The sequence below is a fragment of the Lacerta agilis genome, chromosome 12 (genome assembly GCF_009819535.1).
Source record: "Lacerta agilis isolate rLacAgi1 chromosome 12, rLacAgi1.pri, whole genome shotgun sequence".
Classification (NCBI taxonomy): Eukaryota; Metazoa; Chordata; class Lepidosauria; order Squamata; family Lacertidae; genus Lacerta; species Lacerta agilis.
In genome coordinates this window covers 25467421-25539509 of record NC_046323.1, presented here as the reverse complement: position 1 = coordinate 25539509, position 72089 = coordinate 25467421, and the positions used below count along the sequence as shown (strand labels likewise).

General features: G+C 43.8%; 2 protein-coding genes across 2 annotated transcripts in view; both read right to left on the bottom strand.

Annotated features, from left to right (window-relative positions):
• AGR2 (anterior gradient 2, protein disulphide isomerase family member) overlaps positions 1 to 3573 on the bottom strand; it is an 11525-nt gene extending 7952 nt beyond the window's left edge. Inside the window, exon 1 of the mRNA XM_033165347.1 lies at positions 3501 to 3573. The gene's annotated coding sequence lies outside the window, so the exon portion shown is untranslated. The remainder of the gene's footprint in view (positions 1 to 3500) is intronic.
• Positions 3574 to 21824: 18251 nt separating this feature from the next.
• On the bottom strand, positions 21825 to 31867 carry AGR3 (anterior gradient 3, protein disulphide isomerase family member). The gene is made up of 8 exons (XM_033165348.1): positions 31762 to 31867; positions 29116 to 29251; positions 27910 to 27973; positions 26989 to 27041; positions 26072 to 26148; positions 25902 to 25965; positions 24215 to 24298; positions 21825 to 22017 (listed from the first exon to the last, which is right to left on the bottom strand). The coding sequence occupies exons 2-8, from the start codon at positions 29216 to 29218 to the stop codon at positions 21968 to 21970; spliced, it is 495 nt and encodes a 164-aa protein (XP_033021239.1). The 5' UTR covers positions 29219 to 29251; positions 31762 to 31867; the 3' UTR covers positions 21825 to 21967.
• Between the last annotated feature and the right edge of the window lie 40222 nt (positions 31868 to 72089).

Below are 72089 nucleotides of genomic sequence, written 5' to 3'. Positions count from 1 at the left end.
TATAGTATGCATAGAAGTAAATCCTTCTGTGCTCAAGCAGGGATGGGAAACTATATGCAGTTTTATGCACCATTTACCTTGGTATATGCATATTTGTGCACATTACTTGGCTGGTGAATTGCATTCCAACATTCAGAGAAGTGTGAATTTTGAAGGGTGGCTGTGTTTCATTTTGCTTACTGTTTTAGAAAGTGTGAATTAGGTAGATTTGCTTAAAAAGCAAACTGAATCCAATTTCTTCCCCATCCTTATAACGAAACTTTCCATTGATGGCTACATCATGAAGACAAACAGAGCTGAATGTAACTCTACTGTGATATTCAAAGTTGTTACTTTGAATTAAAACTAACCTTTATTCCCCAGTCACTCATTTGGTGGTTACCGTGGACTTGAAGGAATTGGAGCCGTGTAAAGCAAATCAAAGTATTTACAAGGCACTTGCCTTGGGTTGTGAGGAATGAAACACTTCTCTCGGTGCGGCGACAACAGGGAAATATTTAGGAGACAATGAAATCAAAGTAGCTTCAAATACCTAGGCTTGCCAAGCTGGCTATGCTCTGACAGCCAGAGTCCACTTAAGGCACCCTAAAGCTGCAGTCTTATGCACAGTAAGACCTTCTGAGCACAGGGGTACTTAATTCAGAGTAAGCATTGGAGGGGGTTGGACTAAATGACTCTCAGAATCCCTCCCATCTCTACAATTCTATGAGTCTATTTGTTAAGATTGTGCTGTGTGCCTTCACATATGATGCATTCTCTCCCCCCCCCCAATGTACAGCCTGATCTTATCCATGTTTACTCAGAAGTAAGCCCCACTGTGTTCAGTTGGACTTGCTCTCTTGTAAGTGTATATATCGAGCACTGCAGCCTTGAAGTTTTCTAAGCCAATTAAAAGTCATGCTGTAAGTTTTAGAATGAATTCATCTCAAGATGCTAATTCTGCTAGCATCCCCAATGCTCCCTTATCTTGACGGTGAACATAATTCTGAATGAATCTGATTAACCTCATTTTAGTCCAATTATAGATCTGTTGGTTTCTAAATCCTGACTTTTAAAAATAGCACCCATCGCTACGGGTGACGGACGCTTGATGCTAAGACCTGACAATTCTCACTTGATGTGGCAGACTGCAAATTTGAGAGAAGCAAAGGGTTTTCTGCAGGTCTCGGGACCAATTCAACAGTGGTGGCGTATTGAAGCATGGGCTGTTACTGTTTATATAGCCTGATGACTGAATTGGTGTGAAGTGGCTGCATGCTTGCATCCCCATAGTGACTAAGGCAGGGGTCAGCAAACTTTTTCAGTCGTGGGCTGGTCCACTGTCCCTCAGACCTTGTGGGGGGCCAGACTATATTTTTTTTGGGGGGGTGAACAAATTCCTATGCCCCACAAATAACCCAGAAATGCATTTTAAATAGGACACATTCTACTCATGTAAAAACACACTGATTCCCAGACCGTCTGCGGGCCGGATTTAGAAGGCGATTGGGCTGGATCCAGCCCCTGGGCCTTAGTTTGCCTACCCATGGACTAAGGCGATTGCAACTTATATAACAAGCCTGAATTAGCTTGTGGGTGGGGGAGAGGGTAAAATCAGTGGCAGAACACAGGTCAAGTTTAGCAGGGGTGGCCCAAGTTTTTTTGCTGTCTAAGCAAAAGGACAATATGCTCCTCCCTGCAATTCCATGTACAGAAGTGGATCGTACTGGCAGATTAATTTTACACAAAGACTGGTTAGTTTAGCTGCATGATGCACAGAGCTGGGTCCTCCATTCCAACTGAGGATTCCACCTCACTCTGCCCAATGGCAGGACCGGCCCTGGAGTTTTGATCAGTACCCCAGTTTAGACCCCAACAGAAGCTCTATTTAAATACATTACTCTCTAATCACACACACACACACACACACACACACACACACCGTGTCCAACTTAAGAAGAGGTAATGATGGTGCTGATGGCCCTCTCCATCATTAATCTGTGCAGCATGTCCCTCCACATGCTCTCCTTCCAGGTGATGGGCTGAGGGGCTGTGGGTAAGTAGCAGAGAGGGGTATCAGCTGCACACCCCATTTGGCTCTCTAGATTGGCCCCAAGTCACTGGGGCAGCCTTGCAGAGAGTAGGTCTGCCTCCATCAAATTTAGCCAAGGATGGAAGCTTCAAAATAACGGTACCATTTGAGATAATCAAGTCCCTGCTTTGAAGATCAAGCGGGGCTGATATAGTCAGGATTAAGTCTACTATGCTCAAAATCAGCAAATACAATTTTCAAGCATGTTACTCATCTTCCATATTTTCTTCTCAGACTTTCTACAACAACCAGGAAACAATGGTGTCCAAAATGTGCATTCTGAAGCTTCAATCCTAAGCATATTAACTTGGAAGGACGTTTGAATGATATTGAATGGGGCTGATTCTCAGGTTTGGATCTGTGTTGTTTTTTTTTAGGGGACTGCAATCCTGTACACACTTAAAGGGTAAAGGTAAAGGGACCCCTGACCATTAGGTCCAGTTGCAGGCGACTCTGGGGTTGGGGCGCTCATCTCGCTTTATTGGCCGACGGAGCCGGCATACAGCTTTCAGGTCATGTGGCCAGCATGACCAAGCCGCTTCTGGCGAACCAGAGCAATGCACGGAAACCCCGTTTACCTTCCCGCCAGAGCTGTACCTATTTATCTACTTGCACTTTGATGTGCTTTCGAACTGCTAGGTTGGCAGGAGCTGGGACCGAGCAACGAGAGGTCGAACTGCCGACCTTGTGATCGGCAAGCCCTAGGCTCTGTGGTTTAGACCACAGCGCCACCCACGTCCACACTTACATGACAGTAAATGCCATGCAGCATGTTAGGACTTACTTTGCAAATAAACATGCACATGTTTTATTAATGTGACAGACATCCTCATGCCTTCATGGGGGAAATCAAAATAGACAAGTTTTTGGAGGAGTATTTGGCTTTTTAAGAAAACAGGCTGCAAGGACATCTTGTCATCCTTTGAAACCACAAAAAAACACAACTAGCCAGAAAATGGAAGAAGTGGGTGGGTGTGGGGCACGAACCTTCCGAGCAGCAGAAGATAGACAGCTGAGAAGATTCAAGACTGGTAATAGACCATAGAAGAAAACAGAGCTTTGACAAAGGCGTTGGAAAGTGCCAAGCAGGAAATCAGACCAGGGTGTGGGGATCAGAGCTGTTAGCAGATTCAATGGGAAAGCAATGACTGACAAAAGTTGCTTCTTTAAAAAACAAAATAAAATCACAAAGGTTTGTAAAGCTACACACACACACACACACACACACACACACACACACACACTTGTAGTCGTCAGCATAGTTAATGGAAGAAACAGTAAAACACTCTAGCAGCCTTTTCACTGCCCTTTCACTGCTCCAGTCTTCCCAGCCTGTTCTTTGTTACCTGCCCATCAATAAGTAACCTGACTCATAAGCTCAGAGGACTCTGAACAGGTGCTTTGCTAAGCCCAGAGCGGATCATCTTACCTGCTCTGCCCTCTTCCTCCTTTGAGAAACTGCTAAAGTGTTCCAAGTTTCAGTGTGAACAAGGAAGGTATGGTATGCCTATTTATGCACCTGGGCACACCTCATCCCCACCCACAAGTTGTGGCATTTGAATACTTCTGATGCAGGGGGAAACCTCTATATTTTTTTTTAAAAAAGAAAATAAATAAAAGACAAGGTGTTTGCAAGTAATTTCTGAAAGAAATAAATGCCATCAGCGTACAGTTTATCAGTAGTTTTAGAAAAGTAAAATTTATAGGTGTATATGAGAGTTTTGGAAAAATATATTTTCTGATGTGGGCAACGAGCCAAATCCAGGTAAGCATAAATCAAGGCTTCTGATTTGCCTGAAGGCTGATCTGGCTTTCTGTGATTGGACAGAAGCTTCATCCTAAAGCACAGGTCTGCAATTCCTCTGAGAAGATGAAATTAGTTATGAATTTAAGGGCGAATTAGGTGGTCATTTTACTGAGTACAGGGCACTGATCCAGATCAAAGATCCCAAGGGAAATGCCAAATGAAAATGGAACCTGACAGTTCATCTTCCAAAGCAGGGTGCGGTGTTGGCTCACAATTCCCATTGCCCATAGGACTTGAAGCCTAACAGCAAGGCCACTGGTTCCCCACCATTGCTTTAAAGTGCCTTTTACATCACTCCAGTGTTGGAAACCATGCTGAAAATATGAATATCGTAATTTAAGGAGGGAACTGCCCAGACCCTCTTGCCTTCTGTGTGAAATGATTTTATTGGGCTGGATTCACCTAAGCCACTACACTAGTGGAAGCCGGTGCTGAGACTCCTGCTAGCTCAATGGGCTTGCCTCACTCTCCTCTTACCTGGGTGCCCCATCTCCCCCAAATCTACTCTGGGAAGTCAGGAGAACCCCCAGGACAGCAGGCAGAGGAAGGAGAGGGGAGGTCATTCCATCTGCCACTGCTTGCATTGATCAGTGCTGTCAAGTATCCCGTTTTCCCCGGGAATTTCCCTTATTTCAAGCAGTTTCCCGCTGCTATCCCTTATTTTTTATATCCCTTTAATTTCCCGTTTTTTCAAAGGAAGCAGCTCCTCTCCCTCCCCCTGCTGGCCAGGAACTGGGAAGACCTCGCCTCCTTGCAGCCTCAAAGCAAGCGGGAGCCATTTCCTGCGTTTACAGGCGTCGTAGCCCACGGGCAGCGTTTCCAAAATACAGTAAGCCTACTGCGCGCGTTCACACCAGTGCCGCCCACTTTTGCTTCTGGCTCCGCCCACCACTGCCATGTGACTGTCCCCGGGATAGGTGAGGCTGTTGTTGTTGTTCAGTCGTTCAGTCGTGTCCGACTCTTCGTGACCCCATGGACCAGAGCACGTCAGGCACGCCTATCCTTCACTGCCTCTCACAGTTTGGCCAAACTCATGTTAGTAGCTTCGAGAACACTGTCCAACCATCTCATCCTCTGTTGTCCCCTTCTCCTTGTGCCTAGATGAGGCTGCTGATCCCTTATTTTCAAATCTGAAACTTGACAGCTATGGCATTGATGGAGCACTCAAATTACTGCGCTGTTGAATCCCACCCAGTGTTCTTCTTGGAATAGTAGCTGTTTCCTAGCAACGAAAGGAATAGATGCTGAACCAAACAGATTGCTAAGTGAATTTCTATATCAGGGAGGCTTATCAATACCACCATGCATGCAATTTGATGTGGTGAACATTGTATTTCACAAGTGCATACCCTTAATTTTGCAGGCGTTCTAGAAGTCTGTGTGTAAGTACTGAGGAACACACATGCCAGTGACTGCATGGAGTAGGAAGGTCTGAAGGGAGATTATTCCCCCCCCCCCTTTTAAAAAGTTTTATTGAATTTAGTAGATAACAAAACATTCTTATGAATGGTATAACAAAAAAATACAAATAAAAACCACTTCATTCCTAAACAATTCATTTCACCAAACATTCTTACTCAGTTACATAAGACTTCCCATCACCCCCCCAACGTGTTTGCTGATTCTATTTTCCAGTTGTACTAAAAATTATTACATTATACTGTTAGTATGATGTATGGGGTGAGCTCCCGTTGTTCGGTCCCAGCTCCTGCCAACCTAGCAGTTCGAAAGCATGTCAAAGTGCAGGTAGATAAATAGGTACCGCTCCAGCGGGAAGGTAAACGGTGTTTCCGTGCACTGCTTTGGTTTCGCCAGAAGCGGCTTGGTCATGCTGGCCACAAGACCCAGAAAAACTGTCTGTGGAAGCGGACAAACGCTGGCTCCCTCAGCCTTTAAAGCGAGATGCGCACCGCAACCCCAGAGTCGTTCGCGACTGAACTTAATTGCCAGGGGTCCCTTTACCCTTTACCTTTACTGTTAGTATTGTCTTATAATTTATTTCCAACATCTTTTGGTATCCTTCTTATGATATTTTTGGCTACTAATTTATACAGGAATCATTCGAATTCTGCCATAGGAGGGAGATTCTCAGCTAGGTGGGCTCAAATAAACTAGTTGACCCTCCTGTGGATCAGGGCCCCTACGTTACTAGGTTTTCTGATTGTGGGGAAGCTTCTAAGAGCAGGAAGACTGGGGACAGAACAGAGGACTGCAGGTTTCTGAGTTGCCATCTCTCAAGGCTGTAATTGAACACAGAGCGTAATGCACTCTCAAAAAAAGTATTGCCCAAGCCATTTTAAGGTTCTCTTGATCAATACCCAGCACCTTGAATTGTGCTAGAAAGGGAAGAGGAAACCAGCAGAGGTGTTACAGCATCATCTGACAACACCAAATTTGGCACAGTCTGTCCCAGTTATTTACTGCTCCCATTAAGCCTTAACAGCTACCAGTGTTCTCCTGATGTAAAAAATGACAAAGAGCTTTATGGCACTTTAAAGATATAATGGCATAAGATTTTGTGGATTAGAGGCCACTTCACTAGATGCAAGGTGTTATTGTCAGCAGATGCAGCTGTAGGGGGGGGATTGTAAACTGTGGGGTAAAATGCCCGTGAAATGCAAAAAGCATAGTCTGTGGAAAATCCAGTCAAAGCTTAATTGTTGCAGAACTGTACTCTATACATTTCACAGGCATTTGACTCCGTAGTTTACAGTCGTCGTCCCCGATCCACATATAACTACCATGTTTAATTGATGTTTGAAATAATCTTTGTGAAATACTTAAAAAATGGAACAAAAACCAAAATCTGTACAGGTTCTGATATCGCAGTAATAAAAGCCTGATAGTGCAGGTAAACCTTCTGTAACACACACACAATTTGTGGCCCCTTCAAGATCAACATGATAATTGTAGCATACCTGTATGTTTCCATGTACTCAAGTGAGCCATACTGCCTGCTACAAGCATGCAGTCATTGGTAGTTTTGCTAACTATGGAGAAGGAGCATTTGCACAGCAGTTGAGCACCTGTTTCAAATGCAAATGCTTCCTGATTGAATTTTTGGCATTGCCAAACAGGACTGGGAATATCCCTTCTGTGAAGCCCTGGAGAGGCACTGCCAGCCAGTGTAGACATTACTGAGCCAGATGGACCAATGGTCTGACTCAGTGGGAAGCAGCGCCCAGTGTTCCCACTTTGTGAGATGAATGAAGCATTTATCCTTGGTGGATGTATACAGAAGGCTACAGAAGTGTATGGGTGGGGAAGGAAATTTTGTAAACAGTGGGGTCCAGAGGTTGCAAAATGGAAAAGGGCAGTCACAGTAGGCCTGTGACGACCACCACCACCATTTCTTGGCTGTTTCATGCTGTCTCTGCTATAATTGACATGATTTTTTTCTGCCTTTTATTGTTTTCGAAACAAAATAAAAAAATTCCTTCCAGTAGCACCTTAGAGACCAACTAAGTTTGTTCTTGGTATGAGCTTTCATGTGCATGCACACTTCTTCAGATACACTGAAACAGAAGTCACCAGGCCCTTTTATATATAGTGAGAGGGGGGATGGGAATGGGTGATTGGCTCATAGGTGTGGTAAACCTGTTGATGACTGTTAACGACTGCAATTGGTCTTACAGGAAAAAACAAGGGGTGAGATGGCTATTGATGATTTTATTCCTCCTATACAGTCGTACCTTGGTTTCCGAACAGAATGCATTCTAGAAGTCTGTTCAAGTTCCGAAACGTTCAGAAGCCACGGAAGCCACGGCAGACATTTGGCTTCCAGGCAGAGTTTGCAAATTGGAACAGCTACTTCTGGGTTTGCAATGTTTGAGTTCCAAGTTGTTGGTGAACTAAGCTGTTCGAAAACCAAGGTATGACTGTATTGTATTTTACCCTTTGTTTGTAAGCCTTGCAGGTAATATTGATTAATACTAAAAATGCACATACGCAGGGCAGTATGTCCGCTCTTGTTCACAAAACCTTATGCCACAACCGGTCTTGAATGCGCCGCATAAGACTCTTTGTAGTTATCAATTGCCTTACAGGCATTGATTGATTAGAATCAGTAAAGTCCACCTATCCTTTACCTGGTTGGTGTGCCGTACCAAAAAGTTGCAAAGACACGTGGACTTAAGGCCCAGCTGCAGATCTCACCGTCTCTCGTGCCATAGCAAATATGTTTCCTAAGGTGGAGACTGTAACAGGCTACAAAGTCCAGTCATCATTATCCAGGTAAAAAGGGGTGTTCACCTTGCTTCGCTGGATGCATTCTTCTTTCCTTGCTTCTTCCTTGGCTCATAAATGCAACAGCTGCTCATTCTTTAAGAACTGGCACCCGCTAGCTTAAGAAAGGGTGGGGGGATGGGAAAAAATAAGTAGGATGGCACTACATGCAAAAAAAGACGGATCCTCCAAGTTGCACAGATACATGTTTAGCGGAACGAACATATCCTCCTTTAGGGGCACTATGTACTTAAACTCCCCCCCCCCCACCCCCCAATTCTGAAGCACAATCAACTTGAGTCTTTGGTTGAGTTGAGCAGTGCCAATGACTGTGATCCTGACCTCTCCCTTCCATGCATTCAGTGAACGTGAAAATGGCTTCTGTGCTGTAGTGGGAGGAAACTGAGGTATTCCTTGGGTCCGTGCAACATTTTTGTGTTGTTGTTTACTCCTCACGTTCGGAATCAGAGGTCATCTAAGGACTGCGCCGACTTCTTCCTTCCTTTCAATGCAACATTCGCCATTGCAAATGCAAATACTGGCTTGTGCCACAACAGCAAAGCCCCTAGGGAGCGCTTGGACTTCGCTGCAGGTTTCTAGAAACATGCAAGAATGTGTCAAGTCTGCTTCACCCAGACCGGAAATGTCATTGGATGATGTGTACCTAACTTCTAGGGCAAATCCTGCTGGGCTGAGCTATGACGCTGCACTAGCCTTGCTGAGTGTCCCATCCCTGAAAACAAACAACCTTTGTTAAATATTAAGGCCTAGTCATCACTCCAAGGCTTGACAGAACGTTATTTCTACCTGAGGATTTTTGAGGGTTAGGCCTCATCTGCACCATACACTTAAAGCACCGTTCTACCTTGGTGCCCCCTCCCCAAATAATAGGAACTGTAGTTTAAGGGTGCTGAGAGTTGTTAGAAGACCCCTATTCCCTTCACAGGGGACTGTGAAGAGTGATTGCTGACTCTTAGAGAGGCATAAGTGTGTTTTTAATGCACGGTCTATGTTAGCCTGTACTTCTTTTCAGGATTAGTGATCTTTGAAAGTGGCCCTGAGTCCCAGGTCTGTTGTGTCAGGCCACTGACCCCAGTACCTAGATCTCTAGGCCAGTTGGCACTGCCTGTTGGCTACCCTTACCCATTCTTGTCAGCCTGGGAATCTGCTGATTCTGCTGGCACTGATTAGGATGGAGAATGGGCCTGGCAGGGAGAACAGCACATACCCTCCAACATTTCTCTGATGAAAATAGGGACGTCCCATTCCATATTGATAATTTTACTATTTATACCCCACACATCTTACTGGGTTGCCCCAGCCACTCTGGGCAGCTTCCAACATACATAAAAACATAACAAAACATTAAACATTAAAAAAAAACCTTCCCTATACAGGATTGCCTTCAGATGGCTCGGGGGTCGCATAACGCCATACCCTCCAACATTTCTCCAATGTAAATAGGGACATCCTATGGAAAAGTGGGGCATTCTGGGAGCAGATCAGAAACCAGGACAGCTTCTCTAAAACACGGACGTCCATGGAAAATAGGGACACTTGGAGGGTCTGACAGCGCAGGAAGAAGGAAGGCAGCTTAAAGTGGTGTCTATTCAGCCTGGTTATCCACTGCCGCCACCAACACCTCTCGTTATAGTCAGTCTGGATAAGATGGCAGCAGACCCAAGGTCTTCTCTGGCCTTCTTCCTGTGGAACTCCTTCTGCCAGGTTGACTCTTCATCTTGCTTGGCTGCAGTGGTGGCATGGGGTAGAAAGGGAAGGTCTAAGGGGTTTGTGGAGTATAGTTTTGTGTGTGTGTGTGTGTGTGTGTGTGTGTGTTACAAGATCTGGGTTGGGTTTTTTGCAAGCTGTGAGGCGGTTGGTGAAGTCTGAGGGTGGATGGGGGGGCTAACCAAGGTGTAGTTGGGATTTTGGTGAGGGTTTTTTGGTGAGTGGGTAGGCAGAGTTGGTGAGCAAAGGGATTGGGATGGGGGTGACCATGTTGGCTAGGTTTAGCACTCCCAGAGTTCCCTGTAAAGAGGGATGGACTGTGAAACCACCCTGGGAATTGTAGTTCTGTGAGGGGAATAAGGGTCTCCTAACAACTCTCAGCACTCTTAACAGACTACATTTCCCAGGATTCCCTGTTGAAAGACATGATTGTTTAAAGTGGTATCATTGTGCTTTAAATGTATGGTGTGCTTATAAAGATGGACAACATCATTTCATCAGGCAGCACTGAGAACAACTTTGACTTCCTTTTCCACACCCACAAGGCAGAAAAACTTATTAAATTAGTGGAAAAAATATATAACCCTGAAATATGTCTGTACAATGGTACGGGCGTATGAACAAGATCCTGGTGCAAGTTTCCAGGAACTTTGTTGCACTCAGTTCCTGCTTATTGCTTGGTTACAAAACTGATTGGCAGCATTGTATTTATTTCTGTAGCCCGTCTGATGTTTCAACTATGGTGAAATCAGTGTTGTATCTTTGCCATCTTTAGCGTGTAGTATTGGAAGCTGGACAAGGGGAGTGAGATAACAAGTGCTAAGCATGCTTAGTTCAGCTTGCAAATATTTCATTAAGCGATAGCAAACCAGTTCGTTACTGTTTCAAAGTCTTCTCAGAGCAGGCTGGTTACTGATTAGTCTGCATGTAAGAACTTGGAATAGAAATACTTCACTGCTCAATTTACCCAGAAACCGCTTTTTTAAATATGAAGACAGCAAGGACCAGGGATGTGAAAATAACAGAATGCTTCCCCCATGTTGCAGATCACATGAGATTACTCCTCAAGAGCTGCTCTGTGTCCTGCTGCTCTAGGGCTTGTAAGTTATGGCTGTTTATTGTTGGCTTCACAGTTTTATGCATTTTATTTTATTATTGTAAACCATCCTGGGATCAAGTGATGAAGAGAACTCCATAAATCTCTTACATGGATGCATACACGTACAGTAAATCTGCGTAGGTAAAGCTAAAGGACCTCTGGATGGTTAAGTCCAGTCAATGGTGACTATGGGGTTGTGGCACTCATCTTGCTTTCAGGCCGCGGGAGCCGGCGTTTGCCCACAGACAGCTTTCCGGGTCACGTGACCAGCATGAATAAACCACTTCTGATGCAACAGGACACCATGATGGAAACCAGAGCGCATGGAAACACCATTTACCTTCCCGCTGCAGCGGTACCTATTTATCTATTTGCACTGGCGTTCTTTCTGACTGCTACGTTGGCAGAAGCTGGGACAGAGCAACAGGAGCTCACACCGTCATGGGGTTTCAAACCGCCAATCTTCCGACTGGGAAGCCCAAGTGGCTCAGTGGTTTAGAGCACAGCACCACCTGCATCCTTTAAAACCTGCATAGGATGCACATTTAATATACGTTATTTCAAATATATGCAGCTGAAGACTAGCAAAGGGAAGGACTGAAGGCGGAAGAAAGCTGGAAGCCCCAAGCAAACCTAGTGCAAAAATAGCTTTTAAGCTGTGATCCTTTCCTTCTGGGCAAGTCGTGCTTGGTGCACCCTGAAGCTGTCTTTGGTCAGTGGAGTGGTTGCTCTGGGAGTGGTTTCTAAAAGCACCTGTTCTGACTCCATGGATAGGCTGCTACGCAAGAAAGCAACGTTGTGTGCTGCAGCCTGCTGTAATTCCCTCCTGCAAAAATGCTGAGTTTCTGGATGCGACCTGGACTGACAGCTGACTTTTAAACACAGTAGATGAGACAGTGTCCCCAGCTGATCTGCAGGTGGACACCTGTCTGCCCTTTGAGGTACAGAGCAGAAGGGAATGACTGTGGGGCTCAGCTAGAAGGCTGCTGCTGCTCCTGACCTGAGTTGCTAGGAGGCGATGTGGAGGCATTGTCAGAGGAGGAATGGGAGGAGCTTAGAGGATAGGTGTTGGAAAACCCCAGGAAGGGTCCCACCGGGTTGCAGGTCATTGATTCTGGGACACGAGAGGTGTCTGACCCTGGGAAAGGACCCTATCACTTTCTTTTTTTATGTGGTCATAGACGTGAACAGAAGGGCCCAGTGGCTTGAGCGATAGAGATCTGGACCCGGGTGATGATCCAAATGGGTTAACAGAGGATTCATTCTTCTATCCTTCTACCTACCCATCACCACCAGGAGGTGGCTAGCAGAAAGTGTGATGCTGATCCAGCTATTATCTCTCACCATGGAGATGCCAGCACCAGCACAAGTCCAGTCCACCTGAAGGTTTGCTCAATGGCTCACCCAATCTCAGGACTCCAGCCGCTTGTCATGCTAAAGGTGTGCCTGCCCCACTCTTTGAAAGGAAGGTGCAGCGAGTGTGTGTTGCTTGCTGGATCAACATCTTAGCTTATGCTTACCCATGCATTTAACCTCTCACGTAGTTGTGCATTCTTGTAACCTGGGATATGCTTTATGTGCTGATCTAATCTGAAAATTAAAGAGTTGGGCAGAAGTGGTGCTGTAAGCTCAAGTTCTTCTTCCATCAAAGAGAGCCAGGACTATCACCCCCTCCCCCGCCACACACACCCAGCATCCACCACCTATGACAACTGTCCAATGGTAGGGCCAGCCCTATGCATTACTGGGTTAAATTGTGGATCTGCAAGTGGAACAACTGACCATATTTCTCCTCAGAGTCTCCATATGCTTCATCTGTTGCCCACAGAGATTTAGAAAGCATTGTGCACCCTGATGGTGCCTCGCTCTTTTCCAAGCAGTACCAGAAGAAAGAGATAAAATTATTATTTTTTTAAAGGCATCACAAGAATGGTCTGGCAATGTAGGTTAAAACTAGTTTGACAAATGAGCTCAAGATCTCAGAGGGCGCGGTGTTGTACATTCTTAAGCACAATCAATTTGTAATTTAATTCTAAAAATGAAAGTTGACAGGACTAAGCTAATTGAATCTAACCATTTTTACAGGTCATTCCCCCCGCAGGGCATGACAGGCCACTGACTTTAATTCAGCTTGAAATTCAACAGTTTGAAATCACAACAATTAGATAAACAGATTTTTGGAAAGGACTGTAGCTCTGTGTGGAGCATCTGCTGTGCTTGCAGAAGGTTCTGGGTTTAATCCCCGGCATCTCCAGGTATTCCTGGGAGTCCTGTCTGAAACCTTGGAGAGCTGCTGCCAGCCAGTGTAGGCATTATTGAGCTCAATGGGCAACTGGTTTGAGGTCATGGTTTAAGGCACATTCCTATGTTCCTCCATATGTGCTACTGCTCTTTTGCTGCCAATATAGGAATGCAAAATTTATGTCGGAAATTGCCATAGCATATGTTTGTAGCCAGTGTGGGCATATAGGATGTTATCAAGAGCGCCACCGCTCAATACCCTTCCTCAAATGACCGCTAGAGGGAGGCAGCCAGTGGGGGGAAGGAAAACCACTTGGACTTCTGCCTAGAAAGCACAGTGTCAGGGACTGGGCACAGGAGCAACGGTGGACACTGAGTCCCCAGCCTGACCCTTCCAGAGAAGAGGAAAACAGTTCAAAATTACAACAGGGGTTTGAGGGAGGTCACAGCTCACAGGAGGATGAGGGGGAAAGCTGGGAAATAATGGGAGAGGAGGAGGAGGAAGAAGTAACAGGAGGGCAACAGCTGACAGAGACAGTGTTGTTAGAAAGCATTCCAGATTTCCCCCCTCCCCCTCAGAAACCGGCAAGCCTTGAAAGTAGGAGAGCAAAGGGCCCGAAGCGCCACCCGTATGGGAGAAGGTAGAGAATGGAGTGGGAGAAAGGGGGGTGGGGCAACGCCATTATTCCTAGAGGCTGCATTCCCAAGTCTCTCTCTGTAAACGTTGAATAAAAAGCAGATGGTAAGAACTTTTCCTCGTCTCATCCTGCCGTGGGGGTTGGTTCCTCTGCCGCCTGACATACACAAAAGGTAGAAAACGTATTGCACCAGTGCTTTATAGGCACAGGAAAAGCGAAGTGTGGTTCACATTCCCCCACCCCAACCCTGCAAACCATGGATTGTACAGTGGTACCACGGGTTAAGAACTCAATTCGTTCCGGAGTCCCGTTCTTAACCTGAAACTGTTCTTAACCTGAGGTACCACTTCAGCTAATGGGGCCTCCTGCTGCCGCTGCACCATTTCTGTTCTCATCCTGAAGCAAATTTCTTAAACCGAGGTACTATTTCTGGGTTAGGAGAGTCTGTAACCTGAAGCGTCTGTAACCTGAGGTACCACTGTACTTAAGTGGCATATTGCATAAACAGGATGACTTCCTTTGTACAATGAGATGCCCCCCCCCTTGTCCCCATATGTGCTTCCTAAATCTGTTCTGGGTGTCCGCCCCCCCAATTCTTTGGAGCAGGCATGGCTTCTTCATTGAGTAATAAGGGGGCCATTTGCTCAGTCCCAGCTCCTGCCCACCTAGCAGTTTGAAAGCACGTCAAAGTGCAAGTAGATAAATAGGTACCGCTCCGGCAGGAAGGTAAACGGTGTTTCCGTGTGCTGCTCTGGTTCGCCAGAAGCGGCTTAGTCATGCTGGCCACATGACCCGGAAGCTGTACGCTGGCTCCCTCGGCCAGTAACGCAAGATGAGCGCTGCAACCCCAGAGTCGGACACGACTGGACCTAATGGTCAGGGGTCCCTTTACCTTAATTGCCCCCAGTTTGCACCTATGTTAATTCTTTATTTCGCAATGGTGCTGATAATGCCTTTGTATTTTCATGTTTTGGTAGAGCATGTTGTGAGGTCATTTATGCACTCAGCCCTCTTGATGATTCATTCGTAGAGGGACACACATCCTGGAGATTTCCTTTTGTTGAATTAGCTTTATGCACATTAGTCCCCGGATTTTCACCTCCAAAACGAAATTGACTAGGGGTGATGCATTTACCAATTTATATATATACAGGGCCGTCTTATCCATAGGGGCTACTGGCGCATTGCGCCGTGCCAGGGCGCCGGCCCCCCAGGGGCGTCCCCGCGAGCCCGCTGGTATACCGTGTGCCCCCTCCCCAACCCGCCCCCACGGGTGGACGGGCGCTCACGCGCCCCTGGCGCAGCTGCTGCTGCCCATGCCGCTCCCGGGAGGGCTGCGAGCCGGCCGCCCTCGCCTCCCATCCCGTGCGGGGAGCCCCAGCTGGAGCGCTGGATGGGCGCACAGAGTCCCGCGCCGCTCCAGCGCCACGCCCCTCATCCCCCACTTGCCCACCCCCCCTCCCGAGGGGCGGCTAGCACGGGAGGGAGGTGGCCCCAGAGGTGGAGAGGCGGCACGTCAGGGGTGCTGGAGGGATCGCCGCGCCACGGTGGCCGATCTGCCTAAGATGGCCCTGTATATATACAGTATGTGTGTGTGTGTGTGTGTGTGTGTGTATACACACTTGTAAAACAATAAACTTTCCCCACGCAAAAAAAACGACAGCCCACATATCAATAAAATACTATAACTACACAAACTACACCTTAAGAAAATAAAAGCAGCCTTGAGTAAGGGAAAGGAAACGCAAGCAGCAGTTACAGTCAAGCTTTGCTGGAAAAGAAAGGAGCTTAATTAACCATTATATTGGATTTACCTAGAAGAGGCATGAGAAATGAAGCCCCTAGAACATACCATTCTCAGACTAAGAGAAGATTGGTTCTCATTCTTCCTTCTAATAGGAAGCACTGTAAGGCTGCAATTCATTCCACTTCCCTTGTGTTTCCGGTTAATTTCCACCTTATATTTGAGCTTTCACACGCCGTAAAAGTCTCTTCTGGAAAACTAATCTAGATTTTGATTTTGTTCTGTGAACCGCCCTGGGACCTCCGGGTATAGGGCAGTATATTAATAACAACCACCACCACCACCACCACCAAATAAATCACAAGTTAGAGGTCACTCTGGAGTTATCTTCTTGAAGAAAAAAAATCCACTTCCAAGTCTGGAATACGTTCGCAAGCCTGGAAGTTTTACATAAGGTCCAGGAGATTCAGAGTCTCCTTACTGCCTTATATTGCTGTCAAGCGGAGCAGCAGAACCTGGCTGGAGCCTCTCACCTGCTAGTCCGCTGACCCTGTTGGCCACCTCTCTTTGTGTCCCCATCTCCCCTCCTGCCTTGCTACTGAGGATGGACAAGGAGGAGCAGCTTTTCCAGTCCATCCATGTTTCTTACCACCACCGGAAGCAAGGGCATCACCCATCAGGCTTCCCGTCTGTACTCACCTGCACGGTCTGGGTGAGGCTCCACTTGTAGTTTTCCTAAAAGAAAGCCACTTGTTTTAAGCTGGTAGTGTACTCAGCCTCAAAGTTTTAAAATGCAGTAAAATACATAGCTTTTTCCGATTCCTAAACAGGCTTATGAACCTACTGCTGTAATACTTAGGAAGGTCACTTACATACCTCCAAAAAGAAGAAGAGGATTTACATAAATCTGGTATGTGAAAATTTGGAAATAATTACTGTGATTTAAATAGAAATGCAATGCATCTCACCATATTAGGGACCAAGTGACTTGTGTGCTTACTGGGTGGTAAGGGTTGACGGACAGCTTCAAGGCCTCTGCTCTCCTTTCTTTCAACCAACCACAGACAGCCCTCTCAAACAGAGGACTGTCCTCTATAATGTAGGACACATGCCCCCTCACGAATAATCCTATGGCAGGATTCAAACAGCTGTATAACAGGCTGGGCTAGCTCAATGGGAATGTGGGCTTGTGTTTCTTGAAAATGAACTCTCCATCCTGTTGGCAAACCACTTTTGAAGGAATTTTACGGAAGCAGTTTGCAATATGTGACTCTGTGGGTGTGCATGTGTCTCTGATCTGCAAAAAAAGAGTAAAATTACATATCCTGTTGGGCATTTCCAAATGCTTAACATAACTATTTGAGCCCTGGCTTATAAATAGATAAACATAGCATGATGTCTAAAGTGGAATTACTTGGGAATTACAGATATTTATGTAATCAGGTGGGATAGAAGTTTCGTACCCCGGAATCTCCTTGGAGAAAAGCAGCATTCAGAATCCCTAAGTTATCTGCTGTAAGTCTTCTGTTATGATGATTGTCTCAGGCTAAAGTACTATTTACATGGGGGCGGGGGGGGGCAACCCAATTACCCCACGAAGGATTGGGCTTGAAGGATTTTAAATAGAGACAGTGTACACACCATACAGTTAAAGCTTTCATCTCAAGAATCCTGGGAACTTAAGTTTGTTAAGAGTGCTAGGAATTGTAGCTCTCTCTGAGGAGTAAACTAGATTCCTCAGGATTCTTGGGGAAAGGGGAGAGATGTGCTTTAATTTTAGGCCTATTGTATGTACGCAGTCAGAGTTAGCGTTCAGGATTTATGTCTGAAGGAACACAGCGACCAAATAAAGGAGAGCTGTGTTTCTGGATCTGACTGGTCCTCAGGCTAAGACACATCAGCATTTGGAATTTTCCTCTTCACAGGTCCTTTTTAGCAACTTACAAGGAGGTGTAACACATAAAACAATGAAACGTAAATCAGCACCAGAGCTCATTCATCCAGCTCATGCTTTTTCTGTCACCTAAATGCTGAGGTGTTCCAAAGCCTTTGGTCTCCATGGCAAACATTTTCTCCCTCTTTTGTTACAGCTCACAGCAAATATTTGCACAGAGTGAAATGTTCAGCCCCATATATTTATGGACCTGCCATCTGCTGAGGGGAGCCACCACCCTCCCGGCAGGAGACGGATACAGGCTAAGGACCTGTTCCGTCAGTTTTCGACTTTCTGCATCCCCGTCCGTGTGCAGGTCTGAAGCTGAAGGAGTTTGTTTGCTTCCTGTTCAGATTACTGGCTACTGATAAGTGGAGGAAAGAATGCGGTGCGCGCAAATTTGCTTGGGAATCGTATCAAGGCTTATCCCACACCCCGTTCTGCACACATAATTTTCAGTCTGAAACAAGTTCTTAGCTGTGTTGTAGAAGTAAAACTCAGCACAGCGGAGGGACGTGTCCTTTTGTACAACAGCCCTCTGCAGGAGTTACAGAAAAAGTGTAAAGGAAGCATGCGGTGGGTGGAACAGGGACTAGCGTGCGTACTCTGCCCCCCCCCCCATTGCCATTCCTATTACCTTACAACTCATGGAAGGCACCTTTCTGAAGCAGGCAGCCTATTGTACTGTTGGAGACTCCAGGTGCATTTTTAGAATGCACAGAAAAAGTGTCTTTATGACTATGTGTTTCCTTTAGGTCACAACTGCACTGTACATTAACAGCACTCTTATACCATTTTAACAGTCATGGAGAATCCTGGGAACTGTAGTTTGTTGAGTGCGCTATGCATGCTGTAAACATGCCCAGCTGATTGTTGGGTGGGGGAATGGGAAACCAGGAGGAAGGGGGAATTAAAGAGAGGCTCTTGAAAGAGGACATGGGTGGTTGGCTGGAACTCTGAATAGGGCAGCTGAATTGGTAGAGCAGGAGGTTCTTAATCTCAGGGTTGTGGGTTTGAGCCCCACATTGGGCAAGAAATTCCTGCATTGCAGGGGGCTGGACTAGATGATCATCGTGGTCCCTTCCAACTCTACAGTTCTGTGGTTCTATGATGTTCGACGCTGCTGCGTTTTGTTGCAACAAGTCCCACTTGTTACTGTACCTCCATTCCTGATATTCAGCACCATCAAGAAAACACTGGCAGTATCAAGTTAAATTCAACAATGTAAACAAGTTTTGAGGGATGCAATAATGGAATACTGAATGGTATGGGTTTTTTTGTAAAATATGCAGGGATTTATGATATGTAAAATGAACCATGGAAAGAGAAGAGGGGAAGTCAATGACATCTTATGGATGTAAAATGAGTATTTTAAATTGTAAAACAGAAAACATAAACAATTATAAACAAAACAGCACCATCAATGTTTAACAGGCATGGAAGAAGTTTAGCAAAAGTACAAAAATGCTTTAGAAAAAGAAATATAAATGGAAGAGATGTGTGCCCCCCCCAATAAAACAGGCCAATGAATGGCTTTGGGGTCCTGACTAATGGTTATGGGGCAGGGCAGAACGGAGGCACGGAGGAGAACAGGAGGATGCCATAGTCAACCCACCTTTTGTACCATGCTTCAGTCGATAATTCTAATTCTTATTCTATAGAAATTCCACAAGAGGGTAGAAGTGCCATCAAGTCAGTCTACAAGGGACAAATTTTAAATGTGATCAAAGAACAATAGGAACTCTCTTCCCACATCACAGGACAAAGGGCCAGCGGCTGCAATGAGCCAGAGTGATGAGTGATTGAGACGGCCTCTCTGTGTGGATGCTGTTTGAAAAAGAAGAAAAACATTGCTCTTGATTTGTCACATCTATTTTAGGAAGATGAGAATCTCCAAAGAAACACACCGCTGCTTAAGCACCCTCTGAGTAGGTGCCCTGCCCGTCTCGTTTACGTCTCAGGAGATATAGCCTTTCCCCATTATATTCACAATGACCTGTGCTGTTGACATGTCTGCTTCTTCCCTTACTCTTGTTTCCCTGGCTGTCTGCTTCAGAATGCAGAATTGAGAAGACTCCTTCATAAGAGCCCCATCGTCTGTGTTAGATGGATGCAGTCACGGTTGGTGCTTGAGGGCAAACAGAGAGGTTTAGAATGGCCACTTGGTCACAGAACAACTAGGTGGTGATGCGGAAGCTGAGAGAAGGATTTAGATGTTTTGAATGAGAGTAGATGGAAGGGCTTTGGAGTGGGAATGTGGTTTAACAAGTAGAATAAAGGTAAAGGTAAAGGGACCCCTGACCATTAGGTCCAGTTGCGGACGACTCTGGGGTTGCGGCGCTCATCTCACTTTATTGGCTGAGGGAGCCGGCGTACAGCTTCCGGGTCATGTGGCCAGCATGACTAAGCCGCTTCTGGCAAACCAGAGCAGCGCACGGAAACCCTGTTTACTTTCCTGCTGGAGTGGTACCCATTTATCTACCTGCACTTTGACGTGCTTTTGAACTGCTAGGTGGGCAGGAGCTGGGACCGAGCAACGGGAGCTCACCCCGTCGTGGGGATTCGAACTGCCAACCTTCTGATCAGCAAGCCCAAGGCTCTGTGGTTTAACCCACAACACCACCCGCGTCCCCCAACAAGTAGAATAGTTGTGCTTAAAAGGTCTGGAGCAGAGAGGTTGTTTCTTTCCGACAGTGGCTCAGTGATTTCTGCTTGAAGAAACCTCCATGTGAGTACAGTGCCCACCTGTGGCACTGATGAGGACTGCACATCCTCTATGCCAGTGTTTCTCAAATAGCCTTTGGTCACTTTCAGGTCTGCCCAGTGCCCCCTCCCTTGCCTTCCACACCCCCAAGCTTTGCAGTTTCAGATTTGATGAAAGGTGCTTTGAACTATAGTTGGAAACGAGAGGCAGAAATTATTAAACAAACCGACAACACCAAAGAGAGGTCTGAAGGATTTGGCAGCAGGTTATTATTTTATTTTGGGAGTATTTTTTCATACAAAATTCAAATAATTTGGAGTAATTTGTGCAGATAACACAACCAATTCCTTTGCAGAACAACTAAGGCTGTGCTCTTAATCCACCTTTTAAGAAGTCAATCCCACTGAAATCAGTGGAAATGATTTCTGAATAAACTTTCCTAGGACTGCATTGTAAGAAATTGATATTTCGCTCATTCACACTATCTTAGCAAAAGCAGATTGCAATGACATCTTCAAGATAACTCTGCACAAAAGCCTATTTCTACACAGCATTATAAGGCTGGGAGCTAACTACTGTAAATTAATGGAAATAAAAAAATCCAGCAGGAGATTCCCATCTATGTGACCAGGAATACAAGAAGCATCACCGGAAAAGAGAATTACCCTTTCATCTCCAGCATGCCTATGCTAGAAGCAGCTCCTAGCTATTTAGATTGCAGAGCCTGCACTGGTTTGCAGTAGTTTCTAGTAATCCACCATGGACTGATGTTCATCTTTGTATCTTGTACGGTTGGGATGTGCTGAAACAGCATTTTACACTCTAGGTTGAAAACTATGGGAGCTTCCAGTGTATAGCCATACATTTGTGCTGATGTGTTTGCATGGGCATTACATGACATTGCCAGCTAGTGGCTTTCAGGACAGGTGAATCTGTCAATTTCCATTTCTCTGATCTTTTGTAATCTTAAATTCAGTTCTCCACATTTCCGCATTTCCACATATATAAAATTCATCAGCATTTTCATGCTAATTGATCCTAACATATACATGCTTGTGCATTATTTCCCCTACTATACACGTTTCTGCAAAACAGTTCCCCCCAAACTAACATACTTCGTATCTTATTTTCACAAATATAAGCATTGCTGTGTACCTGTATGCTTTCCTCCAACTGCAGATTCTAAAACTGTGGAATGAGACTCTGGGGGATGGCATATTGTGATATGAAGTTCCAGGAAGGGAAGGATCCTGAGGTAAAATTGTGCCTTCATTCTCGCTAACTGAGGTTTGATACTGCATCCATGGCCACAACTGCTCCATACCTTTTAAAGCATCACCACGAACAGTCATGGCTTCCCTCAAAGAATCCTGGGAACTGTAGTTGATTAAATTTGCTGGGAGTTATTAGGAGGCCACCTATCCCCCTCAGAGACCTACAATTCCTAGAATTCTGTGGAAAGAGGGACAGACTGTTAAGCCACTCTGAGAACTGTAGCTCTGTTGGGGGGTGGGGGGAGATAGCAACTCTCAGCACCCTTAACAGACTACATTTCCCAGGATTCTTTGGGGGAAGCCATGACTATTTGAAGTGGCATGATACTGCAGATGGGCCCGACTACTATTACTACTACCACACTTGGAAGAGGCAAGATAGGCCTGGAATGGGATAACGGCAGGCTGGGAATAAAATTCCAGAGAGGGAAAAGAGAGATGGGTCAGATAGACACTTCTTGATTCACATTGCTTCCCTGGGGTGTGATGATCTCACCACTGCACTTAGAGTTCAGTCTGAACAAGACGCAACGCTTTCTTCATGTTCTCTATTACTGGGGTGGGGGGTGGGGAGAGAAAGATAATGACATGAATTATGATCACAGTTAAAAACAGAGAAAAGAAACTACCAAAAATACTGTTGTTTTCCCCACCCCCTTGACCTTTGGAAGCAACAGCTGGGATCTTCTTGCACATGGAGAGCAAAACAAAAGAACCCAGAAATCCTTTGAGCTCCATCCAGTCAAGTGCAGGTGCAATGCAGCCACATACCAATTAATCTCCGCCTGGGCCCAACAGACCTCTGTTTGTTCTCCCTGTCCCCAGCTCCATATAAGTGCAAAGGCAGCAGAAGGGGGCCAGTGTGGGGAAGGGGAGATATGTGCTTGGCTCCCCATATCTGGATCTTGTCTGACCCACAATCGTAAAAGGGTGGTGCGACCTTTTCACGATCGTCAGGAACCTTCCTTGGAAGGCGCTTTAGCAACTATGTGGCTCCGGGAGGCCTTGCCTGCAGCTGCGGGAAGTGGCAGTGGCAGCGACAAAGGTGCAGGGGGAGAGAGAGATCAGGTGGGGAGATAAGCGGTGGAGGTGGGGGGGTGTAAGGATTGTGCATAATGGCACCTATTTTTCTTCGAAAAAACCCTCTCTCTCTGATTGGAAGGTCAGAGGTTGGAATCCACTCAACGGGGTGAGTTGACCAGTGCTGTCAAGTATCCCGTTTTCCCCGGGAATCTCCCTTATTTCAAGCAGTTTCCCGCTGCCATCCCTTATTTTTTATATCCCTTTAATTTCCCGTTTTTTCAAAGGAAGCAGCTCCTCTTCCTCCCACTGCTGGCCAGGGACTGGAGAGACCTCGCCTCCTTGCAGCCTCAAAGCAAGCAGGAGCCATTTCCCGCGCTTACAGGGGGGCATATTTAGCCCCCTGCATCAGCCCCTATCAGCTGCCGCCGAGCCCCTCAGCTAGACAATAGGGTTAGCTGGGGGGGGGGGGGAGCCTGGCTGCCTTTGAAAATGGGCGGCTGGTGCTTTGAAACGTTACAATACGACGGAGCGGCCCGCGCTTTGTAACTTTTTATCCGGAGCTCGCTGAGCAGCCGAGGCGTCGTAGCCCACGGGAGGGGTTTCCAAAATACTGTAAGCCTACTGTGCACATTCACACCAGTGCCGCCCACTTTTGCTTCTGGCTCCGCCCACCACTGCCACGTGACTGTCCCCGGGATAGGTGAGGCTGCTGATCCCTTATTTTCAAATCCGAAGCTTGACAGCTATGGTGAGTTCCCGTTGCTCTGTCGCAGCTTCTGCCAACCTAGCAGTTTAAATATATATCTATACAGTAATACCTCCGCCTTGTCTAGCGTCCATTCTGGCGAACGTCTGTGGCAAACCCGGAAGTACCAGAATGGGTTACTTCCAGGTTTGCCGCTCCGCGTGCAGATGTGGCGCTTTGCCCTGCGTCCTTTTTGGCTAGAGGCCGGGGCTCCAGAACGGATCCTGGCCGCAAAGGCTTCCCTTTCGGATGCTGCACTAAACATGCAGACATCAGGACACAGGGCCAGTAAAGCATACAGACATTGGTGCTGTGCTTTCATCTGTCCTCAAAATTCTAGAATTTCTTCTCCTGAAACTCATTTTCTTCTCTCATTTTTCTGCCTTGTTCGTTCAACAGTTTATATATTTATATGTGTGTGTTTGTGCACGCACACTAGAATTTGGGTTGGCACGTCGTTTTAAGCTTAACTTATTGTCAGATGGTTTGGGGTTCCCCCTCATATGCATTTATCCAGCACTCTGCAGCCTGCCCAGCTACCGATGCTTCCTAATCTGAAAATGCCCTATGGGGAAGTTCTCATGATGCCTTCACCTGGGCTTTAATGGAAATGCACATGTCCAGGAAGGCTGCAGAGTGCAGACCACTGCTGGGATGATGTGTCAGGTGAAAAAAGGAACCTCATAAACACCCCTTGGTCTCCTCAAAAGTAAGGTGAGCAGGACAAAAACCTTGCACTCAACCTGTGAGAGTTTCTGTAACATTTTCTCCTCCCTTTGATAATTTTTGAAAGCAATTTCTTTTCTCATTAATTAATAGAGTTTTTATAATAAAAAAGTGCAGGCGGTAAATTTTTGGCACAGCAGTAAGCAGAAAGTGCAGACTTGCTACTCTGCGTATTTTGTAATCTCCTGGAGGGGTTCACCTGAGCACTCCCTCTATGGGCAGCACAAACATACGCTTGTTTTGAGGGATCAACTCACAGACTGGCAGGTCTTGAGGCTCATAAGTATAAAGTCGATTAGAGTATCTTCCAGTGATATCAGCCCTTACCGTGAGAGAAGGATCTGGAAAAGCAAACAAAATATTGTAGTCATCCCTGATATAACAGCATCTTACTCTTATTTCATGCTAAGAGGTAGGAATTAAGATTTTTGAGGGATGTTACTCAGTAGTCTGTAATGAAATTAATTTTAATATGGCTCAGTCTAGAGTCTGATTTCAGTTATGGTTCTCAGGGCAAGGATAAACCATAGTTTGCTGGTTTGGATGTGATGGCAAACTGTGGCTTTCTGAACACCTGGACATTACTAATTAATTAGTACAGCACTCAAAGGAGACGGAAGCAGAGGGGTGAGAGAGCATGTGTGTAAGAACTTGTTCCTATAGCATTGAACAATAGTTTAGCATTAGGTGTGAACCAACCCATTGCACAACAGTGATGGACAGTTGGGATGTAGGTAGGAATCTATCTTGGCTGTCTCTTAGTTGAAGACCCAGGTCATCGAGCCTGAGCTTCCACAGCTGCCACCTGCCACAAACCACCAGGAGGTTTAACAAATTGAAGGACATTGTCCTCTTTCTATGCTCCCCCCAATGGCAACATGCAGATGGGGACAGATATACCCTTGCTTTAAGTCATTTACATACTGTCTTCCCTTGTATATTATTTACTACAAAGCTCTTTAGCGACGAAACATTGCATTACCAGCATGACGTCCAAGCACTGAACCACTCGTATATCACAAGTGGACTCTTTATTTACTGTGTTTGCTATTGTTTAAAATAAAACTTATTTGGGAAAGTAACTACTTTTGCCATTTTTATGGATGTTTAGTGTTTGTTTGCAGATAGTTGCCTTGGTGATATTATCTTGGGTCGACTGCAGTAGTCATTGTATCACCACCCTGTTCATTGCAGAGGGCCTTCTCGGTAGTGGTGCCTGCCCTGTGGAACACCCTCCCATGAGATGTCAAGGAAATCAACAACTATCTGACTTTTTGAAGACTTCTGAAGGCAGCCCTGTTTAGGGAATTTTTTAATGTTTGATGTTTTATTGCTTTTTAAATTATTATTATTAATATTCTATTGGGAGCCACCCAGAGTGGCTGGGGAATCCCAGTGAGATGGGTGGGGTATGTATAAATAAATAAATAAATAAATAAATAAATAAATAAATAAATAAATGTATTATTATTATTATTATTATTATTATTATTATTATTATACAAACCACCATTGGCAAGATTGGCAGCAGCAGCAGCAACAGCAGATATGTACTATGCTCATGATACTACTGCATTCTCTTGTGAATTATGCTCTTTTAGATGAGCATTTTGTAATCCTTTAGTTAGGTTTTCTTTTGAAATCTTTCAGATAATTATTTTTTTGGTTAACTTTATTGTGTTAAATGTTTATTCTGTAGTTGACCGTCTTTGCAATATTTTGTAGAGATCTGCTGTTGCAATGTTAGGCATATATTTATTTTAAAGTTTACATTACTGCTAGGAGCAGGCAACTTTCACCTTCCCATCACCACCCCTGGACTATCCTGCAGTGTCAACCAGCATTTCCTACTCCTGAAAGACTTTGATGGGCTACTGCTGGAAATCTTCATGCTTCATTGAGATGAGGTTCCATTTTGGGGTCATAGTCACATCCAACACATACCTACAAACATGATTCGAGGCACGTATTGTCCATCAGGTGACATGTTCTTGTCTGTTGTTTCATGCTGGCAGGAAAAAAAGAAAAGAATGCACACCATCTTAACCTTTAGCACTAAATCAAGCATTATAACGGCAAATAATAAGTTTAATCTGCACATTACATGTGCGCACCATCAGATTGAGCATGATGAAGTTGTTCTGGCACATCTCTTGAATTTCTTGATTGTCCACGAAAACCTTCTTCAGTGCTGGAGAAAAGCAAAGGAAGATCGTCATTCCAAGTGTAAAATACAACAACTGCAAAGAGAGTAGGCAAGCATTCCTCTTTATTAGAGTGTCGTGGGCCAGGAGTCAGCTTCGCCCGCTGAACAGCAGCCTGGAGGGGGAGAAGGCGGAGTCACTCCACCTGCAGCTGATCAGCCTTCAAGGACACAGAGGAGAAGGAGGCACTGATGAGAACCAGCTGGCTTCAGCCTTCTCAAGCAGAGACTCCAGCAGCAGTCAGATGCTGTAAACAACAACTGTAGCTCCTGGTTCTACCTTGCTGCTTCCTCCTCGTCTTGACCCCCATGATCATCAGATTCCCTGACCCCCTGGACCATCTGACCACATAGATTGCTGTTTGCCCAATCCTAGGAATGGACCTGATGACTATGGATGCTGACTCCAGGCAAGTACACCTCAAGAGACTCTTCTGGTTGGCTGGCCTCCCAGCTGCACTGAGTCCTGCATGTTGTTGCTCTACAACGAGACTACGACATAGAGGAATACAAAATAGAACCATCCTCTGTGATCATCTCCCCCACGACCCCGCCTTCCTCTTCACAACAGAAGACAGAATAGGCACCCTGGTCAAAGTCTTTCCCACCAAGGTAAGGCACATTGTATTTCTATTTGAATCAGAGTCATTCCTTCTAAATTTGCATGTATCCATGTACATTTGTTAACACATTTGCCAACAATCTGCCTATTTTCTCTTTGCAGGGGATGTGTAAGCAGCCACCTGAAGTGCAGCACACAGTAGAATCATTTATGTTTGCGGAGAGATACAAGGAATTGTCGCTTCAAATCAAACATGCTTGATTTACCTTGACAATACGGACAATCTTCCAAATGGTGAATGACCATCAGTGGCTTATTACTGTTCCAAGGAGAGAGAAAAACATATTAGGTTAAATGAAGATACATTGTTCTATCATAAATGGGATGATGGGCAAATGGTGTGGCAATGAATTAAGTAACAATTACAAAGTACATTGAATAGGCTCAGAGAAATCCTCTGCAAAGGGACAAGAAAAGTAAACAGTGTAGGTTCGTTTACCCCGTCCCATTGTAGGATTCCTCTTCCTGACAGGCGCGGGTGAAACATGAAACCTGCAGAGCCATATTTGAATGTCTGATACCTTCTTCCATATTTCATCTCATGCATACAGCCCATAAGAATTTGGAAATGAATTAAGTGAAAGATTACTTACTCCTCTATCAACCCATAAGATCCATTATTTTACTCATGGCACCACACCTAACAGCAAGGGCGGGGAGCCTTTTTGACTGTGACCCCACACCATGGGCCAACTTTGAAACATGGGCGGGGCCACCCACCTGTCATTCACACTATGCCATCATGATGCCGCACGGTTGACAGGTGCATTATCCCGCCCACCTGCCAAAATCCCTTGTGCGGGGTTCCCAAGCTTGGGAAGCACAGCTCAAATGGCGTTGCCAGCCCTAGGCTTTGCAAGTCTCCACACGCTGCTCCTTTCCACCACTGATGGAAATGGAAAGGAGCCACATGGATCAAGTTTCCCCTTGCTGCTGCTTTTGGAGATTGAAAGGAGCAGCATGCGGCAGCTTCCAAGTGCAGCACTGGGAGGGAGAATCAGCTTCTATTGAATGGAAACTGCTTTCCCATTCTTGAGTTGTAAGAGTTCTTACACTGTCAGCCTGGAAGGGATATTTTGTTAGAGCAAACTTCCTTCTCCCAAACAGCTTCAGGGATGGGATCTTACCTTTGTTTTGCCTGGTAGAGCCCTTCTTCATAAGTTTGTACCCAGGTTATATCATCTCCCCATCCTGGAACAACAGATTCAAGGTAGATAACCATCCACTCATCCATTATATTTTTCAAAGTAATCCAAGCCAACAATGAAAATGGCAAATGCCCACTCTTTCTGTCTTTTTATAGAGGCTGATCAGTAGTTTGTACGTTATCCTGTCTGTTGTTAAGCAACACTTTTCTCATGACATTTTGGGCACATACCAGGCACACATATATTAAGGTGAGAGCATGTGGAACAGTGTTTTCACCCCATTTGAAAAACCAACCTACCACCGTATTCTAGGAGAAGCCACATTCTTCTAGGGCCTTTTCGGTAGTGGTGCCTGCCCTGTGGAACGCCCTCCCATCAGATGTCAAGGAAATAAACAACTACCTGACTTTTAGAAAACATCTAAAGGGAGCCCTGTTTCGGGAAGTTTTTAATATTTGATGTTTTATCATGTTTTTAATATTCTGTTGGGAGCCGCCCAGAGTGGCTGGGGAAACCCAGCCAAATGGGTGGGATATAAGTAATAACATTATTGTTATTGTTATTATTATTATTATTATTATTATTATTGGACACGGGTGGTGCTGTGGTCTAACCCACAGAGCCTAGGACTTGCCGATCAGAAGGTCAGCAGTTTGAATCCCCGCGACGGGGTGAGCTCCCGTTGTTCAGTTCCAGCTCCAGCCCACCTAGCAGTTCGAAAGCATGTCAAGTGCAAGTAGATAAATAGGTACCGATCCGGCAGGAAGGTAAACGCCTTTTCAGTGCGCTGCTCTGGTTTGCCAGAAGCAGCTTAGTCATGCTGGCCACATGACCCAGAAGCTGTCTGTGGACAAACGCTGGCTCCCTCGGCATATAGAGTGAGATGAGTGCCACAACCCCAGAGTCGTCCGCAACTGGACCTAATGGTCAGGGGTACCTTTACCTTTACCTTTTATTTTTATTATTATTAGGTTAGAGTCTGGATGATGTGATGCTTTCAGGCTAGAACCAGCAAGCAATGATGTTCATCTTTCAAACCACCTTCCCGATCCAATGGTTATTTCAATAATATTTCCTTATCTTTAAAATTTCCCATACCTCGTTAAACACCTACTTGTTTTGAATGAACTTTAGAAAGTAATCAGATCACGCAGGGATCCAAAGAACAGAGTGACACTACAGTACCTCTGGAGAGTGTCTGGGGAACTCTTTTTTCCTTTTTGATTGCCATTGCAAAATTGGAGGAAACAGCAATTAGCATGAAAGATAAGCCCAGTGCTGAGTGCATCTTTGTCTTCTTTCAACCTTCTTCAAGATAGACCTTGATAAATGGAAGAGAAAGCCAACGTTTTAACCTGGTATCTTCCTGAGAAGCTGTGCTTGTATGTGTTCTGATAAGATACTTTTTTATTCTAAGAAAGAGATATGAATTTCCTTTAACAAACTACTGAAACCAAACCCACGTATTAAAGAAAAAAGACGGGTAGATTACGCTGAATGATTAATAGTGATTTCAGGTTCATTTTATTTTGCTCATTAAAACAATATTGCTAAGAACAATCCCTTTGACTCTTATGAGCAGATAGTGACCAGGAAATGTATACTTGTCTGATATTCAAAAATCTCATTTTATAGGGAAACGTTTGAAGAAGAGTAGAGTTTGGATTTGATATCCCACTTTTCACTACCCGAAGGAGTCTCAAAGCGGCTAACATTCTCCTTTCCCTTCCTCCCCCACAACAAACACTCTGTGATGTGAGTGGGGCTAAGAGACTTCAAAGAAGTGTGACTAGCCCAAAGTCACCCAGCAGCTGCATGTGGAGGAGTGGAGATGCGAACCCGGTTCCCCAGATAACAAGTCTACCGCTCTTAACCATTTCTACCATTTGAGTTTTCGAATGGTAATTTTACATTTTTTATAAAAGTAGTAATTTAGTGCAACCCCTCACTCTTGTTTTATGGAACATGAAATGTTTTATGGAACTGAGATCGATCAGTTTGGCTCAGTCAGTAGAATGTGAGACTTAATCTCAGGGTTGTGCGTTCGAGCCCTATGTTGGGCCAAAAGATTCTTGCATTGCAGAGGGTTGAACTAGATGATCCGCGTGGTCCCCTCCAACTCCACAATTCTATGATGCTTGGAACCAAAAATGTCACAAAGCTTTTGGCAATAGCTGTGATTTGAATTCAATTTTCTCCCACATCTAACCAGAAATTCAAATACTAGGCAGTGATAATAATAATAATAATAATAATAATAATAATAATATAATTAATAAACCCATAGGAACTTGGTTGACCTTCTTCTTGAATATTTAAAGGAATGTTTTCTTTCATTGCACCAGCCCATTTCATGTTAAATTATGTGGTTCCATAAAGAAACAATTGCAAACTTCATTGAGTAACTAATCTCCACTGTTCTTTCTTTTCTTTTTTTAACAAGACCTGGACAAAATGGGCCATCTGTAAACATGGGTGTTCATGGCACAATCTTGTAATCTCCGAAGTTGATCTCCCTTGAGTTCAGTGGGGAAAGGTGGACATAAAATTGCAACCTGAATTCTGCTAATATTGGCAAATTCTCTCAAATGCACTTTGAAAGGGTCACAACAGATCATAGTCATAAATGTCTACTGAGAAGTTGTCACAAGATTGTGCTGTGGCTTCTTCATTCTCCAGAAATTCTGAAATTGTAAAAGTATTTGCTTTTGTAGACAAGTTACGATTTCATGGTATAAGTATTTCACCTTCACAGTTTAAGAGAAGCGATGCAATTTATACATATTTTCTCTGAAGTAAGTCTGCAAGGCGTTTACTCCCAGACAAATTGGTTACAGAATTGCAGCATTAAGATATAATCCCATACACACTTAACTGGGAGTAAGTGCTATTGAGCTTAATTGGACATACTTCTGAGTAGACATGCGTAGGATTGTCCCATTGACATCAGTTGTATGGGATGGCTCTTCCCCCATTTGTTCTCAGCCAAGAAATCTCTCCTGGGGACAAAAAGGTTAGCTCCAAATTCTCTACATGGTAAATTATTAAAAGGAGACCTTAAACAATCAATATTATCGCTGTCAGATGCAGAGGTTAGTAACAGCAAGCACTAAGCACACCTGTTTAAATAAGAAGTTAAAGAAATTTATTATTAATATCTTAATAATTAAAGAAATTAATAAGATATTGTTGACAAACCATTTCTGATTTGCAAAGACAAAGCTCACGCAACCATGGCAGACAAGATTCTTCAAAGACACACAAATCACTAGCCGCTAAACTTTACCCTGGTATTAAAATATAATTTCCTTTTTAAAATGAAACATTTTCCTCACTGGGAAAATCTCCTGCTCTCTTCCTTTATACAAGTCATAACCGCTGCTATCGGAAACCTTTGACCCCACCCTGGATAAACATAATCCCATTGTCAGGAAGTTTTTACAACACTATCAAATCTACTTCAAATACAGGTATTGCATCCAAGAGATGCTCCTTAGCGCATATGTCACAGAAAAATGGGTAGACCGTACAAAATAAAAAAATAAAAAATTACTTCCAGTAGCACCTTAGAGACCAACTAAGTTTGTTCATGGTATGAGCTTTCGTGTGCATGCACACTTCTTCAGATACTTAGTTGGTCTCTAAGGTGCTACTGGAAGGATTTTTATTTTATTTTTATTTTTTGACTATGGCAGACCAACGCGGCTACCTACCTGTAACTGGGTAGACCATGTGTAACTTCTTCCTCCCCCCCCCCCCCCGGTTTATTTGCTTCTTTTGTTTAAAGTAAATTTGCAATTAAAAGACGTTAAAACTCTGGATTTTGCTCACCGGAGCTGATCAGTTGCACCGGCGAAAGTTCCTTGCCAAGGAAGCCAATGTGTTAAAGTGGGTGTGATTTATAGATCTGAGAACAGCTGACCTGCCAGGTCCCTTCATCCAGAGCTTACAGCAGTATAGTTCCTTGCAAAAGGGACAGCAATACCTGGTCCTGTACCATCCCTCCCTCCCTCCCTCCCTCCCTCCCTCCCTCCCTCCCTCCTTTCCCTAAACTTCTCACTGCTGCAAGTTCTCATCCTGGCATATTGAATGCTCAGATTTCTCTCCCCATCTTTGCTTGTATCAGGTGTCATTGCATTGGAACGGAGGAAAAGTAGCGTTTTTGTGTGCATCTGCGGCTTTTCCTCCCAAATGGCTACAGCCTGGCTCCAGTTCAGTGAAACAAGAAACCAGCAATGAAAGTTGGAACTGGAGGTGCTATTGTTTCACAATGAATGGCTGAGTTCACTAGGACTCTGAGATTAGGGATGAAACTAATAGGAAGATACAACAGTTACCCTTTGTGCAGGAAAAAATGTAATTAAGAAATCAAGGTTAAAAAAAAAAAAAGTTTAATCCACAAGGGGAGGGGGAAACCCCCCCCCCAAGTCCTCACCTTTCACAGAATAATGATTGAGCTAAGGATGAGTAAGGAGGACAAGAGTTTTAAATGTGTTTTCTAATGCAGTTCTGCTGACTTTGTTGGGCTTTCAACAGAGGGTTGTTTACTTTGGTTACAAACTTATGTTATCTTTGCCCCTTTTTGTTGCTTGGAATACACTGACAATTGGGTCACCGATCAGGTGTCAGGAAATCCTGGATATGTGGGCAGCTCTCCCAGGTGGTGAACCTTTCAATTACAGGTGCCAGCTTTGCCCCAGCAGTAGACTGACTCCGCCCACCCAGGCTGCCTATTGGCTCTTCCTGGACAGGAAGGAGTATAAGAAGCCTTCCTGTTCCAGCTGACCATTGTGAATTCTTCTGTTCCTTAGCACTGATGTGTACTTAGTTATTGCTGGTAACCGAGCCTTATGAGGAACAGTTGAAAGAGCTGGGTATGTTTAGCCTGCAAAGAGGAGACTGAGAGGAAATATGGTAGCCGTCTTCCATTATTATTATTTTATTTTATTTTTTAAATTTATATACCGCCCTATACCTGGGGTCTCAGGGCGGTTCACAGAATAAAATCAAGATATAAAACCACAAAATACTTAATAAAAATAAAAACAGCAACCCAATAACCCCACCACCACCACACACCAAAAAAAACACATTTTAAAAGGGCATAGGATGTGAATCGGATCAACCAAAGGCCTGGTTAAAAAGGAACGTTTTTGCCGGGCGCCTAAAGGTGTGTAATGAAGGCGCCAGGCGAACTTCCCTGGGGAGAGCATTCCACAGACAGGGAGCCACTGCAGAGAAGGCCTGTCACGTGGGCTGTAGCCCTGTAGCCAAGGGCTGTCACATGGAAGGGGGAACAAGCTTGTTTTCTCCTGCTCTGGAGAGTAGGACACGAACCAGTGGCTTCAAGTTACAAGAAAAGAGATCCCGACTAAACACCAGGAAGAACTTTCTGACAGTATGGGCTGTTCAACAGTGGAACAGACTCCCGTGAGGTGATGGACTCTCTTTCATTGGTGGTTTTTAAGCAGAGGTTGGATGGCCATCTGTCCTGGATGAATTAGTTGAGATTGCAGGGGGTTGGGCTAGATGTCCCTTCGAACTCTACAGTTCTGATTCTATGGTCCTGACTTCTGGCTTACGCCTCCCTCCTGATTCATCATCAATTTTATTTATTTATGAAATATTTATATACTGCTGTATCATTTTTTTTTTTAAAAAAAATCAGAGTGGTTTCTAAAATTATATATACTAAAAGCACACAAAAATTTAAAATCAAAGACCATCAACTAATCATTTTTCTTAATTGCCTGCATAAACCTGGTGGCATAGGAAAGTTTTCAGCAGGTGTTTAAAGGTTGAAACAGAAGGCACTCGCTGAATCTGTATTGGCAGAGCATTCCACAGGACTGGACCAATGCCGCTAAGAGCAAGGTTTCTTGTTGACAGATGAGACTCGCCAACACTGGGGACAACAAATAATGCTGCTCCAAAGATCTTAGTGACTGATCTTAGATATAAGGGTTTAGGTGATCCCTAAAGTATGCTGGGTGGGATGCGGGTGGCGCTGTGGGTTAAACCACAGACCCTAGGGCTTGCTGATCAGAAGGTCGGCGGTTCGAATCCCCACAACAGGATGAACTCCCGTTGTTTGGTACCTGCTCCTGCCCACCTAGCAGTTCGAAAGCAAGTCAATGTGCAAGTAGATAAATAGGTACCGCTCCGGCGAAAAGGTAAACAGCGTTTCCGTGCGCTGCTCTGGTTCGCCAGAAGCGGCTTTGTCATGCTGGCCATATGACCCGGAAGCTGTACGCCGGCTCCCTCGGCCAGTAACGCGAGATGAGTGCAGCAACCCCAGAGTCGGACACGACTGGACCTAATGGTCAGGGGTCCCTTTACCTTTCAAGTACGCTGGACCCACATTGTCCAGGGCTTTGAAAATGAGTATGAGGACCTTGAACTTGGCTTAGCAGTGGATCTTTCAACACTAGCTGGCCAGCAATCTGGCTGCCACATTCTGCATCAGCTGGCGCTTGTGAATCTGACTTGCTTGTCTATCCTGACCCCTGGCTTGCCCTCTTGATGCATTCTTCTGTCCAAAGTATTTGCTGGCCTCAGGGTTCCTGACGCTTTGCTCCTGGCTCCTTTCAGACAGCCCATAGCTCAGTCTTGACATCAGGATCAAAAGAGCTCATTAAAAGGGTTCTTTCAGGCAGATATACAATAAAGATGAATGGTTGAATCTGGAGCACCGTAACACTGCATGAACTCCTGCATAAATATTTGTGGTGCAGCAATAGTGATTTTTCTTCCTCTTGCAGTTCTTAGAGCACAACCCAAAGAATTTAGATTGAATAGCTGATTGTTCATATTCGAGAGATGATACCTTGGACTGTGAGAAGGTGATTGAGTAAGGGAGGCAATTTGCACTGGCCCCAGACAACCCCACGCATGAGGACCCCCCCCCCAATCTTGCCACCACTTCCCCAGTCTGAAGAAGTTGAAATGCATTTTATCTGTGTTAACCACTGCAGAGATCCCAATATTTTGCTATGAGTCCCTTTAATGAAGAAGTAGCCTTTTTAGATCCAATGTTGCTGTGATAGTCTTTTCATCTCTGACTGCAACTGTTGGGAGTATTTAGAATGAATGAAAAGGGACCCAAGTGGCGCTGTGGGTTAAACCACAGAGTCTAGGGCTTGCCGATCAGAAGGTCGGCAGTTCGAATCCCTGCGACGGGGTGAGCTCCCGTTGTTCGGTCCCAGCTCCTGCCCACCTAGCAGTTCGAAAGCACGTCAAAGTGCAAGTAGATAAATAGGGACCGCTCCGGTGGGAAGGTAAACGGTGTTTCCGTGTGCTGCTCTGGTTCACCAGAAAGCGGCTTTGTCATGCTGGCCACATGACCCAGAAGCTGTCTGCGGACAAACACCGGCTCCCTTGGCCTATAGAGCGAGATGAGCGCCGCAACTTCAGAGTCGGACACGACTGGACCTAATGGTCAGGGGTAACTTTACCTTTTAGCCTTTTTAGATCCAATGTTGCTGTGATAGTCTTTTCATCTCTGACTGCAACTGTTGGGAGTATTTAGAATGAAGGGTCTCTTCCAGACTGCTAAACTAGATAACTTTCCTGAACAACTATGGCAAGATTACCAGTAAATTATTTTGTTGTTTAGCTTCAATGCAGGGCAGTGAAAGTAGGTGAATTCATTATTTATGCTGCAAGTGCCATCTGCTGGAACAAAAGTGCCATGCAAATATTGAAATAACTCCAACAGTGTTTTCAGAGAGCTGCAAAAATAAAAATAAAAATGATTGCAAATATTCTTATTGTGCATTTTTAAAAATGGCACTGTTTGATTCATTGTGTTAATAACCATTTAAATGCAGCTTGGAGGAAATGGACTTGTTGGGTACTCAAAAGAGCTAAATCAAGTTTGAGAGTTCTGGACTGCAAGGAAGTATTTTCTGATTATTATTATTTTAACCATTTAGCATGAACACAGGAAAGGAAGCCCACTGATGTTTCCTGTATTTGCTCATATCTTTAACATCAGAAACCAGTCCAAGAAAGATTCTGGTATTTATGCTCTGGTTGAACCATGTGGCTGATCATACATGTTGCTTTCAAAGTTGGATTCAAGCAAAGCATTTGACAAAGTTCCCCATTATATTTTGGTATGCAGAACAGATTCAGTATGGGCTAGATGACCATCACATGGATTCATAGCTGCTTGGAAAATAATCAAGAGCGCTCATCAGGGGCTCCCTATCAGACTAAAGGGAGGTTTCAAATACAATGCTGCAGTTTTCAGTCCCTGGCAATGCATTCTTTAATATGTTTTTAAAATTGGTGCTAGATCAAGGAGTGGAGGAAATCCTTACTAAATTGGCAGCAGCGTTGAAAACTCCCATTGTTGTTGGTGCATTTTGCAACAAGGAATTTCATTAGCGTGAGCTGTTTCTGGGCTCTGATTTTCAGATTAAAACTGCACAGAGGAAGGAAAGGAGGATCTTTTTCTGCCTCCCCACTTCCTGCTACTCTCTGAAGACCGGAGAAGAGACCCTCTTAAGAATATTGGGGGGGGGGGTAGGCAGGGGAAGCATAGCTTTGTTGTTGTTGTTTTGTAGTCTTCAGATGAGGACTAGACCATGTGAAAAATGAAAATAAGATTTTTAGCTGCAGTTCATTCATTTTCAGCTTTGTATTCTTGTTATAAAAAGGGCACCTAGACATTGCGCTGTTGCACTCATAACCTAGGTTTAAGGTGCCATTTAGCTCCTAGCTTTCATATCTCAGTATCTAACACTGATTTGCAGGTGACACAAAGAGGGAGGATCAGGAATAGCTAACGTCATAGAATACTAACACAACATGAAATCCAACATGTGGTGAATGGCAGAACTACAGATTGCAGTCGTGAGTATCTCCAAGTTCAGGAGTGACCCAGCTCCTCCAGGCTGACCATTAATGGGAGCCTCCTGGAAAGGAAGAACCATAGATGGTCCTCCTACCTGCAACTAAGCCTTACTTCAGTTACAAGCTCTTATTGAGCGCAGGTGATTTTCTGTATATCTTTGGGTCTTGCCTGTGGCTTCATCCCACCAAGTCTTGTTTCTAGTTCCCACTTGTTCCTGGGACACCTCTTTTGGTTTTTTGCTCAGAGGTTGCTTCCAGATGACCTGTTAATTGAGCATTCAGGTTTGTTTGCAGGGAAGTTAGATGACCGTCTTCAGGGGAAGTGGGTTTGTTGCGCAATCCAGTGTAATGGCGCCGGTATGTGATTGCCTCCCACGTCAAAGAAGAAACAATCTGGAAGCACCTTGGCTGTCAGGCATGAATCGTGGCTTCCATGTGCATGGCTCTTCTCAGCCTGAGCCCTAACAGTGCACCACTCTCTCAGGTCATAGAATCATAGAGTTGGAAGAGATCATTTAGTACAACTGCCTGCAATGCAGGAATATGCTTCTGTCCCATAGGGGGGTTGAACTTGCAATCTTGGTGCTATCAGCACCAGGCTCTAACCAACTGAGCTATCCAGGTCCATTCCTTTCTGCAAGGTGTCCTGTGATGTAGGGGTTAGAGGAACTGGAGATGGAGATCCAGTGGTACCTCTAGTGACGAACTTAATTCATTCTGGAGGTCCGTTCTTAACCTGAAACTGTTCTTAACTAGAGGCGTGCTTTTGCTAATGGGGGCCTCTTGCTGCGGCTGTGCCGCTGGCACACAATTTCCGTTCTCATCCTGGGGCAAAGTTCTCAACTCAAGGTAACTTTTCCAGGTTAGCAGAGTTTGTAACCTGAAGCGTTTGTAACTTGAGGCGTTTGTAACTCAAGGTACCACTGTAGTGAAGAAACTTGGAAAGTGTAATGGGAAGATTTGTTGTGTGTTGTTTAACCATCTTAGTCATGTTTGACTCTCCATGACCCCATGAACCAGAGCATGCCTTGGAAACTCTTAATTTCTTCTCAAAGCTTCTCCTTTTTTATGTCCATGGAGTTTTCTTGGCAAAATACTGGAGTGGTTTGCCAGTTCCTTCTCCACATTTAGTCTAAACTCTCGGCTATGATCTGTCCGTCTTGGGTGGCCCTGCACAGCATAGCTCATAGTTTTTTGGAGTTATTCAATCCCCTTCACCACGACAAGGCAGTGATCCATGAAGGGGGAAGATTAGATACACAGTTAAAACTACCAGCCCCAAGCTGCACCTGTGATAATTTGTGAATTAATATAAGCCAGAATAGAAATCTTTTCGCCCTCCAGTTGTCCTATCTTCCCAAACCATTGGCCTTGCCAGCTGGGGTTAGTAGGATTTGGGGAGTCCAACATTTAGAAGACCACGGGGTCCCCATCCATGATATACAAGTGACACAAAGAGACGGTGACTCTGTCTGATAGGGTGAATCGTTGCCTAGAATTTGCACACACAGATGCATCTTTGACTCATTATTATAATTTTAGAATCCTTTATTGGGTTGCAAACCACAAACAATTTTGTGTTTGGTTTTCTCGTAATTTTCCAGGAAGTTAAAAAAAACAACACCAAAATTAGTCAGGGACTCGGATCTATTTCTGGAGCAGTAGACATGTTCAGAATAAATGCAATCAAATGTCTGTTTTTGCAGCAGATTGATCTTCATGATATCAGTATGATCCATTCATGCCATAGCTTTCCTCCTCAAGGCTTCTTGTAGTTGAAGGAGTGGCACTAATTTGACTCAAATAACTTAAGTTAAAAAAAACAAACCCGAGGCTCGTTCAAAAATGGAAATCTAGTTTTTATGGATGGTTTTTTTTAATGATATTTATGTATAAAATAATTTGCAGGTGATGGAGGAAAAGCCAAACCAGATTTTTAAGGTCAAGAGCCAGGAAATTAGGCTGCACTATGAAGCAGCTGAATGAAATATTCAGAATGCCACGAGAAATGAAAAGTGACTTAATTTCCCCTGCGTTTAAAGGTCCCAGTAAAGACTTCAGAAATGAGAATGCTTTCCAGAAACAGATTGGAGAACTTTGGGGCAGCTGCTAAATGATTCAGCCAGGTATCTGCTGGAAGATTTGCTTTCGTTGCCTTTTTAAAGCGACAGTTTTCCTGTATTGATAACACTGTACCTCAAGCTTTTAAATGATTATACAATGGAAGCTGAGAACCAGACAGAAAAGTTGTAGAGAGTCAGGATCTGTAAGTCAGCTTTCTCTCCTCTGGGTATTTTTGACCTCTGAAGTGGGATGCATGTCCTAACACAAACGGCAGAAATACTTTTCAGTTACATTGGTCAATTTCGAAACAAAATAGAAAATTCTTTCCAGTAGCACCTTAGAGACCAACTGAGTTTGTTCTTGGTATGAGCTTTCGTTGATGACAGCAGTCACGAAATTAGAAGACGCCTGCTTCTTGGGAGAAAAGCAATGACAAACCTAGACAGCATCTTAAAAAGCAAAGACATCACCTTGCCAACAAAGGTCCGTATAGTTAAAGCTATGGTTTTCCCAGTAGTAATGTACGGAAGTGAGAGCTGGACCATCAAGAAGGCTGATCGCCGAAGAATTGATGCTTTTGAATTATGGTGCTGGAGGAGACTCTTGAGAGTCCCATGGACTGCAAGAAGATCAAACCTATCCATTCTCAAGGAAATCAGCCCTGAGTGCTCACTAGAAGGACAGAACCTGAAGTTGAGGCTCCAGTACTTTGGCCACCTCATGAGAAGAGAAGACTCCCTGGAAAAGACCCTGATGTTGGGAAAGATGGAGGGCACAAGGAGAAGGGGGTGACAAAGGATGAGATGGTTGGACAGTATTCTCGAAGCTACTAACATGAGTTTGGCCAAACTGCGGTAGGCAGTGAAGGATAGGCGTGCCTGGCATGCTCTGGTCCATGGGGTCACGAAGAGTCGGACATGACTGAACGACTGAACAACAACAACAAATGAGCTTTCGTGTGCATGCACACTTCTTCAGATTGATCAATTTGATAGCCATAGCTATATATTTTTATGGCTAATAGAGTAGCATGATTTTCCTGTTGGGAACAAATTTGTGGGCCCGTGGTGTTTTCCCCTGGTATGTGGTGCTTTTTTTATCTCGTCATGAGGATTTAAAAAAAAAATCAATTTCAGGAGTCCATTCAAGAGAATATTAGAGCATGGATCACTGTAGTCAAGTGGTCCAGGAACAGCTGCAGCTAAGCATAGACACTCTGTGCCACGGTGGCCTCCGTGCCAATTTGGAACGAGGTCTACCCACAAGAATGTATACATGCATCACCCCATCACAACCACATTTTATCATTATAACTAGTTTGGTTAGGTTGAAAGGGGATTTGAACCTCATTCTCCATGGTCCTAATTCAAAGCTCTCACCATTTCACCACACTTTGCACTTACTTTAAAATTGTATTATCTATAATGCATATTACACTGCTTATCTTTTCACCATTCACCCCACAATAGAGCTCCCTGAAAAAGGGTCGAGTTGAAAATATTGACCTAGCTCTACCTTACATCACTTCCTGCCAGGGGTGCCAGGGGGCACATTTTAATGGCAATGCCCATCAACTTTGGGGGGGCAGCCCCCTCAAATATTTGATGGGGGGCCCAAAGGGGTTGGCTCCTATGCTTCCTGGTCATTTATTTGTGAGCTCCAATTCTGTTGCCATTTGCCATTGCTTTTAAGTCATCATAATTTGAGTTGTTGGCTGAGAACTTTCACCTCATGAGCCCCTCCTTTCTGTCGCTGGCCATTCTTTCTGATTCAATAAGCAATGGGGTCGCTATCATCTTCCTGGGTCTACATAAGGCATGCAGAGGTCACAAGAAGTTTCACAGTGGGCTGTAAGCAACAGCTTCCTAAACCAAACATTTCATCTGAACTAGCCATGATATTGTTAAGAAAGACAATTCGGAGCCAAATTTCAAGGCATGCTTGCTGCAGTATAAAGGTCATGTTGTTGTGTATTTTTTTAGCAGTGGCAGGAACAACGTAATAACAAAATCCTTGAAATATATTTTCAAGAGCCATACATGGCACAATGCTCTTTAAAAATCCTATTTCATATCTTGCAAGGAAGAAGAATACACCCCAGTAACTATCTCTCAGAATGTAATAGCTTTGTGAACAAGAAGTGGCAGTTGTTTGAATTAATTGCTGATGGCTGACATGTAGACAAGCACTTTTTTTTATTAGTACTCTGACCTTTTTGAAGGTTTCTCAAACCGGAAGGGCAGAGTATTGATAGAAACATCACATGTGCTGTGAATATCTATTCCTACCTTGGACTTGAAATAACCATTTCCTGTTTTGTTATATTTCCAGTCAAAGTCTCCCTACCCCCCCCCTTCCTGCCATTGGCCATATTCACCATTTAAAAAATGGGAATAGCAAAAATAATGAAGTCAAATTCAACCTCGGAACAGTTAGCAGTACTGCGGTTCTACCATGCCTTATCCATTATACAGTGTGATGGAACCACAAACATCTCTCAGTTTCATGGTATCGTTCAAATGCGTTCGAAATGAAGCTTCCTAATCCAGATTCTTTACTCATTTAACTAACTTTGGGAATATGCTAAGAGGAAGTAGTTCATGTGACATTATAGTCTTCTTCAGGTGTTTGCCTGAACATGTGAGAAATAAAAGTATGTAGAGGGCCAGGGGTGCATATGCAACTCCTCACCAACAAGGTCCCCGTGCAGGGTCCTCTTAAATCATCACACACTGAGCACAAAGGTTGCATGTGTTCAGCTGACTGTAGCTAGAAACACCTTTGAAATCAGGAATCCTGCCTTGCAGGGACAGTCTCAGATTTACAGAAGCTGTCCCAGTTTCTGATTTGATCCTAGAATGACCCACTTTTCCTTAGGACATCCCTATTTTCATCAGAGGGATGTTGAAGGGTATGGAGTTATGTGATCCTTGAGCCAAGGAGATTAGTAACTGAACAACCTTTAGAAGGCATCTGAAGGCAGCCCCGTATAGGGAAGCTTTTGAAATGTTTAATGTTTTATTATGTTTTTACATATGTTGGAAGCTACCCAGAGTGGCTGGGGCAGCCCAGTCAGATTGGGGGGGGGGTATAAAGAATAAAATTATTATTATTATGGAATAGGATGTCCCTATTTTCATTGGAGAAGTGTTGGAGGGTATGTTATCAGGATTCTCAACTGTGACGAAGCTCTTAACCAGGGGTCAGCAAACTTTTTCAGCAGGGGGCCGGTCCACTGTCCCTCAGACCTTGTGGGGGGCTGGACTATCTATCTGTCTATGTATTGGGTTTAACACGTTATGATTCTAACCAATCGCAGAGCGTAGGTGGACGAAAGTTCCAATGGCAAGGTCTATCAACTGTCAACTGCCAACTGGCAGTTCGGGTTGGCTTTCAGAGTGTGTTCTTGTTTTAATATGGAGTTAGCTGTGGAATAAACGAAGTTACATTGGCTTCTGACTTTTCCTGAATATTTAATACTGGCGACGAGGATGGGATACTGGCCCTCCCGGATTTGAGGCCTGAGTTGGCACTGCAGCACCGCCTGCCACTCATAGTGAGTGCGACATCCAGTCACGCTGGACTCTGCGGAGAACTCCGGTAGTGAAGAAGGGCCAGCAGCGCCTTCGCAATCAACCAGCACAACACAAGCGACAGCTCAAGGTACGAAAATGGCTGCTGGGCAGACTAGGCCACCACCAGACTTCGACTTGAGTCACCCCGAGCAATGGCCACAATGGCTCCGCCGAATAAAGAGCTATGTTCGGCTTCAAGGGTTTACTAGGGAAATTGATAAAGTAGATGTACTTCTCACTGTGCTGGGAAGTTCCGCCATCACTCTACTGGAAGGTCTGATGGCACCCAGGGACATAGAGGCCTGCACTTTCGATGAGCTGACACAGGCTATGACAAGACACCTCGCACCTCAGCCAACTAAGAACCACTGCCGCTACGACTTGGCGCACAGAGTGCAACAAGCGCAAGAGTCAGCGAGTGAATACATCACCGCGCTCCGGGCAATTGCGATGTATTGCCAATTCACTGACATCGAGGAACGACTTCTCGAAAGATTCATCACTGGTGTGCGAGACAGCTGTCTCCGCCGCAAGCTGCTGGCAAAAGATGACATCACAATGATGGAAGCAATAAATATGGCCACATCCTTTGAGAAGGATAACGCCCATGAGGCGGCCTACAGCCTACATGCCAAAGTGAGAACTCACCGCATACAGCGAGACCGGTCATCTTCAGTAGATTCCCACAATGGGGATGTCCACCGAGCTTCGGACAGATCCGACCGACACCACAGCTCCCAACCTAAGAACACTTTGTCGAACCAACGATCATCTGACGCACCTCAAGGGACCTGTGGCAGCTGCGGAGAAAACCACGAGCGGCGGACATGCAGGTTTCGGAATGCCACATGTCGCCGCTGTGGGAAAACTGGGCACATTGGTCGAGTCTGCCGCTCCAAGACCTTCGGAGCACGACCCAAGCAACGTGTCCATGAGGCCTACATAGAGGAGGAGTTACAGTCCACCTCTTCAGCCAGGGTACTGCAACTTCCGTCCCCGGGGCCCAATAAGCTTAGGGTGCGACTCAAGATAGAGGGATCCCCGTGTACTATGGAATTGGATACCGGCTCATCCTACTCCATAATATCTGCTAAGACTCTGAAAGAGCTTTGTCCTGACGGCGGTCCTCCTCTCCGCCCGGCCCCCATAGTTCTGCGGGACTTCCAGAGGAAAAGAATACAGCTAAAGGGTATGGGCACCTTCAAGGTCCAGTTTAAGAAGTACACCAAGAATTTGAACCTCATCATAACTAAAGGCCCATTCACTAGCCTTCTAGGCCTAGCATGGTTTGGGCCATTAGGCTTAAGCATTTCAGGGCTTAATCAGATTTCCCCAGGGGCAGAATTTGAATCAATCTGCCACGAGTTTCCATCAGTCTTTGATGGAACCCTGGGCCTGTACAACGGACCCCCGATTTCCCTACGGCTGAACCCCACAGTGCAACCCATCCGGGTCAAGGCCCGTAGAGTCCCATTTGCGCTGAAACCCAGGATCGATGAGGAGCTTGATCGCTTAGTCGCACAAGGGGTTTTAGAGCCGGTAGATTCGGGAACCTGGGAAACCCCAATTGTCACACCGGTTAAGCCAGACGGCTCAGTCAGTATTTGTGGTGATTACAAATGCACCCTGAACCGGGCCTTACAGGACCACGCATACCCGGTTCCAGTAGTGAACCACGTGTTAGCGACCCTGGCTGGGGCCAAGATTTTCGGGAAGTTAGATTTAGCGCAAGCTTATCAGCAGCTGCCCGTTGATGAGGCCACCGCAGACGCCCAGACAATCGTGACTCACAGGGGTGCTTTCAGGGTCAAACGCCTACAGTTTGGAGTTTGCGTGGCCCCAGGGTTATTTCAGAGCCTAATGGATCGTCTCCTTAAAGGCATTCCCGGAGTCACACCGTTTTTCGATGATGTGCTGATTGCCGCATCATCAAAAGAGGACTTTACCGCCAGATTACGGACAGTGCTCCAACGCTTCCAGGCAGCAGGACTTAAAGTAAAGCAGAAAAAGTGCCTGTTGGGAGTTAGCAGTGTGGATTTCCTGGGGTTCCGGGTTGACGCGGACGGCCTGCATCCAGCAGAGGACAAAGTGCGCGCCATTTGCGATGCCCCAGACCCAAAGAACAAGGCAGAGTTACAAACCTTCTTGGGACTTCTTAATTTTTATCATGCATTCCTGCCACACAAGGCAGCCGTAGCTGAGCCTTTGCACAGGCTCCTGGACAAAAAAGCACCATGGGTCTGGGGCCCTCGACAGGCCAAGGCTTTCCGAGGGGTCAAAGACTTGCTTGTGTCCAACTCAGTGTTGGCACACTTCGACAAAAAGCTTCCGGTGGTGTTGGCTTGCGATGCTTCCCCTTATGGAGTGGGCGCAGTACTGGGCCACCAGCTCCCAGATGGGAGGGAAGTTCCAGTAGCTTACTTCTCCCAAACTCTCACGTCGGCAGAGCGCAACTACTCCCAGATCGACAAGGAGGGTTTGGCAATAGTTAAAGGAGTCAAAAAGTTTCATGACTTCCTTTATGGTCGGCCTTTCACAATCATTACAGACCACAAGCCACTCCTGGGACTCTTTGCGCCCGACCGCCAGACACCCCAGATGCTTTCGCCACGAGTATTGCGCTGGTCCATTTTCCTGGCCGGCTACCAATACTCACTACAGCACTGACCTGGGAAAGCCATGGGTCATGCAGACGCGCTCAGCCGCTTGCCACTGCCGGAGAGCGGCCCTGACCCTGCTCCTGCCCACCAGATCCTGCGGCTGGAAGACTTACCTGACCAGCCCCTGCATGTGAAGGACATTGCCGCCGCAACAGCAAAGGACAGACTATTGGCCCGTGTCTCGGACTGGGTGGGGAGGGGGTGGCCCGGGAAGCCGGGTCCAGAATTTTCATGTTACACAGCCCGCAAAGACGAGCTGTCTACTCACCGAGGATGCGTGTTATGGGGTAGCCGTGTTATAGTCCCCACCCCGTTAAGAAAAAAAGTCTTAGAAGGGCTGCATGTGTCTCACCCGGGAATTGTCCGGATGAAGGCATTGGCCCGTAGCTATGTGTGGTGGCCAGGCATAGATGCGGAGATAGAGGGTTGGGTGAAACGTTGCGAGCCCTGCCAGGTCTCCCGGCTGGATCCACCCAAGGCTCCAGTACAGTCCTGGGAGTCCACACAGTCCCCATGGTCCCGGGTGCACGTGGACTTCGCGGGGCCCTTTCAGGGCCAACTCTTCCTAATAGTGGTCGACTCTCAGTCCAAGTGGCTAGAGGTGGTGCCGACCTCAACCGTGTCCACAAGAGCAACTATAAACGCGCTTAGGAAGCTATTTGCAACACATGGCTTGCCAGACACACTGGTGAGTGATAATGGGACTGCTTTTACTTCGGCGGAATTCAAAGAATTTGTAACAAAGAATGGAATCCGCCACATTCGTTCCGCTACTTTTCACCCAGCCACTAATGGCCAAGCTGAACGCATGGTCCGTACTACCAAAGACGCACTTAGGCGCATAGTGCATGGTGACTGGACTCTCCGGTTAGCGGAGTTCTTATTAGCCCAACACACCACTCCAAGCGCAGTGACCGGCCGGAGCCCAGCGGAGTTGCTTATGGGAAGGAGGCTCACTACCCTCCTTGATCGTATGCACCCCGACCGGGCTCTTGAGCAACGGCCATCGACTGTGGTGCGGGGGGCTCCTAGAGGGTTCTTCCCGGGGGACACTGTGTACATCCGGAACTATGGGCCTGGACAGGGTTGGGTCCCAGGTACCATTGCCCGCTGTACAGGTCCGGTCTCCTACGAGGTAGGGTTGGAGGGGGGTCTGGTTTGGAAGAGACACCTTGACCAGATCAGAACCAGGACACCTCCGAACAGGGAACTTCAAGCGGAACCAGAGTACAGAGAAATGGGTACTTTGGGAGAATCTGTGCCCAGGCCAGGGTGGGAACCAGATGGGTTGCCGGTGACCGAGTTACCCCAGCAAGGTGACTTCAGGCCGGAGTCCTCAATGGTGCCATTGGCCATGACCCCTTCAGAGCTGGCCTCCCCACTTAGACCGCAGGTACCGGAGGAACCTCCTGGGTCACCCATTCGGGCACAGGAACCACGACGGTCCCAGCGGGAGCGGAAAAGGCCAGCACACTTGGATGACTATGTTTGTTCATTTTGTTAGGAAGTTGGGGGGAGGAGTGTTATGTATTGGGTTTAACACGTTATGATTCTAACCAATCGCAGAGCGTAGGTGGACGAAAGTTCCAATGGCAAGGTCTATCAACTGTCAACTGCCAACTGGCAGTTCGGGTTGGCTTTCAGAGTGTGTTCTTGTTTTAATATGGAGTTAGCTGTGGAATAAACGAAGTTACATTGGCTTCTGACTTTTCCTGAATATTTAATACTATCTATCTATCTATCTATCTATCTATCTATTTGGGGGAGAATGAACGAATTCCTATGCCCCACAAATAACCCAGAGATGCATTTTAAATACAGGGTGAGTCTTTTAAAAGAGGCCCCATGGAACATGTGTACTCTGTATCCACGGGGCCTCTTTTAAAGGACTCACTCTATAAAAGCACACATTCTACTCACGTAAAAACACCAGGCAGGCCCCACAAATATCCCAGAGATGCATTTTAAATAAAAGGACACATTTTACTCATGTAAAAACATGCTGATTCCCGGACTGTCTGCGAGCCAGATTTAGAAGATGATTGGGCTGGATCCGGCCCCCGGGCCTTAGTTTGCTTACCCATGCTCTTAACAGTGTTCAGTCGGGCACTCTTCGAAACCTGCTTCAGATCTTCATACTCAATGTGTGAACATCTGAGGTGAGCCTTTCATGTGCAGATACTGGGGGTGGGACTTAAGTGCATGCTCCTCCCCCTCTGTGCACTTCAACCCTGATGAGGAGTTGAAATCTCCTGTTTATCTTGTTTGTGAATGCAGTAGACCATGATAGTATACTATGGGGGTGCTCAGCCATACACAAAACAAATAATAGACACAAGGTCTTTAAATAAATAAGAGGCATTTAGTCTTTGCTTCATACCTTCCACATCTAATTAGCTAAGGCAACCAATTTCATCAGTTCCACCATGTTAGGTTATTCCACCACTGTCAGATGACCTCTTCCGTCTTAATCTTGGCAGCACAACATACAGAAAGATTCTTCCGGTTAATTGCCATCTTTCTGTTCCATAGAATATCTGCACGTTAATAAGGCAACTGGTTTCAAACCACACGATTACAGGAAATACACCACAGATGTTTCTGTTGGGGAAGTCAGATCTGTGTATGCGTTTTGGGAAGTGTATGATAGCAAAGAGAGAGAGAGAGAAGAAGAGTTGATTGCAAACAATCAATCCTCTTTCATTACTGCTGATCGCAAAGGCTTAGATGTCAAAGCCTCAAGGAGGGAACCGAGATTTAGCAGGAGATACTTAGGAAGTGCTAAGACAATAGGTTGACAAGGGACGCAGAGCAGTCAAATAAAACCAGATCCCTCTTGAAATGGTTTCGGAAGAATGGGAAATGTTTTTCACGTGTGTCGACTGGGCTAGCCAATGCTGCGGATATTTTTGAATGAATCCCCATTATTGAAAACAAATTAATTTCATTGAACCTCTATACCTATGACACTGCTGAGATTCAAAGCAGGAGGATACACCTGCTCGGCTGCAGTTCAAATAACCAGCATTATTTCATAGCCTGAAACTAATAGTTTCCATCTGCTAAACCAAGCATTTCTACCAGCTCTTAAGAAAAAAAGCTGTGCAGAACAAAGGATGGTCTTCACACACACACACACACACACACACACACACACACACACACACTCAGAAAGTAGCTTTTAGGGATTCTGGCATTCTGTTGCTGTTCTGATGGGGAAATGTATTTTCAGTACAGTTGCCTATAGATTTTCTTCTCCATAGCATACTAACACCTCTCGGAAGTTGTCTTTCATTTCTTCTCTTTGTTTCTTATCCTAGCTAGTGTTTGAATAGAGATTTCATTATCAGCTTTTGCAGAACTAGCAAACTGCTGCCTCAAACACTACCATCTAAAGAACCTTCTGTCATCTTCCCTTGAATGGGAGGTATACTAGTGGCCAAAATTGTGAAAACCTTTTTGGAAAAAGTCTATTTCTGAGGTTTGATGGCTCATAACACCACTTTTTTTGGGGAGTAACACCGTAACATTATATATCAAAGGAAAGATACTTTAATGAAGAATGTAATGCAACAAAGTTTGTTCAAGTATCTGTATTGTATCAAAAGTTATAGCCAAATAACCAGAAAAAGGAAGCACAACTTGCTTAGGTTGATATGCAGTAGCTTTCCTTCTTTTGGATCTAGCCAGTGAGCACGAGCGTTTAGAGAACCAATCAGGTGTTAAGAGCCATCATACCTCAGAAATACACTTTCCCCAAAAGGTTTCCACAATTTTGGCCACTAGTGTATATTACCTGGGAGTGAGCTCCATTGAACTCTGTGGTCTTACTTCTGAGTAGACATGAGTAGATTGCACTGCAAACCTCAGATAAGTATCTTAAGGTGTCTCCAGTCTGGCAGGTGCCCTTATTTGCTGTCTCCCCCTGTCTTACCTGGTCTGTTATAGTCAGCAGCTACTTCCAGCTTCAGGAAACCACTTCAGAGACCCAAGAACTCTTGACTGAGCCAGCTGCACCCTGCTAAGGAGCAAACCTCCCTGAGCCAATCACAGCTGAGCTACCTGTACTTTGAGTGATGCTCTTGAAGTTTCTAATAAATGTTCTTCTGCAACTGAAGTATCAGCTTGCTATCTGGTCTGTCATTACAGGCTGCCCATCGTGGTCTGGGTGGTTTATTCTATCAAAACTCCTGAAGTTAATAAGGCCCTAGTTCCCATTTCCCCCCGTTGCTCTGTAATCAGAATGGAGTGAATGACAAACACTGGTTCTGACCAATGTTTCTAAGAATGGTATTGATGATAACATGGTAGCAGCTTATTAAAGGACAAAGATGCTATTTTTTAAAAAAGTAAAACACCAAGCTGACCTAAAGAGAACAATGGCTGTATTGTCAGATTCTTACTATTTGGAACCCATAGTCACAAATCCTCCAAGTGTCTCTACTTTCCAGGGACAATCCTGGATTTACAGAAGCCATCCCAGTTTCTGATTTGATCCTGAAATGTCTCACTTTTCCTATTTTCACCAGAGAAATGTTGGAGGGCATGGAGTTATGCGACCCCCATGCCAAGGAGATAAGTAACTATACTGTACAACCTTTAGAAAGACATCTGAGGGCATGTTCATGGGATAGTTTAATGATCGATGTTTCTGCATGTATTTGTGGGTCAAAATATAACATTCTAGACAAATGTATGACAATGCAAGGAAATTTAAAATAAAAAGGCTATAAGCCATGAACACAATGTTTATTCTTGCACAGGCCAAATGTTCAACTAAAATATTTGGATATGAGAGAACGACTGATTCAGACAAAGCAATATTTGGATATGAGAGAACGACTGATTCAGACAAAGCAATATTTGGATATGAGAGAACGACTGATTCAGACAAAGCAATGTATTTTATATCCAAAACACATGAGAGGGTTCCTGTCTGTAAATATTCTCATATTTTACTTTGTGGATTAAACCTGCCACAGGTTACTGTGGGGAAGAACCAGGATAATGGCCCACTTAGCCATTTTTAACCCCTTTTCCACCTTGGTCCTCTCCTGATGTTGTTGTACTACCACTCCCATTGACCCTGACCGACAACCAACCTGGCTGAGGCTGATGGGAGTTGAAGTTCAACAGCATCTGAAAGGCTCTATGTTGGGGAAGGGTGCTTCTATAATACAGTATCTAAGTCAAAATTCTTCTGGTGTGAAGGAAGGATCACTGATTAACCTCACAAAGGGTTAAGATACTGTGTATCTGAAGAAGTGTGCATGCCCATGGAAGCTCATACCAAGAACAAACTTAGTTGGTCTCTAAGGTGCTACTGGAAGGAATTTTTTATTTTATTTTGTTTTAACCTCACGAATTCTTTGACAACTGAAGCCCATATTAGAAAATAAGCAAATCTAATATGTAATAGAAAGGCTGCTTTCTAAACCCATTGACATTAAAGTTTATTTTTCACGCAAGAGCTGCAGGAGGGATAGGCAGAACACAGTTAACCTGGTTCATGTGACTTTTGCTGTAGACTTGATTGTAAGGTGTTCCCTGGTTGGCCGATTCCATTCCTTTGCAAACTTCAGAGATGTGTGAATGTTGAATAAGAACTGTGGTTTTGGTATAGTTTCAGAAAGCGCAGGTCAGGTAGGTTCACCTTTAAATGTGAACTGAATCAAAATTCTCCCCCCCCCCCCGCATCCCTGGACAAAATCCAGTCCTTTAGCTGTAACTAGGCAAATTAGGCAATCTGAAGGTTATTTTCAGGCTTTTGCACTGACATGGTCCTTGAACATGTTGCTTGGGGCATTAAAGTGAATGCTTTATGTCATGAGATGGCACATAAACATTGCCAGTTAATTAAGTTAATAAATGCATTTCAGAATGGTTTCAGCTTTCAGAGGACCTCTCTCCTTTTCTTTTGAAGTCTTTTAATGTGGCTGAAGTTGAGATTCAGTTCTTCTTTTGTTAAGAGGTGTTTTCCGAGGATCAGCCGGTAGTTGATGATTCAGAAAGGAGGAAGAGAACTTAAATTTACAGTTAGATGCTGTATTTTTTTTGTACTGAGCTTCTTTAAACATGTTCCAGATAAGGGTTAGAAAAATCAGCGTAATGAAAAGATTTCTAACAAGAGCTGCTATTAGATTTTTATTTTTATTTAATGCTGTATAATAGTTTTAAGAGAACATAGAACTCAACTGTAGGACCATTTTAAATATTTCCCCCTCCTGGGGAACCTTTGTGATGGTACAGCATCTGCCAAAATTAAAATGTTCTGGCATTTCTTCTGGAGAATATGAGCACATCTCTGCAGCTGGCTCCATAAAATGGGTGGGGCCAATGGTAATTAGTCACAAATGACATATCCAGAGATGCTTATGCAGCAGGTTTGCATTAATGGTTAACACAAATGATACAATCTTTTCATGTGTTCTTTAAGAAGCATCAAAAGTTTGGTTGCAACCATTCTGGTTTTGTGCAGTCCTCTCTTTTTTGCCATAAATTTCCAGCTGGGATGTGGGACTATATGTGAAGTGTAATATTTAAGTGTCTATCGTATGTTTTTAGTGGCTGTTGATTACTCCTCTGCAGGATTATTAGGCTCCTATAAACCCAACTGCCATGTGGGGAGGGCAAGTTTGGGTGGGTGGGGGTTGCAGCTGTGGAGGAGAGTGCTAACCCTTATTGTGCACTGCAGTTGTGTGCCCCCACCCCATCTCCTATGTCAATAAGGCTTCAGGGAGAAAAGTTCCATCCATGCCTCATTGCCATGTGGAAAGGTTTGTAGCAGAAAGCATGAAGAAACAGAGGAAGGGAGAGACACACACAATATATTTCCTCTGGGGTTATGTGAATAGACAAATGTGTCAATTTCTGTTTTTCTCTCCATTTCTTATTTTTCTAGTTTTAAATTCAGTTTTCCACATTTCTGCATCAGTTTGTGATTCCCCCCCCAAAAGGTCCTTGTTGGGGGGGGGGAATCAACATTTTATGACAAATTTTTTCTAATATTATTTTTTTGGGGGGGATTAACATTTGCCAGATATACAGGTTCTGGCAAGCAGATTTCCCTAACAGAATACACTTTTATAATGCAGCAATATGTGCATTTTTATGACCCTTTCCCCCAACATACAATTTTTGTGCATATTATTTGACTGAAGAACTGCACCACAAAATTCAGAGAAGTGCGAATTTCATTGGATAGCTGTGTTTTGATTCAGTTTCAGAAAGTGCAAATTAGATAGGTTTGCATGGAAATCCAGAATGAATTTCTACCCCATCTTATGTGACCCTCAACATAAAAAAGTTCCCCACTCCTGCTTTAAGCTACATGTAGCTATTATGAAATGGTCCCTAGACTAATAGTAATTGCTGCTCTGCATATGGATACCTGGAATGGACAGGATAGCCAAATATTTATGCCATTGATGGAGAGTATATTGGTTTGCCACCAGCTTTCTAAATGCCCCAAAACAAAGCACACATGCGAATTTCAGCATCTGAGACTCTCCTACCAGTTGAGGCTAGTTTTTTATGCTTGCATATTAGCATGGAAGGTCAGGCAGATGGTCAGAAAAATGGTATTGAATCAATCTTTGTTACGGTCAACGACCAGCAAGAAAAATGGTTTATCCATCAGTGACTTGACTGTTAGCTGCTGGAGAGGAGCAGCCCAATCCATGCAGAGGTTTCTCATATAAGCCCTTTCAACTAGAAGGATGGGAAATGTAAGTGGTCAGGTTGCATATATGGTCCTTACATATAAGAGAGAACGGCTCCACATGAGTGTCACTGGTGTTTATCCAGTATTTGTTGTGGTAAACACATCAAGTGTGAGGGGATGTGCTTATCTCCATACAGTGATGGATATAAAGGCTCTGGAAACCAAGCCTTATGAGGAATAATAATAATAATAATAATAATAATAATAATAATAATAATAATAATAATAATAATAATAATAATAATAATAATAATAATTTATTTGTACCCCGCCCATCTGGCTGGGTCTCCCCAGCCACTTTGAGCGGCTTCCACCAAATATTAAAATACATTTAAAATATCACAGATTTAAAACTTCCCTAAACAGGGCTGCCTTCAAGTATTTTCTGAATGTCAGGTAGTTGTTTATTTCCTTGACTTCTGATGTGAGGGCGTTCCACAGGGCGGGCGCCACTACCGAGAAGGCCCTCTGCCTGGTTCCCTGTAGTTTTGCTTCTCGCAGTGAGGGAACCGACAGAAGGCCCTCAGCGCTGGATCTCAGTGTCCGGGCTGAATGATGGGGGTGGAGACGCTCCTTCAAGTATACAGGACCGAGGCCGTTTAGGGCTTTAAAGGTCATCACCAACACTTTGAATTGTGCTCAGAAACATACTGGGAGCCAATGTAGATCTCTCAGGACCAGTGTTATGTGGTCCTGGCAGCCACTCCCAGTCACCAGTCTAGCTGCCGCGTTCTGGATTAATTGCAGTTTCCGGGTCACCTTCAAAGGTAGCCCTACGTAGAGCGCATTGCAGTAGTCCAAGAGGGAGATAACTAGAACAGTTGAGGGAGTTGGGTTTGTTTAGCTTGGAGAAGACTGAGAGGTGATGTGATAGCCATCTACAAGATATCTGAAGTGCTGTCACATAGATGATGGAGCAAGCCTGTTTTCTGTGTCTCCAGGTGGTAGGACCTGAACCAGTGGATTCAGATGTCGACTAAATAACTTTCTGACGGTAAGAGCTGTTTGACAGTGGAACGGAATCCCTCGGAGGGTGGTGGAATATCCATCCCTGGCGGTTTTTAAACAGAAGTTGGATGACCATCCAACAAGGATTCTTTAGTTGTGATTCCTGTGTTGCAGGGACTAGATGTCCCTTCCAACTCCACAATTGTATGATTATATATCTGTGATGCCTGCATGCCAGAGAACTGCAATAAGCAGTAGCTTCCTTGTGTTTTCCCACTGCATATTTCAAGATGTACTTCTTCTCCCCCTCGCTTTTTACATGTACATTCAGCAGCATGGGGTGAGCACTAGTGAAACTGCAGTAGCTTGTAAGGTGTGAAGCATCTTGTTAGTATGATGCCTATGTCACCATGCATCCAAAATGCCCTATTCAATTGTACTTTATTGCTGTGGGATCTAAGTCATGACTAACTTTCCCCATTGATTTCAGTGGGGCTATTCTTACCATGACTACATCTGAATCCAAACCCTTAATTTGCACATATTGGGTTGGATCCAGACTAAGTTTGTTGTTGTTCAGTTGTTCAGTGGTGTCCGACTCTTCACTGCCTCTCGCAGTTTGGCCAAACTCATGTGAGTAACTTCGAGAACACTGTCCAACCATCTCATCCTCTGTCGTCCCCTTCTCCTTGTGCCCTCCATCTTTCCCAACATCAGGGTCTTTTCCAGGGAGTCTTCTCTTCTCATGAGGTGGCCAAAGTACTGGAGCCTCAACTTCAGGATCTGTCCTTCTAGTGAGCACTCAGGGCTGATTTCTTTAAGAATGGATAGGTTTGATCTTCTTGCAGTCCATGGGACTCTCAAGAGTCTCCTCCAGCACCATAATTCAAAAGCATCAATTCTTCGGCGATCAGGCTTCTTTATGGTCCAGCTCTCAGTTCTGTACATTACTACTGGGAAAACCATAGCTTTAACTATACGGACCTTTGTCGGCAAGGTGATGTCTTTGCTTTTTAAGATGCTGTCTAGGTTTGTCATTGCTTTTCTCCCGAGAAGCAGGCGTCTTCTAATTTCGTGACTGCTGTCACCATCTGCAGTGATCATGGAACCCAAGAAAGTGATCATGGAACTAAGTTAGTTGAACTTAAAAAGGTAAAAAAAGCCTGACAGTTAAGTCCAGTTGCAGACGACTCTGGGGTTGCAGCGCTCATCTCGCTTTACAGGCCGAGAGAGCCGGCATTTGTCCGCAGACAGTTTTCCCAGGTCATATGGCCAGCATGACTAAGCCGCTTCTGGTGTGACGGAACACTGAAACCAGAGCAGTGCACGGAAATGCCCTTTACCTTCCCACCACAGTGGTAGCTATTTATCTACTTGCACTGGTGTGCTTTCGAACTGCTAGGTTGACAGGAGCTGGGACAAAGCAAAGGGAGCTTACCCTGCCGCAGGGATTCGAACCGCCGACCTTCTGATTGGCAAGCCCAAGAGGCTCAGTGGTTTAGACCACAGAGCCACCCGCATCCCAGTAATTGTTCTAGTATCTTATACCTCTAGGAAAAGCTTGTGCAAATCTAGTATTCTCTAGCAACCACCATTACTGAATATTTATGAATTTCAATATTCAACAACAGCATTCATGAACAAATCCAATATTTATGTCCACCATAAATAAAAGAGCTAAGCTTCATCCCCAAAGCATTGCTTTCTTCATATCTAATTGGTATTTCCTTTGCCATGGTGACAGCAGACCTGTTGCCTCCCTCAGGGGTTCAAGTTCTATCTTGCTTTGACACTCCCATTTGGCACTTTCCTTTCTGTAAGCAACACCGGTCTCTCACAAAATCAAGCTTTCAAAGTGAAGTAAGGGCCGAAAGGAATGACCTGGTTGGCAACAGCAATATTGGTCTAGTCCATCCTTTGACAAATGGGTGGCCCCTAGCCGTATTGGACTACATCTCCTATCAGCCCCCACTAGTGAATAAATAATAGCATTGCTCCTTGAACAAAACTAGTTTTAACACAACATGTGGCTTGCAGCTGTCAGGGCACATGGATTTGATCTCATGGGAGTGGTCTGTTGTGTATGGTGAATGTGTTTTCCACAGAAGGAAGGAAGTTAATTCAGTGACTATACAGCAATCTGTAGCAGTTTAACACTAGTTCATAGCTTTCAGTCTGCTTAATGTAAAATGAAACTTAAATGCATTTAAAGTTCTGCAGGATAACTGGACTGTATGTTGGACTGAGCTGGTTTCTGGTTAACTTCCCTCCACAAATTTGTACTTGAAAGTGAACACTTCTAGAAATGTGGTATCATAAGGTGCCCTAAAATGGATTGCCAAGTGATTGTTGTTTGGGATGGGAACTCATAAACTTTATTTATCTTTGTAGTTGCTGCTCATTTGCCATGGGACTCGTTACTAGGTGAGCATTGTCTGGAGGTTATAGGCATTCTGAATCTAAATCCATTTGGGACTAGCAGACTAGAGATGAGCATCTCTGTATGGGAGATCATTTTAAATGCCCATCTGCTGCAGTGTGCACCAATGAATAGATTCGCTGGCTTAGTTGTAGTTTTTGGATTCAGGTGAACAGACTTAGAATCTTCCCCAGGATCAGAAACCCTGTTTTATCAGGGTTCCTGGTTGCAAGGAGTTGCGTGGCAAGGTCCCGAACCCTCCCCCATTGTAGAATAAAGACACTTGACACCAGAATTTAGGTTAATGGGCTGAAAAAGGCCGCAACTTTATTGATTACAGAATGTGAGTGGTATTGGCTTAGGCATGGGAACCAATGACTGACTCCTGCCCACCTGCTGGGAGTCTAGTAAGGGTTAACCACCGATAGGGGGAGACCTGTTGATGCACATCAACTAGGAATTCCCCTAGGGTCACCGATAGGGGTCGTGCTATGGCCCTGGCCCCTGTCTGGGCTTCAGACAGAGGACACGCCCCCCCGATTCCTTTAATGGAATACCCTTGAAATAGGAGGGGTAGGTGATGGCCACCACCTCCCCTCACCTCCAACCGAATACTCCAATGCCTAACCACCAAACCTTACAAAGTTGTGACAATTTGCTACAAGGTAGGCGAAAAACCAAGTGGCTGGTGCCAATTTGCCAAGTGGAAAGAATTCCTACCAGGCCCCCTGGACAACCAAGGTGACCAACCAAAGTCCATAGCAAGGTCAAAGGATAAGGACCTGAGCTTAGGGAGGGAGGGAGAACTGCGCAAGTGGGAGCGAGGTAAAAGAGGGCACGAGCCTGGCCGCGGCCTGTTTAAATGGGCTAAGCCACACCCCCTTCGGCCGTTCAGACTGGCTGATATGAAAAGACGAGGCCAGGAACTCCCTGTGACGTGGAGTTACCTAAGCCCTGTGTGCACGGGTCGGGCTCATGATCTGCCTGCAACGTCGACTCCCTTTCTCGGTCAGACCTTCCTTCTCCATGCAGACAGGTTTGGCAGCCACGATAACTTTTGAGGGGAGCCTGCATGTGCTGACTCCATTCTTTAAGCTAACGTACATTTCCCCTAAATATCTGCAAAATGCTTATGATTCTTCAGGACCTAAAGGAAAAAGTTTGGGTGCTGAGTATAATTTCTTAAGAATGCCACCTTCCCAAGAATTATAATGCCTGTGGTTTCTTGCAGGACAGGGACAAAGCTAAAACATTTAGACCAGTTTCAGTATGTATGTTGACATGTGCTCAGTGTACAGCTTTCTTCATGAATTTTGGGGACTTGTTAGGACCCTTTATACACTGCAAAGCTCAGTTTTTGCATTTCCCCATTATATTAGTGGCACTCGCTCACTCTGAATCAGCTTTTTCCTTCCCTGATAGAAATGCAAGAAGGCAATTATGTACCTGAAAATAACATAATCATGCCTTTTAGTTTGGGACAGATAGCGCTGTTCATGTTTTGATCAATAGAGGGCACCAAATGAGAGTTTTGCTCGTTTAGTTTCTTCTCTTTTCTTTACTCTCTCTTTTTGGTTAAAAGCAAGATTACGGGGGGGGGGGGCAGAAAAGCTCAAATCACGATTTATGCAGGCGAGGGGGTGGGAATGTTCCCATAAAGCGCAACCATTTTACTAATTACTAAGAAATCTAAATAAGTCCTTTATGAGCATGTGATCTGTTTAATAACTCTTAAACAACATTAAACAATGCAATTCATTATTTATGTCTGTGTAATTGCAAGTGGATTTCAGTGCAAACACACAGATATGCACACACCTCAATAAAAAGGATGCTCTCCTAGAGAAGGGCAAACAACTTAGCAGGCAATAAAATACTAGTTCCTCCTATAAAAACTTTTATTTGTCTGTTCTGCAGACAGATGATTAATTGCATAAACTTTCCAGGGTAATTAGCTGATTAGAAGGGTTAAAAAAAATAAATCTGTAGAATATTTTTCAAAGTTTGTTCTCCAAAGAGGTTGCTGATACAGATGTTTGCATGCAACATTAGTTGAATCAGATGGCTCAGTTGGTAGAGCATGAGACTCTTAATCTCAAGGTTGTAGGTTCAAGGCCCACATTGGGCAAAAGATTCCGGCGTTCCAGGCAGTTGTACTAGATGGCCCTCGTTATCCCTTCCAACTCTATGATTCTTATCTCACAGTCTTCCAACAGTGTACAGTGAGCACATGGGTTAGCATGCCCACATGTCTACATGGGAGACCTTAGGCCCAGTATTCAAATGTGGCCCTCCAGGCCCTTGGGGACTCCACCCAGACCACACACCCTCTCCAGTCATTCCCCTCTCTAACTCTGCTTTGCAGCTGCCTTGAGCACTTCTCCCAAGCAGAAATTTGTCCTTGAAATCTGAGGGTGCCCCCTTGCTTCGCTGACTGGAGCACAGCTAGAAGGCTGTTTGAGACTGTGCATAAGTAACAAACCTACTGCACAAAGATAACATTTATTTTTGTTGCTTTGCCCAGTTTTGCCCAGCTCACACTGCCATGTGCCCCACCCCTGCCCCTAGTCTGTAGCTTGTTCTCCATGCACTGAATGCTCTTAAGTGCCCAAAATGCAAAAGCTGCACAACACGCAAATTCTGTGCACTGCATGCACTACGCGGGTGCATACACAAGTTATATGTTGTGCACAGAACAGTCAATACATGCAAGTCAGAGATGGAAACAGTAGGTGCTGGGCACGATTCTTATGCCTATCCATGCATTGCATTTTCAAAGTTTTCCAGTTCTGTACAAATCAGTGGTGCATTAGTATAGGTTTTAGTCTTTTACTCTTATCAACTCTATAGGCACCTTAGATCTTGCATTTAGATCTAGCCAGCTCAGATCTAGAAGTCAGGCTCTATTTTCATGATACTAGTAAAGATGAGATATGGCCTAAGCGGTGTTTTGGGGGGTATCTCTGCAAGCAGAGGTGTGAGGCATCTGTGAGAAATGTAACTACATGCAGTTCACAGCATTTGCGTTTGTGATTTTGTCTAGTGACAGCAGAGGAAGGTGGTTGTAGTGCTGTAAGTTTTGATTTCTGGCAATGCAGGCATAACAAATTGGCATTTGGTGGTTCAGGATCCACCAGGACACGGCTGAAAAAAAATAATGTGGGCTGCTCCCACCAATGTTTCTGTGACAGTAGCAGCTCCCCAAATGCTGTCACAATCACAGAATACAGAAATGTATTGCTGCTGTTAAGAGTGGAAAGAGTGCTTAACACATTTCCATTGGTTCTCCCTCTCTTTCTCTCTCCCTCCCTCCCTCCCTCCCTCTCATGTGTGTCAAAATTGTCTGCTCTCAACTGCTTGCCCTCTTGCAGGGGGAAGAGAGATGAGTTGCACTCCTCCAAATTTGGATCACACTCTGCTTCCAGCTGCAATTCTGTAAAAGAAAGCTTTCAGGAGGCTGGCAACTGTCTTGCCTAGCCTTGCTTTTAGATGGGTGCAGCTTTCTTGGGAATATGGTGCATGCAGAACTAGTTGTTTATGTGAGCTACACTCGGTGGTTGGGTGGCCCTTTCATGGCCTGGAAACGAACCTGCAATAATATCCACAGATAGTTGTCCACCCTAGTATGTGTGAATAAATAATAATAATAATAATAATAATAATAATAATAATAATAATAATAATAATATTTATACCCCACCCATCTAGCTGGGTTTCCCCAGCCACTCTGGGCAGCTCTCAACTGAATATTAAAAACACAATATAGCATTAAACATTAAAATCTTCCCTAAACAGGGCTGCCTTCAGATGCCTTTTAAAAGTAATAGTTGCTTAGTGCCTTGACATCTGCTGGGAGGGCGTTCCACATGTTGGGCGTCACTACTGAGGCAGCCATCTGCCTGGTTCCCTGTAACCTCACTTCTCACAGGGAGTGAACCACCAGAAGGCCCTCGGCACTGGACTTCCGTGTCTGGGCTGAATGATGGGGGTGGAGATGCTCCTTCAGGTATACCGAACCAAGCCATTTATGTGTATGTGTGTGTTGCTTCTGCCAACCTAGCAGTTAATATTCTGTTGGAAGCCAGATGGGCAGGGTATAAATTATTATTATTATTATTATTATTATTATTATTATTATTATTTCAAAAAAAAACACTAGTGCTAGTAGATAAATAGGTACAGTTGCAGCGGGAAGGTAAATGACATTTCTGTGCACTCTGGCTTCCATCACTGTGTTTTGTTGCGCTGGCCACATGACCCGGAAAGCTGTCTGTGGACAAATGCCAGCTCCCTCAGCCTGAAAGCGAGATGAGCACTGCACCCCATAATCGCCTTTGACTGGACTCAACCATCCAGGGGTCATTTTCCATTACCTGTTACATATCCCACATAGCTAGAATTTCTTGCATGTTGAGATTGTTAGGTGCATTCCTCTTGGTTTTACCACAGTATGCTGAGATTTGTTGTATGTCAGCTATTGAGAGGGCCTGTTCTGTTGTGGTGCTGTTTATGGAATCACTTTCCTTCTGAAATCAGGCAAGCACAGATTTTGATAAGCTTTCACTGTCTGCTATAGTCTTGTTTGTTCGTCCAGGCATTTGCGGTTAGCTTTCAGTAGAAATTGGCCTGTTTGTTGCTGCTGTTTTGAGGTAATTTGTGCATATTTTAATGTGTTGATTTTTTATTTATTTATTAGAAATGCATATGTACTGCTGTGAAGCACCCTGGAATCAGTGGTGAAGAGTGGTGTAGAAATGTTTTAAACAAATAAAGCTGACCTGCCATTTTACTTGTTTGCATGTTGTGGTATAAGTTATTATATATGTGTGTGGCATCTCTTAAGTTGGGGGTTCATCAATGGCTTTCATTGATGATCCTGGACTCCCATTTTATTCTTCAAAATTGGAGTGACTGACTTTTTAAGTTAGGGCATGTGTTTGGCTCTCATCCAGATGTTCTGAGACCACCCATATGTCTGTGTAGTTATCCAGTCTTCATGGTTCCAAACAGAAAGTTGACCAGACACAAAATGCTGCCTGACTGAGTGGCAGAGCTTCAAAGAGGTCTTTTGTCGGCGCAGATAAAAGTCTCTTTGTCCGGTTTTGGGACATATATCAGTCTTTTCCAAATGGTGGACTACAGTATGAATTCTCCCTTGCTTCCATCACTCAAGTGGCATCTGGATATTGCAGGGAATTCTGTATGTTCTCCCCCCCCCCCCGGCTGAACTCAGAGCAGATCTGCAATTTAGCAAAACACATCTCCTGTTGAGATCACGTCGAAACCACTATCTCTCACGCAAACATAGCAAACTCTCTGCACTCTAGTTAATTTTGCTAATAAGCTTCTGGTTTCTTGGGCCATTAGACATTAAGACCAGTTTTTTGTTTTGTTTTGTTTTGTACAAATAAGCCATTAGGAAAAGGGCATGTTGATTAGCGGAAGTTCTGGTAGCCCTAGATGGAATTCATTTGCATGCATAGGCTAGTGGCCAGATACTCTATTTCACATTTTCTAGAAATTTATTACAACTGACCAAGCTGAGTGTAAGATTACTGCAGGCCAACATGGCTACAGTACTTAAAATATACTTTGGACGTGGACTACTTGTATGAGTCCATTGGCAGATTGGCAACTGGAGTACATGCAAGAGACATTTTGTTAGATTTCCGATACGTTATTGCAACTAAAGAAGGTGGTAACTTACCATCTTCTTTAGTTAGGGATGAGAGAGAAATCTGATAAGGCACATTTATCTGATTTGCAATTTTCAAAACAAGATGTGAACCAAAACACAGCCACCCTTTAAAATTCACACCACTCTGAATTTTGTAATTCAGTTCTCCAGTGAAGCAATGTGCATGAAAATGCATGTGCTGGGGTAGTGTGCAGGAAAATGCATATATTTGTGAAAATGACTTTAAAAATGCACCATAGGGAAGTTGTTTTGCAAAAATGTGCATATCAAAAATAGCATGCATAAATGTGTGTGTTATGAGAAATTCACACTCAAATGCTAATTTGCATGAAGACATTTAAGATTGGGAAAATAATAAATAGAGAGAAACTGATATTGGCACATTCTGTAGTGAATCTATCTCCCTGTGAACGACATTAATGCCTCAGATCTGCAATTCTTCCACAAAATGAGCTTCAAGTGAATATTATTTTTAAATTCTTCTTTTTATCCAATTGGCATCACATTGTTTCTTCTGAATTTAAAATACCCAAATTAACAAATGTGGTTGGCAAGAGATAAATTTGCTGCTTCTTGTTTATTTAATATATTCTTTTTATGCTTTTCAGTCCCAAAAAGTTTCCCAGTGTGGTTAACCACTCATAACGCACTGAAGCAACCAAGTGCAATAAGAATTGACATTGATAACTTTAAAATAGAAAAATTAGATGTTAAAAAAACAACAGACAGAGTTATCAAGAATAAACAGCATTTTAAAGACTGTGGTGGACTCTTCTCCTAAGTGTCAAAATGATGAAGGAGATCCTCTCTTCTAGAGAATATTCAAAATACAGGGTCTTTTCAGTGGTGACACCCTATTTCTGGTCACTATTCATGGTAGAGGACCCTGAAGAGGACCTCAACATCCAAGCAAGTTCATTGGAGCAAATACTTGTATATTCTTAATAAAAGCAAATGATATCTCAAAATCCACCTACTTCTCTCATGTGGCCAATTGGGGTTGACTTTCTAGCCCACTCTCATGAGTTTATGCCCATGTTTACATGTTAGCCATTCCTTTGAGCCACTTAGCAGGAAATAGATCCTGTAGAGTTGAGGCAGGAATGGGCAATTTATGCTTCTCCATCTGCATGTCCAATGGTCGAGGATGATGGGAGTTGTAGTCCAACAACATCAACAGAGTTCCTATCCCTGAAAAAAGGTATAACCATAAATTAGATTACCAGAGGTAATCTTAACTGCCCATTTGATATTTAGTCCCAGGGTTAATCTAGTTCACCCATCTTTCTTCAGCTGAGGCCAGTTAGATGTACTGAGAAGTCCACAGGCAGGACATCCTTTTCAGTTGTCCGGGACTGATGGGATATGGAGTCCTTCAACATCTGAGAGGAACCAGATTGGGGAAAACTGGTGCAAAAGGGCTAAAAGAATGGAAGCCATTTGAGTAATATTGGAAAAGAGAGGAAGAGGGATGTGGCTTTGGTCAACATTTGGGGTGCTTTTCTGGGGGTTTGATGTGGGGCAGCAGATGTGCTGCTTGGTAGGGAGTACTAGGCTGTTCCCATCTTGTAATTAAACTCAAATACTACAGAAATGGCTAAAGTTGCTAGTGATCTCTCTGTTCCAGAGGAAGCCAAGCCCAAGTAAGCACTATTCCTAGGATGTATCATCATGTTGGGAAGGGCAGCCTGCACCATCTTATACTGTGGCTGAGCATACTGAAGTTCTTAGGAGGGACAATTTGAAAAGGAGACAATGAGGAGGGAGGGCTTAGCCCTTTCTCTACAGAATGTTTTCCCCCTATAACTTCCTCCTTTCACTATTCGTATTTGAAACGAATGTTTCCCACATTGCAAACCCTGCCGACCACATTTTAACAAGTTAAAAAGGGCTACTGCTCTTTTTGTTTTGTGGCCTGAGGCCACTCATAACATGCTTGTTGATCAAGCAGCAGTGAAAGAATTCATCGGTGATCTAAGGATTTCAAAGCATCTCCTTGTGACCTGCAGATCAGAACCTGTCTCTCTAGACCTGGCACTTTTATTGCTTACCGTTAGCTTATCTCCTTTCACATCCTCATTTCTTTTTTAACCTGAGGAAACTTAGGACAAACAGCTTTAGCAGTGATTGTAAGCTGAAGTTCAAATTCCTATCCTGTCGCCCTTCAGTTTGTACTGCAGCATACATTTACCCATAGACTTTACTGTCCTTTCCCATACAAAATGGGTGTGCACCAAAGATGATTCAGTTTGAGACTCCATTTTGGAAAGCAGATCAGTTTGACAGAATGCTTCAGACACAACTTGTTTTGCCTCAGGGCTGAATCAGAACCTTGCTTTGGAAAACCAGAGGTTTCCAAAATCCCCCCCCCCTCATTGACTTACATGGAGAAATGGCCAGGGGTGGAGGGAGTGTATAACGATTTTGGCATAATTAGATAAAATTTGCAGGCATTGTTGCCCCCTCTGTAGGGATGGTGCCTACTGAATTTCAGAAAGATAGGGGCAAGGGTAGTCTTTAAATTTCTGGGGATTAAAAAATGCATAGACACTTACCCCTCTGTGATTTCTATTTAAAATGTTGTACATTGTTGGGGTGCGGAATTTAGGAAGTTATGATGAATGAAAACTGTCTGAGGCCTTGTTTTCCACTTAATTGACAAAACCATGGCATTAATTTATATTTAGAATAATGTCTTTATGGACTATGTCAGGTTTGCTTTTGGGTTTCTGACTTACCTGCAGGGAAGCCCCTTTACAAAAAAAAAAGTTGATAAGAATAAATAAGTTTTTAAAACTTTTTCTCTGGTTGTATGTATTGGGGAAAAGAAGTTCACCCATCCACACCCAACTGTCTGAAAACAACTTCGTAAGATACTGCCATGTATGTATCTAATACAATGAAGTCAGAGAGGAATTATCATACTTTCACTTGCTTTCCTGACCAGGATCTGTATATTGGACTAAAAAATAAAATTAAACTCTGGGCAGAATAGCTGCCATTAAAATGAATGTATTGCCAAGGATGCTGTTTTTATTTCAAGCCATTCCAATAGTGGATAAATTGGATTGTTTCAAAATATGGCAAAGGGACCTCTCGAAATTTATATGGCAGGGAAAAAAGCCTAGAATTAAATTCAAGATCTTAACAGACTCTAAAGAGAGAGGAGGCTTTGCCCTGCCAGATTTAAAGATTTATTTTGAAGCAGCGGCCTTTTGCTGGTTAAAAGATTGGTTTAAATTGGAAAATGTTGATGTGTTGGACTTGGAAGGCTTTGATAACATGTTCGGATGGCATGCTTATCTTTGGTACGAAAAGGCAAAAGTTCACAAGACTTTTAAGAACCATATAATTAGGAAAGACCTGTATCAGGTTTGGATGAGATATAAAGACTTGTTAGAGAGAAAAACTCCTAGATGGCTCTCACCCGTGGAGGCCAAGGCATATAAGAGACCTAACATGTCTGCAAGATGGTTAAAATATGCAGATATATTGCAGCAAGAAGGCGAGTCGATTAAGCTGAAAAGCTATGATCAAGTAAAAAGCGAAGTCGCCGACTGGCTGCAATATCATCAGATTTATGAGATATTTAAAGCAGACAAGAAAATTGGTTTTCAAATGGAAAAATCAAAACTGGAAACAGAACTGATAGAATCGAACTCTAAAAACCTTTCCAAGATGTATAATTTGTTGCTAGAGTGGCATACGAAAGATGAATTGGTTAAATCGACAATGATAGATTGGGCAAAAGATGTGGGCCATAACATCATGATGGATGACTGGGAGAAATTGTGGAAGAAAGGTATCCAATTTACAGCTTGTAATAGTTTAAGAGAAAATATAATGAAAATGCTTTATAGATGGTATTTAACACCAGTTAAGATAGCTAAGATGAACCCTACAATGTCTGATGTGTGTTGGAAATGTAAATCTACGAAAGGTACCTTTTATCATATGTGGTGGTCGTGCCCAGGGGTAAATGCTTTCTGGGATAAGATTTATAACGAGTTAAAGAAGGTAATGAAGATTACCTTTAGTAAGAAACCAGAGGCATTTCTCTTGAGCATGACCAATGAAGAAATACCCAGTCAGGACAGAGTGTTCTTTATGTATGCCACAACAGCTGCTAGAATTTTATTGGCAAGAAACTGGAAAGGTGAAGAGATCCCAACAGTAGAAGAATGGCAGATGAAGCTAATGGACTATATGGAACTCGCCGAACTGACCGCGAGAATCCGAGACCAGAGGGAGGAGAAGGTGTCGCAAGATTGGAAGAAATTCAAGGAATATTTAGTTAAATGTGTAAAATTGAATATTTGAGCAGAATTAGCTAGCAGAATTGGCTTTAGCATGATTATGTTAGATAAAATAATGCAGAAGAAGTTTAGATGTGAATGTTAAGAAGGTGTAAGAGTATATAAAGATAAAGAGTCAAAGTGAGAAATTATATTTGTTCAATTAATTTTAAGTTTAGTGAGAGACAAGATTAAGATTAATGGGAAAAGATACAAAGCTACCCAATTTAAATATATTAGTTTTGAATGCAGGAGGGGGAACGAGGGAAGTCTAAAAGTGTGTAAAGAAGAAAGAATTAACAAGAAGATAGAGATAGGTGTATGTTTAGTGAGGTATTTGTGTTTTTATGTTTATGGTTATTGTTATTGTCATTGTTATTGTTTATTGTATGTTGTTTATCATGTATTTTTGTATTTTCTTTTGTTCATATATGGAAAATAATAAAATCTTTATAAAAAATAATAATAATAAAATTAAACTCCTCTGCCTACTTATTTGAGAGTAACACCATCAAACCCAGTGGGAGTTACTTCTGAGTAGACCTACATTGAACTGTGAATCTGAGATTCCCATGATGAAAATTGAAGAAAATTATTCAGACTAATTAATTGAGAACATCGTTGTATGCTGCAAACAAGTGGTAGATAAATCTTACGGGGGGGAACATTTGGCTCTACTCACCATTGCCTGTTGGCATGTGGCCCTTGACAGATGACTTCTGAGGGAATGCGGCCCCTGACAAAAATATTCTCCACCTCTGCTCTATAGGAAAGCAGTAGCTTCATGCCGCAGGCCAGTTACCATGCTTAAACATATAATGTCTCCTTTGTAAAATAAAAAATCTCCACGGTATATTTACAGCTTCTTTCTCCAGGGACAGGAAATAGCATTAGAATTTTGCCTCTCTGTTTAGAGATTTAGGCAGAGATAATAAGAAAATGCTCTGCAATTATGCTCGCTCACACAGTATTAGCCTTTCAGATATGAAGCTGAAGCCAAAAGGAATAGCTCAGCCATTTAGGGTATATATTTCCCTGGCACACTGTTAATATTACCCAAGTCATTAGCTGGAAGTCATTTGCGCTCAGTCATTTTGCCTGTTAATGAGGCACTACTGAATCCTCCAGACATTAATTCCATTTAGGGAAACACAAAGGCAATCTGTACCTTACATCAAACGATTATGACTGCAGTGAGCGTGAGGAATTCAGCCGTTTGTAGGGGGTTGTTTTCCCCACAACAGACCCTCTGAAGGGAATTATGCTGTCTTTCAGATGTTAATTTGTTAAGGAAAACTCAATAGCTAATAAAGACAATTGCATCTGTACTGTAAATATTAGGAGCACTGTGAAACCACCACCCTGTTCTTTTGTTGTTTTTGTTTTAACAACAAAGAGGGGTGAAATAACGGGTTGACAGAGACCATTTTCACAAATGACACCAACATTTGGGTTGAGCATCTTCTCATAGCTGGTAACTGAGGTGTGAGGCCTACATTTGGGCTGGAAAGTAGATTTAATTGTTAAATTGCTGTATGATTTCATTTAGTATCTCTTTATTGCATTGATACCCTACCTTTCCTTCAAGGAGCTCAAGGCGGTGTATGTGGTTCTCTTCCTCCCCATTCTCCTCTCGCAGCAACCCTGTGAGGTAACTAAAGCTTGTGACTTACCCAAGGTTACCTAGTGAGTTTCATGGCTGAGAAAGGATTTGAAACCTGGTGTCCCAAGTCCTATCCCAACACGACACCACATTAGATCTTCCTTATTTTCTCTTCAGCCCTGCCAAGATCTGTACTGCACAACTTTGGAAAAACAAGGACAAAACCATAAAGCCAAATCTAACAAACTGGTTGAAGGGGGTCCTGGACCCTAGATATTACAGGGGAAGAACAAAACACTATCAAATTAAGTGAATAAAGTTCTACCTCACATTCTTTTAACATCTAATGGTCTTTTTCAGCAGCTCGATCCTATATGCATTTACCTGGGAGTCCTGAAGGCTTCAACCATGCCTCCTTTCAAACAAATGGCTATAGGAATTTATAGCATGGCAGGGCACTCCTATACATGCTTACTCAGAAATAAGTCCTTTTTGAGTTCCATAGGGTTTACTCCCAAATAAATGGATGTAGGTTTGCAACCTAAAGCTGAAATTCTATGCATATTTCCGTGAAAGCAGGCCTGAATGAATTCAGTGGGTCTTAGTAGAAATTGACTTCATTATGGAAGGGTCAGATTAAAAATGCATAGTTTTCTTAATGCCCAACTTGGGGGAGAATGGTTAAAAAAAAAGTTCTGTAAGTAGCATTGGAAATGTATCAGCCAGGAATGCTCCACCAACACAACTGCTGGCCAAGAGGTTTGGTAAGTTGTTTATCTGTATAGTAAGGAAAAATCCTGCCACAGAGAACAAGGGAATATTCTCCACATCGCTTGGCAAGACAGTTCAGATGACCAGCTTACTGAGTGACTATGTAGGAATGGTCTCATGTTAACCAATTCAAACAAAAAGGATGCGGGTGACACTTACAGCTCATGGTCTTGAGGAACACGATTCTTTGAAAAAATGTGCACTGTCTATGTGTCGCCAGTTGAGTATTGGGATCATTCTTGGCAATCCTGCTTAGAACCATATCCCTGTAGATACCATTTTCTTGTTTGTTGGTATTGTTTCAACTATTCAAAGAACGTAAACCTTGCCCCACAAGCACAGTTGCTTCCCTCCAATCTCCTTCAAACAAAAATAAAGGCATTTATAGTGTGTTTTCATTCCCCAGACATCACTCTCAGATTCAGTCATCGGTCATGATGCTCAGAAAGGCAGCATCTATGCTTTATCATATCCAGTGGAAACAACAGATCTGTTCACTTTTGGGAGCCACCAGGATTTGGCTTGCAGGATGATGGATGATGCTTAGATTTCATTTACTGTTGATGCGCGTGTCCATGTTTTCCTTGGCAGTAGTTCTACTTACAAACTATTTGGCAATTCAAGCAGACAGAAGATGCCAAACCAGAGATATGCCTAATTCCATTTCATTTTATTGTTGTGTAGCTCTGGGGATTCTTTGCTGACTTGAGTGGAATAGGGTTCCATGTGCACAACTGAAATTAGAATCTGAAAAGAGAGTCTAACATTCTTTATGGCTGCTGTTAGTGAATGGGCTATACCAGGTCAGCCAGAAGTTGCTGGGTTACAGCCATTTTCTGAGTTACCTAAGACATTGCGAGCTGTTAAACCACCATTACTGTTAATACGGCCATTGCAATTCCCTTCTGTAAAATCTGCCCTTTGGCTTGTTCCTGTCAGGAATTCTCTGTTCGTTTTGCATGAGCTCCATATTCTCTGAATTTGTTGACATTCATGAGTCGCTGTGAAAAAGCTATGGATTGCTGAATGAAAACAGATACTTATTTGAAGGAACATAAACATTTTCCTCCTCCACCCCTTCTCACAAATGCTAATTGTGGAGAGTTTTTCCTGGTATAGATTCTGGAGTTCCAAAAACATTCTCTTTCCATTTGAAAACTCTTTTAATGTATTTCTGTTGTCTTACTTGCTTATGTTAACAAACAGCAGAAAGGTCTCAGTAAGAACTCACTTTTCAATGCAAATCTGAAGCACACCTCTATCTATTCATCTATTGAGAGGTTTAAGCCTATAAGACAATAGGCTTTTAAACCAGCACTAAGGATGTGATGTAACTTTGAGTCAACTGCCCCTGTTACACAGTGCAATAAACTTTGCAAAATATTTACATTGCTCAGATGGGTTATCTTGCTAGATCCTGTTTTGAACAAGCAATGGAATCCATGGAAGTTAAAAAACTGGCACTGCTAAAAATATGTAGCACTGATATTCAGAGCCCTGCAATAAAAGTGTTAAGACCAGTTCTTCATTGCAAATATTTTAAAAAAATATCACACTACTGATTTCGGCTTGCACAGAGTTCATAACCTTAACCAGTTGAGGAATGAACAGGCAGTTCAATCTATCTTTCTATAGCCATGTCTTTACCTGCCCTTTATGTGATGTCACACAGGACAAGGAATGGATGGACCTGTCAGTTTTGGTTCTCTCAGCTTCGTATTTTTCAAATCTTAATTCTAGTTCTCCATAATTCCACACCAGTTTGTGTGGATCATGTTTTTCAGCCCAGACACTGAAGTCTAGCTCCGAGGGCCTTGTGGTGGTTCCTTCACTGCAAGAAGAGTTACAGGGAACCAGGCAGAGGGCCTTCTCGGTAGTGGCACCCGCTCTGTGGAATGCCATCCCATCAGATGTCAAGGAAATAAACAACTATCTGACTTTTAGAAGACATCTGAAGGCAGCCCTGTTTAGGGAAGTTTTTAATGTCTGACGTTTTATTGTATTTTTAATATTTTGTTGGAGGCCGCCAAACCCAGCCAAATGGATGGGGCATAAATAACCAATTATTGTTATTATTTATTTATTTCAGGGTTTCTGTTGGCAAGTTGGCTCTTGCTTTTTCTAAATGACACCCACTTTCGCAGCATCACAAAACACAATCAGAGATGCCCATAGAGACTCATTTACATGTAAGGCAAAATTATGGCGTTTTAAGCAAGTCTGGTATTTACTGTCCTTCTGAACATAACTGGGGCTTTGAGCATCTCCCAGCCTGTGCAGTGTGGTTTTCCTACTGAGTCATTGTAATGCTGTGCAAAATGTCCACTTTTGACACCAGGCAGTGAAAGGGTTACTCTTCTGTCCCTGAGGAATGGAAGGACCACAGCTGCATATCCTCAGTGGACAGCTTGCCAGAGAACTGCCTAAGAGGGAAGCTACGCTGGACTCAGCTGCAGCGAATTCTTATTTGATCATTTCAGTCACTATATTAAAGTAATGTGCTTTGTCACTTTGTCCTTGTGCTACTTATGTTATATCACCATCAATATGCACATTGTTTACAGGGCAACATTAGCAAAACTACACACACACACACACACACACACACACACACACACACACATTAAATTTCAATAAAGGAAAGGGATGAGAATAAGGTGTACAAGTTAGGCTATACAGGTAGTGAGGGGCAAACAAAACATCAGGTGATTTGCCCTTCAGATCAAAATTTGCTTCATGCTAATTTCTTCAATTAGAAAATTTCAATTAGAAAATTTCCCCTATTGGACAGAATTTCTTCAATTAGAAAATTTCAATTAGAAAATTTCCCCTGTTGGACAGAAAACAATTACATAGCATGGAAATACATTTTTAGAAGTCAAGTTTGCTATATCCTAGCCAAACATGCTCAGAAATGTTTTACGTTCTTCACTAAATTAGAATAAAAGGGTGCACTGCATATGGAACTACAAAATACACATAACAAAGCATATTAAACTGCCTTTAATTTACATTTAAACGAAGACCTCTTTTATAAATTAGGCTATCATTTTCTATGCAAGCTTGATAATATAATCATAACCCATTGCTGAATTATGATGATTCAGCTGTTAAATTCCTAAACTAAGCCAAAAATATTTGGCATTTACTCACAAAAAAATTCAAGTCTTTCCTAAGGCTTCTCGGATTTGGCTTCAGAACCTAAGAATAACCTAAAACCTATGTACCTTATTTTATAAAAAGTGTGCTCGCTATGCTTATTAAAGGAAGATGTGATTTCAGCACTGAAGACTTGCCTTGTTAATTAGCTAGAAAATGCACTGCAGATTTTTATATAATATATGGGATGATCTGATGATGGTCTAATCTCCCAAGTGGTTCAGAGTTATATATCAAGTGCTTTTTGTGTTGGATTAACATGAATAGGTTTGTGCAGGAAAAGAATGCTTTAGGAAGCATTTTCTGTAAACTAAGCTGTTGTTTATTACAAAGAGCCGGTAACAGAGATATGAACAAGAACCATAATTCTGAAAAGGAATACTGA

What these genes read in the sequence shown, in the direction of transcription:
- AGR3 (XM_033165348.1), bottom strand. Translation starts at nt 29,218, where the DNA reads ATGCACTCAGCACTGGGCTTATCTTTCATGCTAATTGCTGTTTCCTCC. An exon ending in CTCTACCAGGCAAAACAAAG is followed by an intron (nt 27,042 to 27,909) that starts GTAAGATCCCAT and finishes TCCTTGGAACAG; the next exon opens with TAATAAGCCACTGATGGTCA. An exon ending in AGATTGTCCGTATTGTCAAG is followed by an intron (nt 26,149 to 26,988) that starts GTAAATCAAGCA and finishes GCTTTTCTCCAG; the next exon opens with CACTGAAGAAGGTTTTCGTG.